Below are 68,741 nucleotides of genomic sequence, written 5' to 3'. Positions count from 1 at the left end.
ACATGTGTGTAGGCTGATTGAAATCCTTTTAATGTCAATAGGAACAAGTAAACATAAACACTGCTTGGTTGTTGATTGGTCAATTCAAGATCTTTTCCTGCCTATAGCTGAAATCACTCATTGCGTCTTTGAAACACTTCTTCATTCTCTCAGTTCACAAGCTGAAGAAAGCACATTAGGTCACACTGCTCCCCTGGTTTCCCCCCAAACCACAGCGGTAACAGTCACCTCCAGGTTAGACATGAAGGCGCTGACTGAGGGTTTTACTCGCCAGCTGGTATTCTGTGACTGTAAACTGCACCTGTTTGCTGGACTCACCACAGCGGAAGGCATGCAGACAGAAATACTGACGCCTGTATGGGTTTTCTGCAAAGCATATATCTGATAAGATCGACCCTTCATCATTTCTTGTAGACAGGGCTGCACTTTACATTTTTTCGCTCATAGCACTGGTGCTATAGAGGCTGATAGCTTTGTAGCACAATCTATAACATGTCTAGCATCGGCACATCATTACAAACACCTCGTCTGGCTACACTCTAGAGAACATTTTAAATAAGGTGCCACCGGTGCTAAGTCATCCATAGCACAGACTGATATGTTGGTAGCATGTGCTAAAAATATGTAGCACTGTACAGCCCTGGTAGATCAGAGGTATATCTCTAGCCTGGGTGCCATTCCGAACTTAGTCCCACCGGCCCCCTGCACCAAATAGATACACAGATACTCTTCACAGAGTTCTCTTTGATTCCAGTGGGTATAAAGTGGTATGTTCTTACCCTGGTTTACACATCAGGCGGTTTTTTGCACCACCATTGCACTGCATTTCTTGCACCAGCATTGCAATTGCAATTCAAGTGCATGACTTCCTTCCCTCAGGATTTCATGTTTTCTGCTGTGAACACTGTGAAACTCTCATAAAAAAGTAAATGAACAAAGAACTTTTCTTAAATGTAGATTAATTATAAGGTATTACCGGTAATATATTAATATATCCCCCAGGTTCTCTAAAACTTTCAATGTAGCTTGATGATCCCCCTTCTCTCACTTAGTACTGCACTCTTCAACACTGTTAATGGACTCTGTGTATTGTGTTGGTGTTTCAGGTTGCCAAGCGGTCATTGCCCTGAGTCACGACTGCTCTGCCCACCAGAATGGCCTGCTGAAGGAGAACGTGGTGCCCCCACTCGTACGTCTGCTCCGGGGGACCCGCACCAAAGAGAGGACCCTCCTCAGCGTCATCACCGCCTTGGCCAGTCTATGCATGGGTACGCCCTCTCAACACTAAGGGCCCTAATTTGAATGATGGGCAAAGTGAAACGTCTTATGTCTGACTAGCTAATTGAATAACTGTACAAAATCTATTTGCTAGTTAAACATCATGGGCAAGACATTGAAGCACACATATTGATGAGTCAGCTCAATGCTCCCATATTCCACACAATGGCTGGATTTCATGCACAAGAACTTTGCTTGCTGACAGACTGCACAAATAAATTAGGGCCCTCAGTCTGTAAATGTGGTGTGGTGGGGTAATAGCTGTCTGGTTTGTGGCACTTGGTCTCAAACTTCACTTTAGTTATGAACTTTCTTTCTCTGCTTTTTTGCTTTCTGTAGGTGTAGCCCATACAAACAATACAACCTCTCAGGGAATCATCTATGAAGAGAAAGCTATTCCTACTCTTTTGGAACTGTTGAAGACCCATGAGTCCCTGCATGTCAAGGTAATCAACTAATCTCTTTTTTTTCACAATGCTCTGAACAGGTTGTTGTGTGCCGTTTTCTCACCCTTTTGGACTCTTTCAGGTTCAAGTTGCCCAGACTCTAGCTTGTGTATTGCTGGGAAACCTGGATCTCCAAGCAGTGTTTTGGGAGCAAGAGGAATTCTCATATGAAATCATCCTGGATCTCCTGCAATTACCTCACAAGGTGACCTTTGCCCCTCTACCTGGTTGGGGTCACTGTCAGTCACTGTTGATGTCTGTCTACATGTTGGTGTTATTGAATGTCTGTATTTGTCTGTATTAGAACGAACACTGATGTGTTTTTCATGTCATTTAAATCTCAGCTGTTATTTAAAGGTGCTCTAAGCGATGTTGGTTAACGTCACTTCTGTTGATGTTCAAACAAAATAGAGCGCTAGCTCGCTACTCCCTCCCGTGCAATTGAAACTCTCCTAAACGCGCATCTCGTCGGTGATTGGCTGGAACAGTTTGTTATGTTTCTATTGTCCAGGCTGGACCAAGTTGTTTTTGTTGCCGTTTTTTGGAGCCTGGGCTATCCACAGAGACCGCATTTTTGCGGGTGGTGAGGTGATGCTTGCTGTATGTGACAAAAATGTTTTAGCTTAGAAACTGCATAACATCGCTTAGAGCAGCTTTAACTGGTCTTTGGTATTTCCTACTCCAACAGAACATCTGCCTGGAGGCTGGCTATGCCTTATCTCTCTTTGCATACAACAACACATCCCAGCAAACAGCCATACTGAAGACTGGAGGAGTTTCCATAGCAATTTATGAATCCTTCTTGGAGTCAGATAATGAAACTGAAAGAGCCAAAGCAGCATTTCAGGTACCTACAGAGCTTGTATTCAAACCTGATCAGTGTTCTGAATCACTTCAGCGTCTCTCATCAGCCAATCTGTTTCTGTCACTTTGCCAGACAGTTGTGCTGGCTAAGGTGATAACAGACACAGACCATGTGACTCTGTCTGCCAGAGGTGTAACAATCCTCTCTGAGCTGCTCCAGTCACACAGTCCTGATACCGTTGTCTTAACAGGTAAAAAAAAGTTATGCTATGTGCTGCTGTCATTTAAAACACAATAACATGCTTTTCATATGTTAAGTTTGCTACAGCCTGATTATGCCTGACATGTATTTGGCATGAGTCCCTCTTAGTATTGCTGGCAAAATGCAATTTGCAATAGCATGTTGAAGCAACTTGGTTAGCTTTCTCAGAGACCCATCAGGGCTTTGTATTCTCCAACTAAATATTTAAGTATGGCCCATGTACAATCCAATGGCATCCAGTTCTGCCAGTCATCTTGTTTGTAAATGAATGAAATTCGTTTTCAAATGAAAAACATGGTTGAAATAAGTTACCAAGAACTTCCACCATTGCTTACGGTCACTGTCATCTCCTGTAGTGACCTTGCTTGCCCTTTCTCTCCTGTAGCTGAATTGCTAGCCAGCCTGGCTCACACCAGAGCCGGTATCCCAGACGCCATTGTCACTATGGGGTCCGTGGTCCACCTCTCAGCTCATCTTAACTCACCAGAGGAAGAGGTGAGCGCTCCTCCTAATACTACAGACAGTCTGACAGCACTTATCTGTTCATCTTGCTGTCTACTGCTGCCTTGTTCAACAGTGTTTTAAGGAATGTCAGGAATATGTTAAACATTTCATAGGTGCGCACTGCGTGTGCGACTGCACTTGGGTACCTCACCTTCAACCGTCACGCTCACCGTCTGCTGCTGGTGGAATGCCGGAACACTCCGTCTACGTATGACCTGCTGACTCAGCACCTCAGTGAAGACGCCAAAATATCATCAGTCTTCACTGATGAGTTCAGAAGACAGAAAATCGTTGGCCTTCCTTCTCTAAGGTGATTCACATGACTAACATTTTTAGTCCCATTAATGTTACTCTTTCAATGTAAACTAGCCTAAGACATTTATTTTCCCTACTATATTATATAGCTTGGAGATAAATGGAGGTCCGCCTGTACTTCAACGAAGTGCGACAGGTACGTTTATTGCTTTGCTATCTAATGGTACTATATTTACTTGGCACAAATAAATGCAAACCCTAAATTACCTTTAAGTGCAACAAAATAACTGATAATAAGCCGTATAATGAAGTGCATATGATTTGCTGTGTTTTTTCCCCCCCTCTCCACAAGGTATGTCCAAGCGGCTGAGTGACACAACTGGTCTGTCGGAGTCTAAGACTCGCTTTGAGAGGACCAAGTCTGCCCCAGTGCTTCAGCTCCACAGGGCGAAGAGCCGACCAGCCACCGTCAGAGCAGGCACTTCACACGGCTCACGGTTCACCCACGAGAGACCCCCGCAGGACGAGGCGCGCTAACAACTCCTCTACTACTCAGAGCTGCATGAAGAACCATAATTTGAACCATTAAGAACATCACAGAACTGATGACTATGAGACCTAACACTAGAAAAGCTGAGACATCTCCACATCCATGTGAAAATATGGTCAGATGACACTGAAACATGAAAGTTTTGAATAAATAGCAAAGATAGTATTTTTATTCCTTCCAAAATTAAAAATACATTTTGTACATAATAACTCTTGTCAAAAAGTCAGTTTTTTTACTTTCAGTTTTAAAGGGGGGAGTCTAATGGCAGCATCCTTCACCTCTGCTGTGATGTCAATACCGAGAGGAGCCCTGAAATGCAAATCAATTACTTGATTATTATTATTTGATCGTCTACAAATCAATTACTGGTCAGATACATTGATCGTCTACAAATCAATTACTGGTCAAATAAATTGGTTGTCTACAAATCATTTACTGGTCAAATTAATTGATCTTCTACAATCGAGACTGTTCAAAAAGGCTTGTTCAGGCTTGCTGACTTACTTTGGTTCATAGCGGACCACCTCTGTACAGGGCAGAATGCCTCTTCCCTCCCTTAGCTTTTCAACTCCATTCCTGTACAACAGATAGATATGAGTTTAGCTGAACAGCAACACAACACATCCAACCCCATACAGTATGTTAATAGCTTCTTTGAAGTGCTCACCATGCGACCATGACTCCGTTGTCAGTGCAAAACTTGGATGGGGGGCAAAGCAAGTGCAGCCCTGTGGCGTCTGTGAGAAGTTTCAGAGTCTCCCTGATGTACGAGTTACTCGCCACCCCTCCTGACACAACCTACACAGGACACAGAATTTAACAACAAAGAGCATCGTAGCACTGCTGTACAGGATAGTGCCATTTCTTTACATGGGATATAAGCATATAACATTTCTATAAACATATGAACATATGTCATGTTCATATTCTGTAAGTTGCTTTGGACAAAAGTGTCTGCAAAATAGCAAGAATAGACTGACACATTTCAGAAGAGAATTCTTTGATTCTGGCCATTTTGTGTGTTTAGTCCCAATGGCCCAATGGCTGTTACTCCAGATCCTCAACTCATCTAAAGACTTCTTTAATCAGGGGAGCAGTTTTCAGCTGTGCTAACATGATTGCAAAAGGCTTCTGAAAAACTTGGATTAGTAAACAGGATATGCTATTGGAATGTAGAATGGGTGGTTACTGATAATGGGCCTCTGTACACTTATGTCAATTAAAAATAACCCATTTCCTTCTACACCCATTTACAACATTAATGATGTCCACACTGTATTAATGAATGATTTGGTGGTGTTAAATGGTCATGGTAATGGTTCCTGTGAAACATGAACTTTTGAATGGTAGTGTAGTTATGAAGTACCTACCATAACCTGACTTTAAGCCTATCACTCTGTGGCTTAAGTTAATGATCACTTTGAATACACACCAGAGTGGGATTGTGTTGAGGTAAAAGGCCTCTAGCTTTGCAGAACAGGATAGCCCGATGTGTCCGTTTAGCAATGTGGGAGGCCACTGTGTGCTGTGTGCCAGCAGCAATGTCATTAACACATGACAGTAGTTGGTCTCCTGACTTCACTCCTACAGAAGAGAGCAGTTAGGGGGAAAAAAACAGCTTATACACAACTCAATTTGAAAGTCCTGCATTTTTGTGGCACATATTTTTCTGAGAAAATATTTTCATACCCTCTTCAAGTTCTTTCCTGTCTATGACCATTGACACTTGGTTCCGTAGACCAGCAAAAGAGAAATTGCAGTCAAAGACCTGTCCCATGGGTGTCTTGAACAAGAAATTGTGTCGGTTGCCTTGTTTGGCTAAGTATTCAATTGCTTGACCCCCACTCATTGTGGAACACTCTGGATGATTTCTTAAGTGCAGTCTCCGTGCTACCTGTCAATTGAAGATCACATTAAAATGATTGTTTAATGAAAAAATAGTCAAATGATAATGATGATAGCAGCCCTTTTGTGTTCACCTTATCTAAGGTATCCCCAGGTGCTTCATCTGTGGATTGCCCTAAGAGAAGGAAGTCCTCAATACCCCTGGCTAGAGCCAAAAGGGCATGACCCCCTGAGATGAGAAGGACCAGGAAAGGAAATTCAACAGGCTCCAGCATCCTCACAGTGAGAGCATGGGCCTCCATGTGATGGATGGGGATGAAGGGCTTTTGGTGCTGCTTTACGAAGGCCAGACTGAAATCCAAGCCAATTCCTAAGCTTAGAGACAGGCCTGGCTTTACAGTGGTCGCGACGGCTGAAAGTTCACTTGGGGAGATGCCACTCCTGTCTATCGCCTCCTGAACAACTCTGGATATATTCTCCCTGTGGAGTCGCTGGGCAACTGCTGGTATGATCCCACCCGTTCTACGAACATCAAAACACATGAATGAGTTATCACGGATCATACTTAGAGAGCAAATCAGACTTGTATTAAGCACTTACTGCAGATGGACCACTTTTTGACAGTGCAGTGATTCCCCCAGAATCAAACCAGTCTCATCCACCACAGCTGCCCCTGTGTCGTCGCAGCTGGTCTCGATGCCTAGAACTAGCCTGGATGATGCTTGTCTGCAATATGTCCCTCTTTTGACAACATGACTGAGTATAGGCCTACAAGCATTGGGCTTTAGCCCCTTCAATAAAAACATTCTCTGCAGTGCAGTGCAGTGCATGTGACCTCATACACATGTGGGCTCGTTGGTACCGCAGTTATCGAAAAGGTTAATATTATTGCTTGATACAATTTTATCTTAGCATGATCAATTCACTCAACACAATCACAACAAAATTAATCGATAATGGCTGCATTTGTTGTCGCCATTTGTGTATTCAGTGTCTTCTGCTTTCTGTCGCCCGCTGTTCTAGCTCTGGAGTAACATAAAAATAATTCCGACTAAGAAACATTAGCTGCAGAAGTAAACTCCCGTTGCAGTAATATGAAAATGCCGTGTCTGAAAATAGCAGAAATTTCTCATTATACATAATTAAGTAATTGTGAAAAAATAAGCTACTGTCTATGATATACCCAGTGACCGGTAAGAGCTACTGTCTGGGGAACTATGTATTTACGCGTGTGTTTCTAAGGGGGCAAGAATGGTTACACTAATTTAAGCAGCTCTGGCAGCAGCATGCCTTTGAAATACGTTTAGGGATGGCTTGTCATGCGTAATAAAACTACTTTTGCACTGAAGTTGTCCACTGGGCTTAATAAGGTGAGTGATACAATATCCACAATACTCCAGTTTTCACTTTATAGAAGCCTAGTAATGGCTTTACACATGCTATTAATTGCAAAGTTCACGTAGCCCTAAGCTCGCTTTGAACTCTGACTAACCCCTGACAGCTGGTCAGTAACTCACATTTCATACGGTGAATAAGTGTTACCTTATTTTGCTCCCCCCCCACCTGCTGTAGGTAAGGTTTTGAAAAATGGCAACTCTGTCATGTTAGTAGTACCACTACAGAATGGAGTCGCCGCAGCCCAAACGCAGAAAAGGTATGGATGAGGGTGTCGATTCGTGGGAGGTTCATCCCGTGCTTTCTGATGAACAGTCCCACGACATCAAGTTAGTGGAGGCATTCGCAGCACCAATTATCGACAAAAAAGCGACATCACGCCTCATCAAAAATCTCACCACGACCTACCCACTCCCAGATCTCCAGCATATCAAAAGGGTAAGAGCATGCAAGAGTGACAAGCATCCACATCCTCTCGAAGTCATTGTATGTCTGGTTGACGATGCTCCACCAGATGTTAAAAACTCCAAGGAAGGGTCTCTGGCCTCCTTGTTGTTCTCCGAGTCATTCGACAGCAGTGGACTGGGGGAACCTTTCATTGTGAAAATACCATCCAGTGCTCCTTTGACGCGACCCCAGTTTGAGCGAGCCAGTGCACACTGGCCCACATCGTTCCACGAGGATAAGCAGATCACAGCTGCCCTGAGAGGACAACTCTTCACTGCCGCCCAAAAGGCCAAGATGCATAAGTACATGATGGCCGCCATCAGAGCTGCTAAAGCGGGTCAGGAACGGGGCATGGTCCCAGTGGGGGCTGTGATGGTGGATCCAGCATCTGATCAAATACTGGCCACGGCTCACGATTGCACCCGGGGCAGTCACCCTCTGCATCATGTCGTGATGGTCTGTATTGACCTAGTGGCACATGGACAAGGTGGAGGGGCCCATAACTTTGATCCATTCCCAGCCTGTCAGTTCACAGTCCCTGATGGACAACTAGGAGAAGACGCCTCAGACTCAGTTGCTCAGGGGCCAGCTGATGGGTCAGTCCCAGAGCAGAGGGGTCAGCCATATATATGCACCGGGTACGACCTGTACGTGACCCGAGAGCCATGCGTCATGTGCGCCATGGCCTTGCTTCACTCCAGGATCGGCCGTGTGTTCTATGGGACGACCTCTCGGGATGGTGCATTGGGGACGAGGTACAAGATCCATGCGCAGAAAGAGCTGAATCACCACTTTGAGGTGTACCGGGGAGTCGCACAGCATCTTTGTGAACACCTCGCAGAAGAGTTTAATTGATAGGAATCTTTGTTTTTAAATGACTGTTTTAATGTGACTCAAGGTGATCAATGACTTAAGAACAGAACACAATGAAAAGAGTTGATACTTCCAATACTAATACACTGTGTACCAAACCTTATAACCCAAGTATGAGGGTTATTTTTTTTAACATCAACAATGGACCATTTAGATCTTCAACATTGCCTTTATGCCTTATTAAATCTTTAACACTTAACATTGTGTAATTTACTTTTAACAAGTTTGTTTATTTGAATTGCTATACAATATGTCCAGACATTTAAAAACACAATTGTTAACTTGCTCCTCATCACATGGCAAATAATGCAAGGCTGTGAAGCTTCGTTCATTACTGTGCCTCAACAGACGCTTCCTGTTATCCAAACAACTAGAATGAGTGAGACAAGACCCACTTAAGGGCAGAATTATTTTAAATTATGTTACATACAAGGGCATTCAGAGCCCCAAGTATACCATGGATGCGCTGAGGCCAAGAATGACTAGCTGCCTGGGTAACAACATCCAGAGTAAATTTATGAAGTTCTAAACAGTTAAATGAATATAAGTACATAAACATACCTCAGACCTTTTAAGTAAACACTTTATCCTTGTTAATCATCTTTGTGATTAAGAATCAAAACATGAAATGTAGAAAAAATATATATACACAATAATGCTGCTCACTTGATTGAACAAAGACAAATGATTCATTTTAACAAGGATATCATGCAAACACACATTTCACTGACAGTCCACCGTAGAGGAGAGTCAAACCTCACGGTAGAGAGCCATACTTCGTTAAGAACCACAGGTTCCCGTCCTTGTGAAACAAACAATTAAAAAAAAAAAAGGTAGGTTTGATAGTTTTTCGTGGCTTAGTTTAAGAACACATCCAGAAATGTTACACTGAAACAAAAACGTTTCTTTCCCCACTGTGCAGAGAGGGCTATTAAGCAAGGTTTGACAGCAACATAAAGGAAAACAAAACTAAAAAAAAAAAAAAAAAAAAAAAAGTCACCAGTCATAAACTCTGAATCCTGGGCCAGCCCAGATCCACGAGGACCAAAACATTTTTTTTTACTTAAGTTAGTAATGCTCATGGCATTCTCCTCTGTCCATATCCCTGTTATAGTTCTTCCCGATGTATCCAAGTAATGAAAGGGACAATTGCAACAGACAGTACAAAACTGCTAAGTATACACCACCGCAGTACAAAGGTTTACCTATTTCACCGCCCCACAGTATGCAGCTATAGCTTGTGGCTGAGAGTCGGGTCAGAGATGCAACTCTCCAGGGTTCCTTGCTTAATACTTGTTGATTCCAAAGATTCGGACACCATGTAGCTGGGGAAGCTTCGGGATAAGTACACTCAGAAGTGAGGCGGTGTTTACGATGAAGTGCGTGGGGTCGTATTTTGTGTAGAAGCTGGCGAGAAAGTATCTAGTAGAAAGGAGGGACGAAGAATGGCCAATTACTAAGTAACACGTGAAAGATGTTTTATATTGTAACATTACACGTGGGAATAAAAAAAAAAAATCTTTAACTGTGTATAATATGGGTTTCAATTAAGAGCATACAGAACACAGCATTCTGAAGCTACACCAACACTACTTACAAAATGATGGGCGAGATAGTGAAGAACTTCCTAGATGATGTGAACTGAACACCGTAGTCTAGCTGTTCCCAGTGTGTTAAGAGCCTGGCTTTGCCCTGGTCGGGGGTCTCGAACGGGGTACCTTTCACCGCATGCATGAACACGTACATTCCCTATGAAAAGCACAGAGAGCACCAACATACACACATCAGTCTTTCAGCACGCCAGAGCTATTAACAAAGAATTGAATTTCATCATGCTACAAATCAGGTTCATGTGCATCTAGGGCCACTGCTTATGGTGACCGAGTATGTCTGCCATAAGGAAATGTCCCATAGTAAAACATGGAGGGATTGTTTGGAGGGATATTCCCCTTTAATTCAGTTATCAGCTGTTGAGAGAGGGTGCCATTCAGTCATTCCTTGCAAAATGCTGCACATGCTAAATTTACTTGCTCCCTGGGGGGAAAAAATGTCTGCATGTGCTAAATGGATAGTGGTGGTCAACAATTGGTCCAGGCAGTATGCAATATACTGGCAGCAGATAATGAGGGCTTTTCAATGAGTTTCCTTATCACTCAGTTGCAGCAATATGACTTCCACCAGGTGGCAGTTAAATTGCTTTAACTTAGTAAATGACATCATGTCAGTGACCTTGTTCTTTATTCTGGGGGACTCTAAGCTCAACAATGAGGCAGGCATGTGCTAAGGAAGCTCCAATTGTTTCAACACCAGTGTGCTTTAGGTGAGCTCACAATGAAGATGACAAAGGCTAAACAGCCAGCAGAAAAATCTTTTGCCTGGCAGCACAACAGACAACACTGCTAAAGAATACCGGAAAGAAGGGGAAAAAATGCCTAACAAAGCAAAAGGGTCAAATATTGTAAACCTCTTTTATCAAACACTTACAAAATTGTGTATAACATTTGTGAGTGTCCACACAACAGGAACACTGAAGAAAGGAATGCTTAGCAGGACAATGTGAAGCATTCCGACACCAAGAGCGTATGTTAACCAAATGCCTCGACTATTCATAACTCGAGTGTTGGGGTTTACTTCACTGTGGGCTACGCCAACATTCATTTTGTTTTTTCTGAAGGAGAGAAGAGAGAACAAGACAGACAAAAAGAAACATTAGTCATACTTCTGATAATAACAAGATACTATCATCACCAGTATTAAGCAATCTGCACAGCTAGACAAGGGGCAGTGACTGCAGCATCACTACTCTACTAGCCAAGATATGCCTATTTAGTCGTTCAACAGTTCTTGTTTATTGTGAGAGTCTTAAAACATTAAGCATGCATAAGATGTGCTTAGACCACACAATAGTGTTATTCATTTAAACACCTTGACTAGAAACATTTAGACGTTTCAAAATCCCACTATCCAGAGTGCTGGGTTTCGAAAAGCTTGACCAGGCCTACAGCTGCAAATGTTCGCAACATGGAAACGTAACAAATCCATTCAAGCGCATTATGAAAACCAACGAGGTAATCCACAAGATATGGCCTGCAAGGTAGCGCGCAGCTGATTTGTAGCTGACAACTTATGTGAGATGTTAAGATTCAAAGTTCAAGGTTATTTTATACAGTTGTCTCAACATACAGTTGAATGCACCGTCTCCCTGAAAGTATGCGAAAGTATATTTGATTGTTTTTTGGACCAGGTAGGCTGCAACCAGATAAACACGTAATGGCTTAGTCGGACTCACACAACTAAACAATCAGAAGCTCAAAACTTTGTGGAAACAACTCAAGCACAAAAACACTCAAAACACATACGATGACCGAAAAAAAATAAAAATAATATTAATGTTATACATTTTAACGGCAATGATCAACTTACCAGGTTGCGGACAGACTGTCAAGTAGAGCAGCTCCTTAAAAAGCAGTCTATTTAAGTATTCATAACTCAAGGCAATCACGCGTTCGTATGTTAAACACTGTTGACAGTTCGTAATGCATTGTTAGGAATTATTTAACAGACATTTTCATGTAGCCTTCATTTGCCCAGTCTGAGATCAAAGTAAGATGATACAATAGTTACATTTAAAATAAATAATAACCCAGGGGAAATCCTACATTCACTGGTATGCAGCTATATTCACCAGTACCCTAACCCTAATCAAGAACCTAACCTAACCTTCAGCAAGAAAATGTAAATATTAAGTTAGTAACGTTAGACTAGTAAATAACGGGAGAGTTCCCACAGTCTGAAATAGCCCTGACGTTTTAAATGACAACCTTTTTCAATGCAAGCTAACGTTAGCTTGCTGCTGGCTCTACCTTCATTAGCCTACGTGTACGTTGCATACTAAAGACTGTTTTGTCTTCTCTCCAAAGAAGCATGCTCAGTAGAACAGATACCAAAATATGATTACATTGTCGCTGACTGACATAAATGTGTTTCTGCATAAAACACGAACCGCTTGTTTGACAACAAGCTAGCATTACAGCAGATAAGCCGCAAGCTACACTACTCTGCCTGCAAGCTAGCGAAGCCAGCTAAATCCAGCGAGTTAGCACAACGGCGAAGTACTGAAACAACACCACCAGTTGATATTGGAATTCACGCTGATGTAAAATGTAGGTCATGGTGAAAAATTGAAAGCAAACATCTAGCAAGCTCAACATCAATGACACTCCTTAAATATATGCAACGTTAACAGCATACTTACAATGTACCTTCTTACAAATATGTTTTGAAACGCAGCTAGCTGTACTGCACTGCGAAGGCTAACCTTCCCACTCCCCGTTTCAGCTGTTGTTGTCTGATCACACACACAACAGCTAGCTCGCTATATTTTGTTGAGGAGGTGAAGCGCACAAAATCAAGCTCCCTAAGAAATGACTCTTCCGGTACTGTTTCAAATTAAAGGTGTCATTTAAGGATAATGTCGAAAGAAAGGTGCCCCACAAATGAAAGTAGGCTAGGCCTAAAACTATGTGAATGTGTGGTTAATCGCCCCCAATCCTGAGAAATGAATAGGCTATCACAGTAGGCTACTTATTAATGATAAAAATAAATAATACATTTCAAAACGCTTGTAAAATAGGCCTACATATCTAATTATATGAGTAGGCTATCACTACACGGACCTAAACATTGTACTCTATAGGCTACTTTGCTTTTTGTATTTCATATTTTATTTATTTATTTTAACTTTTATTTATTTAGGCTATTTCATATTTTATTTCCTATGTCACAAAAACATTCCATATATTACGTTTTAATTATTAGACAAATTCATAAATGTTGTAAATGCAATTTGTGCTTCAATAAACCATACAGGACAGGTCAATCACATAGATGCTTTCCTACCAAATATTTTATTTAAAGTGCTGTCTCTCTAGATATAAATCAATATTCAAAATATAGTGGGTTCAGGGAGTCACGTAATGATGTAACCAATTCACATGGCCCCTTTGTTCAATTCAAATGTTTGAAATAATACACATAACAACAAAATTAACTCAAATTAAAAATGTATTCAATATTTTTAAATAGGTCGTTATTGAGCTCACGGCTACCAAAAAATCCACCTCACCAGAGAATGTCCTCACCTTAACGTTTGCGTCAATAATCCACTGCTAACATCCGGTTAATTGAGACAGGGCAAGTTTAAAATAAAAGTCAAACACACTTTTACAAACACACCCTCACTCCCCCTCTTTGCTTCTATGCCAGCCCCCATTGGAACCTTTCCCCAATGGAATCTTCCTCTTTCTGACTTGCATGAGCTCAGGGGGTGTACTACGAATCTCGATTAGTGGGTTAGCGAGGTAAGTGTGATAAAATAGTATTTTTTGTAAATCCATCACCTTTATGGAACTATCTTGTTTTCTTATATCAATTAACATTTGTCAAAATGTTTTTAATAGGGAAAAAAACATAGCTTAGCCAAAAGTGTAGACCCAAAAATTTACCATTTTGGGGATATTATTAAATTTATATTGAGTTTTTGGGAAAATGTCTAAATGCCATATGTTTTAATCTGTTTAAGTTAAGGTACCCATTTATTTGAACTGTATTTAACCTGTAAGAGGTTTATGTTTGAAGGTAATTTGATGATTTCTGATATTTGACAAATATCTGACAAAATTATAATTTTTTAATGATTTAAAATTTTTAGAAAAATACTTTGGGTTTTAAAATCATCAGTTAACCTCTGTAAATATGTATTTAATAGAAAGGGACAGTGTTTTGCTAAAATTACACTGTTTTTACCGGAAATGTCCATAGTATAGCAAAAAGTGTGTAAAAATGTGCCATTCTGGAATACGGCGGCCATATTGGATTTTTGGACAAAATTCAACATGCCCCAAGTTTTAATCTGTTCCAATAGAGCTGCACAGTCCCGCCCACAGCCAAAATGCGGTTAGGTGCCGGATGTAAGATTCCCATTCATTTGTCCCATTGACGTTTGGAAAAATCTGTATCTAAAGAGTTTTACACCATGTCTTAGGCTAACCAGCTACGGCATAACTCATAAGCATACAACATATCATTTCGAGTGAAAAAATGAAGAGAAAATCCAAAAAAAGTCAAAGGTACAAGACTGTGTACATATTTTCATTTCCGAGCGAAGGAACTACTCATCCCATATAGTCTAGGCAAAGTAAGGTCTGACCCAAAACAAATTGCAACAGAATTTATTTTCACATTTGTATATTTAAATTGGTGATCTAAACACCATAGTAAAAGTCCATGAAAATCCAGTTGGTGGAAATATGTTAAAATGAGGGTTGTTTTATGCATTATCCTTCAGCAAGTACTGACAAAACTGTAATTAGAATGTTGTAGAATAAGCATTCTAAAGAATATCTGACCCCATCTAACTTAACATGGAATTTTAGAATATTGCATTGTTGAGGAACATTCTTTTATTTCCAAAGAGTTAGTACATTTTTCAGGTTTATTTCAGACTGGTTTGTTGCTAATTGGTGTCTATTTTTTTTAAATTTGGCCCTTTGAATAAATGGAAATGGTTGGTCAGTCTTTAAATAGAGCCAGTGTGTTTTTGCATTTAAGTGTTCCACAATGTTAAAGTTCTACAAACACATAGTTAAGCATTATTCAGCCTACAGTAGGAAAGTGTTTTTGGTGGTCTGATTTAGAGGTCACTGAATCATATACAGTATATCACATGAAAGCATCAGTCCATCATTTTCCAAGACTTATAGACTTGTATAGTAATTGACCTCTTGTCCGGGGGTTGACTGATAGACTGTCTGTCCAATCAGAGGGGCCTGTATGATCCCTCTTTACTTTGCACAATTTTGGCTAAAACAGTAATTAGACAGCACAGTATGTTTATGTAAGTGAATGAATGAAGGAAAATTGTAAAGGCAAAGTTGAAGATGTACATGATAATGTCCAAATTCGACAGAAAGGTGCAGATAACTGCAGCTAGCCTCCAAAGAGGTGACTATTGTTGTGACGTCTAGCAAAAGGTGCATGCTATACTAATAAATATAGTTTAAGATTAATAAAATTCATGCCTATGCATGGGTCATGGTTTTACCAAAATCATAGAACAGCCAAAACTATACATATTCTAAAAGCATATGCCCTGTACATGAAATATAGCATTAATCAACTTATGTCCCATCTTCCTCCATACCATGCATAATACATACTCCTCTATTCTGTATAGGCAAATCAAGTGAACAGCTGATACATTTTGGCCTGCACTATTAAGGGAAACAAATTAAACATCATAAACTATATATTTTCTAAAAGCATATAACCTCTAGAAGTGATATTATACCAATTAGGACATGTCCCATCTTCCTCCATGCCATGCACAATACATTGGCCTCTATTCTGTATAAGCGAATCTAGTGTAAAGCGGACACATTTTGACATATACTGTCTAGGGCAGTGGTTCTCAACCTTTTTTGAGCAAACGCCCCCATGACCTTACTTTGATCCTCTGACGCCCCCCCCCCACACACACAATAACATTTTTTTTTAAAAACTACACCCCCGGTAAGGCTATAGGCCACTCACACTCATGCTATATTGCTTAAATAAAAAAACGAGCCCATTTCTGTGCTGTTTTGGTTTCTTCTGGAATTATGAGAAAATGTCCCTATGAGCCTATTTTATTATTAAGCAGATTTAGCCCACTGTTAGAAGCAATAGGAGACTGGTTGGGTAAAAAAAAAAAAAACACTACCACATCAGCATTGGTTGTAATGATTTTTTTTTTAAATCAATAGGAACATTAAATGTAGGCAACAAGACGTGTCATTTTATCATGGACAAAAATCAAGTGCACATCACGTGAACAACATATGCACATCGCAACAATCCAACCAATCACGAAACAGATTCTGCGTGTGAGGCCTGTTTAGGCCTATATTTCGTATTTGATTAGCAACGGTCTTTTCGTGAAGACTACGGTCAGAGCAGCTGCAGAACAACAGCGAGTGGGGCTGGGGACGTGACTCCGGGCGTGTGCAGGCCCGAACTGCACTGTATGACCACTGAGCATAGATAAACAGTAAAATGTAGCTGGGACGGTAGAGGGGTTAGAAACCCATGAATGAAAATAGCCTATTTATTTCAGGTAGCCTATTTTTGCACCAAAAATATGTGAACCATGGACTCTCACGATCCCAGCGCCCCCCTAGGTTGTATGAACGCCCCCCAGGGGGCGGTACCGCCCCCGTTGAGAAACCCTAGTCTAGGGAAAGCAAATTAAACACCCTAAACTATATATTTTCTGAAAGCACAAAACCCTCTAGAGGAGATATAACACCTTTTAAGGCATTTCCCATCTTCCTCCATGCCATGCACATACATTGCCCTATATTCTGTATAGGCGAATCTAGTGTAAAGCAGATACATTTTAGCCTATACTGTCTATGGAAAACAGATTAAATACCCTAAACTATATATTTCCTGAAAGCATATTACTTGTAGATGAGATATAACACCAGTTAAGACATGTCTCATCGTCCTCCATGCCATGCACAACACATTGCCCTCTATTCTGCATAGGCGAATCTAGTGTACAGTGGATACATTTTGGCCTATACTGTCCGGGGGAAACAAATTAAACACCCTAAACTATATATTTTCTGAAAGCATATACCCTCTAGATGAGATATTACACAATTTAAGACATGTCTTATCTTCCTCCATGCCATGCACAATACATTCCCCTCTATTCTGTAAAGGCGAATCTAGTGTAAAGTGGATACATTTTGGCCTATAATGTCCAGGGAAAACAGATTAACCACCCTAAACTATATATTTTCTAAAAGCATATGCCCTCTAGATGAGATATAATACCAGTTAAGTATTATCTTCCTCCATGCCTTGACATATTCCTGTATTGCATTTACTCTGTATTAAAACACATTGATTTAAATATCGCTGAAAAAGGTAGAGCATTCCAAAATGTTCAATGTTAACATTTAAAATCATATTATTGTTTATTTTGACCATCATTTGTCCTCAGATTCACCCCTGTGGGCTGAATAGTAATTGAGATATAGGGCTATATTTGCCTAATACGCATGGTCACTAGCAAATAGCTTAGGGGTTTGTCCAGTCCACATTGGGTGTGGTTTTGTTTTCAAAAGTCCGGCACCTGGCACAAAAAGGTGGATCTTATGTTTCTTAGTTAGTCATGGGTGTGTTTTGGGCGTAACATCCTTTAAACCAATGAGAGTGACATCTGTCATTCCCTTTAACAGCAAGGAGTTGGACTTCAAACAGCGCATCAGTATTGTGATAGTCAGCGGCGCATTTGAAGGAATCTGCTGAGACCGTGTGGAACAGGTATTCCACTAAACCATGCTTTACTAAAACCTAGCAGAGTATAGCCTATAAACGCATCTGCACTCGTCTATTATTTGAACTCATTGGCAAAGTAAAACTAACTTCTCTGTGGTGTCATAGTCAACGACAAAACAGTTAATTACGCTATTGACTGACAATAGGTTACCATTGACAAAATAGCCTGAAAGAGACAACACTTACCCCAATAGTGTTTAAATGACTGAATAAGAAACCTAAGGACATTTATCCTGCAGAGGAGTTGCTTACATCTTGTGACAGTGCGTCTTTAGATGTACTCCATATGTGCCTCTCGCCTATTCACTTTTAACTGTCATTAACAATTTGCAAATGATGGTTAATAACTACTCATTGTGAGACGTATTTCCTGATATCTTTATTATAATTATGTTCCATTGTAATCGAGTAATTTGTAATGTTTTGCATGGATGTGCGCTGGTGCACGTTCCTGTGGACGAGTAAAGCAGGGTGTAGTTGTGCACCCGCCCATCACTGTTGATAATGCACTCTTAAATAACATATAAACAACTCGCCATGGATTTCTGACCAGGTATTTCTTGCTCAGTGGCGTAATGCGTTTTTTAGGTAGTGTACGATAGCGATTTTTAGATAATGCGCTAGACCCCTCCTTAGGTCGTTAATGGCTACACCTCTTGGTGCATTGCTCAATAAAAGAGACAGGCATGACGAAAAACTTGAGTGTACAATAGAAATATGTGTTGCATCATGATGATTATATGCTTTGCGCCGTGCTGTTGACTGTCATGATAGGGCCCATAGCCATTCTAACCTCTTGGCAGCCATTTTGGTGGGCATTATTTCTCAAGGTCAGATTTTACTAGATTTTTAGTATGTTATTTAGCATGTCTAACAGTACCAGAATCCATAAAAAAACCTTTTGTATCAATTGTTTTGATGTTGAACCCTATATTGACCCGCCTAAAGTTACTCAACTTGCACTGGATCATCTTCCTGAATCTCAATATTATCACAAGTGTGGGCAAATTTCTCAGTCAGCACCAGTCAGTTATGATGTCATCACATCACCAAAAGTATTGGTTTTACCAAAAATATTTTTCAATATTTTAAACTACAAAAATACATACCTATAAAGTATTTTGATACAAAATACGAAGCCGTTTTTTTCAACCCAGTTCAACCCAGTCAAATACAAATTACGAATATACGATATATTTTGTATTTGAAATATGGAATACATGTAATAAATACTGCTCATCCCTGTAGGTTTAGTTCAGGAGATATAATGAAGAATATAGGCGTAATTCAGTTATAGTGGAACATTTAATGGTTGCCACGGCGACCATTAGGGTTTTTTGATTATGGTTTTATATCTGAAAATGTTCAGGGCTCCAAACTGTACAAGTTCACCAAGTTTCATGCCTTTATGAAAGAGTTTGACCTCATTTTCACATATCCCTTGTGCTATGAAAGTTCAATAAAACTGCCAAAGGTGCAGCTTTTCGCCATTGACCTATGCACAAATAATTCCAATTTTGACAATGTTCCACCACTTGGATTTTTTTATGGACTTTTGGTATGTGATATGGGTAGGTTTCATGAACTGAATACAACAAAAATCATTTCTGTTGCAATTAGTTTTGGGTTGGGTGATTTTTTTCTCACAGATTGCCTGGACTAATAAACCACCGCGCCTCACTGAATAATATAGGCAAATTCGGCGCGATTTATTTTTGCCATTTTCCAACCGGCGACAGCACGCGAACCCTTTCCTCCAAACAGTGATTTTTATATAATGATTGTGCAGTTAATAGCAGTTATTTCAGGAGTAATCGTGTAAATAATAGTGTTTTGATATTGAATTTTATATTCATCATCGTGTATTTTATATCGTGTGTGTGTGAAAGCGGTTAATGTTAACGGCAGTGGTTCGTAACATTACCTGACTCATCCTATGCTGTCATCACTGCTCAGTCGGGCTGATGCATGGAATGGTGCATGGTCTGCTCTTGGACCACCATATTCAGTTTATTAATTTGCCGTGAATTATTACACAAAATGTTCATTAAATGCACGAAGTATTCCTAGGTTAATGATTGATATGAATCACAGTATGAAGGCTACAGTAGCCTAGCTAATGTTAACTAGCACTGCTAGCAGCATTAACGTTACCAACCTCCCTCCAAAGTCCATTTAGGCAAGTCCCTCCACTCGGCGGCCATATACCAACGTTTTATGGGCACTCATCGGGCACAGTCTTTGGGTCGAACTGCGCGTGCGCAAGGCTTGCTCCAGCGACGAGATCACAACACATGATTGGCACGATGTCTTCACAACACACCATATGATTGGCTCAATGTATTCACATGTCGACGGTTTGCCGAGGAGGGGGTGGGATATGTGTAGACAACGTGACAAACTAGCCTCATGCATTTCTATGGGGTATTTTTTGAGTGCTGTGTCTCCTCATTAGAAAGTCTCTGGCTTAACTCAACACAACTTTGTAGGTCTTGTCCCTCATGCTGGCCCTTACAAAACCCACAAACTGACTCTCGGACACACAACAGTCAATAATGTGACCCGATTTAAAGTGGCTTTCACCCCTTTGGACACTCACTAAAACATAATATATTTCATACCTGTGTTGCAGCATGTAGGCTAATGTTAGCTGCATTATGTAATGACAGAGCCCGTCTACGGAGAGCCTTGCCACTGTAGTCCCATTGTACCGAATTTTGGATGCAGTTCCACCAGAGTTCCACTGGGGCGATCGCCATGAGTGCAGAATGAATTGGTCTCTTTCACCTGATTGTCGTTGACAAATCTCAGATTTGATTGTAGTTTGTATAACTTCAACATGGGTTATAGGTCAAAAGTTGAATGAACGAGTACTTATGTCCTTTTGATTTCTTACAGGTTGGGTCGTTGTTGCACATAACACGCTAGCATTGTGCTAATGAATGACGTCATTGACACATTTGAAAGGCTTTTTAGAGCAATTAAGTGACTTTAAAAAATATAATACTCAACCAAGTGTATTTTCTTTGCCTCCCCTTTCGAATGCAATACTCAAATTACTTGAAAAAAAATTATATCCCAAGAAAAGTGGATTTTGAGGGGTACAGCTCCATAGACCTCCATGCATTCTGCACTCGTGGACGAGCGCCCTCATGTGGAACCACAGAAGGAACTGTGCCTAGAAATCTAGACGCGCCTAAGCGGCGCTAGTTCTGACCAGGAATCCATGGAGAAACTTTGACCAAAAACTAGGCCTAATGTTTCCAGCAGATGACCTGTCTACTATGTGTGCTGTGCATTTGTTTGTGTGTGTATGTACTGCATGTGGCATGTTTACTTCTTTAAATTCAAGCGGTTGTGTCATTCCATAAACATTTGGAGACTTGCAGGGAATGTCTAATAAGGGAGACAGGCTCTGCTTGTTGTGAAACAAAATGATATGTGTTTTAAGTATGAATTGGGAACTATATTCGCGTAAAATGCATAGTCATCTAAGAACTAGGCTCCTTTAATTGCCTAATAAAAATATCCCAGATTCAAGACCCAGGTGAATCAATTTATTTCTGGCCGACAGAATGGACTCTTCACAAAGAGCAGTGGGAGATGGACATAAATCATTTATTTGGCAAGGTCCTGAGGGTGGCTGTCGGTATTGACTTTCCCTGTCTCTGATTGGTGGATTCATCTTACAAGGCGGGTCGTAAGCAGAAAAGTGAAGCGTCAATGTCAAACAAGCTTGTATCAGCTGTTCTTACCGATTGCAGCAGCAGCAGCATCCGCAGATAAAGTACGCGGCAGCCTGGACCAGGTAGTTATTGTTTAAACTACTCTATGCGCGCATCTTTACTGTAGGCTAGCAGAAGAAAGTGCCTGGTTGATCTTCTCAGGTAGGCTACTTATTTTGCTAACTAGCTAGCTAACTGGATTAAGAAGAGAACCCAATCATGTTGGGAATAGACTACCTTTGTTTGTACGAAACACATGTTAATGATTGCACGAAATGAAGATGGTTGGGATGTGATGATCTGTTACCGGCCTTCTATCAAAACTACAACATTTTGGGACCAGCTGCTTAATTAATTGAACCCTTTTGTGAGACATGTCGAACTCGGCAGTTCACGTTACCGAGGCCCCTATGTTGTTTACGATTTTGGAGGGCAAACTTATTGAACTTGAGAAGGGTTGTCATACAAATATTTCAGACGTATAGGGTTATTTGTGTAGTATGTCATCAAATCTCCATCTTATTTTCAGGAAACATGAACTCTGTACCAGGGAGAAGTGTTCTATCGCTGTGCAGACGCACCACGAGCGCTCTACGGTTGCTCGCCAGCCCGCCAGGTCACCCTGTCACTCGCGGGATAGACAATACCATCTTAGGGACAGTACGGGTCTGCCACTCGGGGGCTAACCGCAGCGTTAGCACCAAGAAGCGAGGCTATGATATCACCAGAAATCCACATCTTAACAAGGTAATGTGTTTGTCAGCAAAACAGAGGGAATTTTAACTTGGGAGTGCTAGTGCCACTACGAAAAGGAAAAAAGATTCGTGTAGATAAGAGTTATATTAACCCTGGCATCCTGTCCAATTTTGCTGAGGGAACAATTACCTAAGTTCAGCCAGGTGAACAGCACACACCTCCTGCAATAGTCTCCCGGTCACCGAGACATCTTAGGTCACTTGAACTATTATAACATTGAGGGAGGCAAGTCCACAGGTCAGTTGGCATAAATACCTGTTAGATAGCAGTTTTATTGCAAAGGGATAAAGATAGTTCAGCTGTACTTCTCTACAAAGCTGTACAAATCTAGTGATATGCATGGCACTCTGTGTCACAAAGCTCAGTCCTTTGGGTGCTTTGAGAAGAAATGTAGGGTGAAGGGTCTTTGCTGGATGAAGATTGTGATTACCGGGGAGGAAGACTTATTTCTTGATGTCTATAATTGACATCACTAGAACATAATAAATAAACTATTGCTTAAAATGTTTATAAAAAGGAGAGAAATATCTGAAGTAGCATAGGTTATTTTTTTAGTTGAGCTGTCAGATTTGTTAAGTAATTTTTCACACTCTCTGGAAGATTTTGCTCAAGAGCAATTTTAACAGGATGTGTTTTTTTTTTGTATTTACTTTTGAGAACTGCTTATGCTGTGGTTATTAACTGCTGGCCACGAGCAAGAGCTTCACTTCTCCAGGATATCCTCCTTTGACTATCTAGAGGTCCAAATAGATCCGTAATGTCTTCATGTTTAAAACAGAAGGAAGTGCACACAGTGCCAGAGAGTGAGTGTGTATGTCTATGTGTATGTAGGAGTATGTGAATGTAGGAGTATGTGTACAGTATAGAAGTGAGTAGGGGAGGATGGCCAGAAAGCCATTCTATTGGACAGAAATAAATAGCACCGACATGTGGCGTATCACCCCCCTCTTGTCTGGAAACCTGGCCAAGATCTGAAACACACCCCGGTGCCTTAAATTATGGTGGTTTAATATGAACCACATTGTTGGGGGTGCCCAGATGGGTATGCCTTGCCTGGTGGCTGCAGGCTGCAATATCACCAAAGTGCCTGTTGGATAGTTTTTGGCCAAACCCATTAAACCGATTTGAAGCCATTAATGAAATGTAGTTCAGTTGAGGGCCTTTAGTTGCCAAGTAGGCACCTGTACACTTGTTTGTTTACTTTGTGTTTGTTGTTGATTATACCCTTTAGTGACAGGGAAAACAAAAATATTAATTATAAAAAGTAACCATTTTTGAACTATTTCAGCTCTTCATAGCTCGATCTCTGTATGCGCCAGTCCACACATAACACAACATCTAGCTAGTTGATGCAACATAACAAAAAAAAACATCAGTCACTGCCATCTGTAAATATCATGTTATTTGCTTATAGGACGATACCAGTCAACAAGGCCAATATCCGCTGATGCCAATGTTGGGGTGATATTTTGGTGCATCCCTAAAATAGACAACTCGCGCCGGTAAATGCAGATTTAGACATTAGACTAAGAGATGCTGGTGCTGCTGGATGTGTACAGGGCATGGCGTTCACTCTGGAGGAACGTCTGCAGCTGGGCATCCACGGCCTGCTGCCCCCCTGCTTCCTAACGCAAGACGTCCAGGTGCTGCGGGTCATGAAGAGCTATGAGACGCGCACCAACCCCCTCGACAAGTAAGCTGACACCCCCCTCCCACACATCTGATTGGACACAAGTGTGTCATGGGGGACACTTGTAGCACGTGTTTTTTTTTAGACTGACACCACACAAACACTGTGTGTGTGTGTGTGTGTGTGTGTATGTGTGTACATACTGTACACACATACACACAAACTTTGTAATCAACTCACAAACTGTGTGTGATGGTAAAATGCTTTGCATATGTAAGGTTTGATTTATAGCACCTTGTCCTGTGGTGTGTGCATGTTGTGTAGCTGGTTAACATGGTGCATAATAAAGAGTTAAGCCCCCAATGCACATGCTGTTGCAAACTCTACTGCTGACAGGTTGTTAGTTACTGCTGAAACGGTTTGCTGTGGAATTTCTCATTGGTGCAAGGACAGGGTGTCTATTCAACCAAATACTGTACTGAAATATTTATTCTTTCTTCTCCCATCCACCATCAACCTTCCCAGGTACATCTTGCTGATGACGCTACAGGACCGTAACGAGAAGCTCTTCTACCGGCTGCTGACGTCAGACATCGAAGAGTTCATGCCCATTGTTTACACGCCTACCGTGGGCTTGGCCTGCCAGCAGTACGGCTTGGCCTTCCGCAGACCCAGGTGAGGAGGAGAGGAGGTTATCTGTTTATAACACACGGGGTGTGAGCTAATCTCTAAATCACACCCTGTAGCACAATGCTGTATTTAAGCCTCTTACACTGATGCAAATGATCACTCACACACCAACCAAAGACCAACCAAGAGCTCTGCATGCACTCACAGTTTTGGAGGAATTAAGGCCGTGATCACACCACAGGTCTTGATGCTTACTGTTAGTTCACATTTTTTCCTAAGGTCTGACTGATTTCCCTTTTATTGTTTAGATTCACATTTGCTAATTATCTGTTTATGTAGACACACACCTGCATTATATCTGCATATATGTCTGTGTGTTCAGAAACAATGACATTTAGTGGAAATACAGCTAGAATATTGCTTGAGATGTCGATTAAATGGAGAAATGGCAATTAAATGGCATGTCTCGACTCTCCCCACTGCTGTTTGTCCCATGCAAGTTAGTTGCTGTCAAGATGAATGATGTGGAGAGAAGAGTACTCTTCCTGCTAAGTAGGAATAAAAAAAAGAAAAATCCACAAATGAGCAAGAAAGAAAAAACAGCATATGACCGACTCAATCATACAGTTTCCATAGAGGTCACTGTCATGTGGTTGGCCTGTGGTAATCTTGGTGGCTATAAATCACATTCTTTCTGACCTAAGGCCACAAATTGACAGAAATGGTCCAGAGTCTGAGTCCAGACATATGCTCTTGGTTGGCTTGGTCAGATTTCACATCACATTTGTATTCATGTAGACAATAAAAGGCAAGTTCTTTGGATATATTTCTACTTATGTCATGAAAGTGTAGCCTCACATATAAAAGAGATCATTACCCCTAAAACTGACCATCCTGTATTTAATCATGAAGACATATTTTGTGCTAAATGTGTGGCTGTTCCCCTTTTCTCCACCAGAGGTCTCTTTATCACCATTCATGACAAAGGCCATATCGCTACAGTGCTGAACTCTTGGCCAGAGGAGAACATCAAGGTATCTGAATGAGTTTCCTTCATGATGTCCTGCACATTCAAACCTCTGCTATTTTACAACTACACATCAGTCATACTAATGTGTATATAAATATATTGATAAACATGACATACATAGTAATTCATAGTTTTCACCTATGTACATATGTGTAAATTTGAACATATGCTTTTGTTCATACTTGCTTTAAATGTTGTGTCTTGATGGTATATGTATATATCATTTTACTTTTTTGTGCATTTTTCCTCTATTTGCATGCAGGCCATTGTGGTGACAGATGGTGAGCGTATCCTGGGCCTTGGTGACCTGGGCAGCTATGGCATGGGCATCCCCGTGGGCAAGCTAGCCCTGTACACAGCATGTGGAGGAGTGCCACCCCAGCAGTGTCTGCCAGTGCTGCTGGATGTTGGCACCGATAACCAGGTACTGTGGTATGTCAGTGATACAGCCAGGGCCACTGCTTTAGTGGGTTGGTTAAGTGTGCAGGGGGTGGGAAAGGAGAAGTCCAAGCAAACACTAAATGTGAAACATTATGGACATTAAAATAAAGGGGCATCAGTTTGTTGTGCTGTTTTTGAAGTAGTTGGCTTCTGATTTTCCATTAGTCTCTTCTGGACGACCCTCTGTACATTGGGCTGAAACACAAGAGAATACGTGGGAAAGAGTACGATGATCTCATTGATGAGTTCATGCAGGCCGTAACCGACAAGTAAGTGGATTACTGCTAAATGAGAACTTCCCTTTGTCCCTTTCTATTACGTACACCCCCCCACAACAGACCAGATGTTGACATGAATGGTCTGTTATCTATCTTGTGTAGGTATGGAATGAACTGCCTAATTCAATTTGAGGACTTTGCCAACGCCAATGCCTTCAGAATTCTCAATAAATACCGAAACCACTACTGCTCCTTCAATGATGATATCCAAGGTAAAGTTCATTGGACTTCATCAGACTTCTAGTTCAATATTTTTTTGTAAACTCTAGATCACTGGTTTAATTGTGGTGTACACAGATATCCTGATAACCGCTTTGGATGACACCCACCCCCTACCTAATGTGTACCTTGTACCTGAATCTGTACCTTCTGTTTGTCTGTGTCTCTCTCTCTCTCTCTCTCTCTCTCTCTCTCTCTCTCTCTCTCTCTCTCTCTCTCTCTCTCTCTCTCTCTCTCTCTCTCTCTCTCTCTCTCTCTCTCTCTCTCTGTCATTCTGTCTGAATTGATCTCAGGCACAGCCTCTGTTGCTGTGGCAGGAGTTCTGGCCGCTCTGAAGATCACCAAGAACAAGTTGTCTGACCACACATTTGTGTTCCAGGGAGCTGGAGAGGTAGGTAGCAACCAAATCCCTCTCACTTGTTTGAGTGTTACGATAAAACAGTAGCTTTTTTCTTACCACGGAGAGCCAAATCATGCCCAAATGGCACCACTACCTACAGTATGGACGCAAGTTGTAATGGAAGTAGTCTTCTCCTAATGGTTCCAATTCTCTAAGACTAACTTAATAAAAATGCATTACAAAAAGGAAATCAAATCAGACACTGTAGTGAGAAATGAAATAAGACTCTAACCTTGTTTTTGAGAGACAAATGGCAATTTACATGCAGACTCTGCTTCTCCCTCCAGGCTGCGTTGGGCATTGCACATCTGCTTATTATGGCCATGGCTAAGGAGGGAGTATCCAAAGCAGACGCAGCAAAGAAGATCTGGATGGTCGACTCCAAAGGCCTTATTGTCAAGGTACAGTATGTGAGACTGAAGATACTGTATGGGAACCATGTGTAGCCGTCACAGATGTGGTGTGAATGCCCTTATCTGATATAATAGAAAATCAAGATTTCACATGTTCATGCTGTACCTGACCGACCTGCTTTATTGTTCTCAAAGGAGATGTAGGTGTCTAGAACACAAAGAGTATGTGCTACTGATTTACTATTGGGCAATTCTATGCAAAACTGTCACGTCCACAACGCCAACACAATGCCATGGTATGGTATGGTATGATGTGCATGATGACTACTTGAAATTTGAGCATTCACTCCTCTTGGTTGTAGAACTTACATGAAAAACTTTTCACATAATCATGCGAAAATACTGTGGCATTTAGTTGGCGTTATGGACGTGACAGTTTTGCGTGGAATTGCCCTATGGCTGTGTAACCGGTAGAAGGAGATGTAGGTGTTTAGAACACAAAAGAGTATGTACTACAGATTTGCTATGCTTTGGCTGTGTAACCGGTTTAACCAGTCAGGACTTGCTCAATGGAATGTTGACCAGACCCTATTGGAACAGACCCTAGTCACAAAGTAAATGAGTTTGGTGATGGTGAAATCAGGCTATGCAGTCAGTAACCTTAAATGTCAATTTAATTAATAAATTGTAATTTCATCCTTAGGGTCGTGGCAACCTAAACCACGAGAAGGAAGAGTTTGCTCATGAGCACGCTCAGGTGAAGACACTAGAGGAGGTGGTGGAGATCATCAAGCCCACAGCTATCATCGGTGAGCGGCGGAGAATGATTGCTAGAAAGGAGGAAGAGAATAGCTGGCTAGCAATACAGTACAGCCCAGCTTCACCTCATTAACACAGCCCATTCACCTGAATGACAATGTGCAACACATGTTCTGAAGAAAGCGCAATCCCTTAGATAGATAGATAGATACTTTATTGATCCCCAAGGGGAAATTCAAGATTAAAATTTCAATTCAATTAACAACAGATTTGGCATTGCACTAAATTCATTTTAAATGACCAAAACCTAGAGGTGCCTCAAGATAAACCTGAATGACATTGATGATTTTGTGGCATGTGATGATAAATATACATTGAGTAAATACATTCCCACAATTTTTTATTATTTAAAAATTCAACCACTACTTGCTTTAATAAAACCATGTTCTGATCTGCCCTGGTCCGGCTTTGTGCTCTTCCCTTTAGGTGTGGCGGCCATCGGAGGTGCTTTCACCGAGAAGATCATCAAGAACATGGCATCCTTCAACGAGAGACCCATCATCTTCGCCCTGAGCAACCCCACCAGCAAAGCAGAGTGCACAGCAGAGCAGTGCTATAAACTCACTGAGGTAATCTGAGGACATATTCTTGAACTTTAGGAAAAACTTTGTTACTATTGTATATAATAATTTTTTCCCACCATTTTCTGATTAATTGATAAAATAACGGATAAATTAATTGACTGTCAAATAATCGTCAGTTACAGCCCTACTATCTGTATTGTTTTATTCAGTGAAAAGCTTAGTGTAATATTCAGCTATTTGGCTGTGGCAGCACTAGTCTAGTTTATATTCCTACTTATAGAAAGCGTCTCATTTTTCTTAATGATAAGTATTGATTTCAGATTTCCTTTGGCCATTTATCATCTTGTATTGAACAGGATGTACCCTTGATGCTAAATGTCAAAGTTCTCTCCTTGACCACCTCTCTGTGTTCAGTTTATCCAATCATTTGTGAACTGATGCAGTAAATTTGCAACTGAGCGCTCTTGTGTGCTGTCTGGACAGGGCAGGGGCATCTTTGCTAGCGGGAGCCCCTTTAAGAAGGTGACCCTGGCGGATGGCCGCACATTCCACCCCGGCCAGGGCAACAACGCTTACGTCTTCCCCGGAGTTGCCCTGGGTGTCATTGCCTGCGGAGTGCGTCACATCTCCGATGACATCTTCCTTAAAAGTGCCGAGGTGTGATGCTTTTTTTTTTCCCCTTTTCCACCACACACACACACACACACACACACACACACACACACACACGTGCGCACACACACACACACACACACACACACGCACACACAGGGGAGCAGTGCCTGTCCATAAGCATTACTTCCTTAATTTTGCTTCTTTAAAATAACCAATGCTCCGACCCTCCCTCATTCATACCTGCTGTAAAGCAACATGTTGAGTAACTCTTCCTCTCCGCCTCAGGCCATAGCAGAGATGGTGACGGAGGAGCACCTGGCGGAGGGCAGACTCTACCCCCCTCTCAGCACCATCAGGGAGGTGTCCTTCAAGATCGCCGTCAAGGTCAGAACCTCCACCATCTCCAAAATGCCTGTTATACCCACCCATGTTGCCTAGTACTGCTTCCATGTTAGCATTGCTAAATTCTGAGTGTCTCATTACCGCCCCACACATATGCTGAAATATCACTGTAATATAATTACTACATTTTACTAGTACTATAAACTACAACATTCCCACAGTGTAATATCACAGGCTGCCCACACTCACTCATAAAACCACAATGTCATCCACTGAACATGGTACTTTATTTACTTTATATTCTGCAATGCACCTAAAACTGCCTGAATAACTTACTGTAAAATACTGTATATCTACTCAACTCCTACACACCTATTTTCCCCTCGGCAGAGGAAAGAATGATGCCATTGCACAAAGACTTTCAAATTGAGCTTGACTATATTCAGATATTGGTCTATTTTATAAACTGGGTTAAGAGGTTTGTGTGGTTAATGTAGCTATTTATGGCTATTGGATCAAATGCTAGACGGCTACGTGGGTGACGCACACAATCCCTCCCCTCATAAGAACGTTAGCTTACAGTCCCTCTCTATTACCTTCACACAGACAAATGCAGTGTTTGTGCTCTAAGCTAGAGCAGCTACATGAAGAGGAGGCCTCATGTAGTCATGACGCATGAATTAAATGAATTACAGAAAAAACGATGGCCTTTGTCACTCTTCCTCAAAGTGCATTGTGTCTCAACCCTGTTAATTTGATTGCATGTTCCTCTTTCAGCTCGTGGACTATGCCTACAGGAATAACGTTGCGTCCCTGTACCCGGAGCCCAAGGACAAGGAGGCTTTCATTCTGTCCCACGTCTACAACGCCGACTACGATTCCTTCGTCCTAGACAGCTACGACTGGCCGGTAGGCGCCCAGAAGGTCCAGGATGTGTAGACCGCTACCAGTGCCAGAACTGATGCCACGGTCGCACTCTTTTTTTTTTTTTTTCTCTCTCTCTCTCTCTCTCTCTCTCTCTCTCTCTCTCTCTCTCTCTCTCTCTCTCTCTCTCTCTCTCTCAAAATCCTCTGCTCTGTTTTTAATAAGGATAGACAGAGGGGAGGAAAAGAGACTGAAAGCAGTGCATAGGGGAGGAAAACGAGTTGCTCGTCACTGTTTTTACTCTTTATCTCCCATGCCGTCAGACGGAGGGTGTGTGCAGAAGACGGGGAAGGGAGAGTGGAGGGAGAAATCCTCCGCCTGTTTTTCTCTCTGAATTTCACCTTGTCATCCCCCTCTCTATCCCTCCAACTCTCTCTTTCTCTCCCCCTCTCTCTTGTTTTTAAAGACAAAGACATATCTATATGACGCCTCTTTTTTGCCGTTACTCATCCAGCCAACTAGGGCCAATCACCACCCAACACTTTCCTGCAGTGTAGCATTTTGTATTACTAATGTAATTTTCTTTTTTGTATCCAGCCCATGTGTCAAGTGCTCTTGTCTGTGCCCAGTGTGGCCTGTACCAAAATGAAATGAACTGAACTGGCACCCGTTTGTATGCCCACTCATCTTCCTTAGATGCCGCACGCATGTACACACTCCCTGCTGACTGATGGAACCAGTTCAGCTCAGAGCTCCATGGCTAAACTAGGCATGTCTTTCATGTTCTCTGTGGACATGTGCTTTGTGGACTGTGGCTCTTATAGATTATTTCATCATCATTGTGGAAGTTAATCATGGCTTTTATAAAGTACCGCACAAAATGGCTACGGAATACATTTTATAAGAAGGTATTTAGCTCTGTGTTCTAAAGTATGACATTTTTGTTACCGTCACTGTTATTAGCTTTTCATTGAAAGCACTTCTAAATGCCCATGATTTCATTAGACTTCCTCTCCCAACTTGCCTGAGCAGCAGAGAGGGTTTAGATAAGAGGTTATTTTTGTATAAAGTCTGCCAGCACAAACTGACAAGGTGCCTGTGACTGTCTGAATGTTTGAATACTAAGAGACTACTGCATTATGGTGGTAGACGTAATTATTTGTGTGCCGTTCTTTTGTCCGTTCTCTGAGTCCGGTCCTGTTTTCTTGTTTTCTATGATGGTTTTAGTTAAGTAGAATTTTATTAGGCCAAAGTTTCAGAGGAAGGGAAAAAAAATGTGCCGATGAATAGCCACACAGTTCTGTGTGAGCGTGAGTGAGTGTCTCTGTGTGTTTCCTTCTATTTCCATTACGTCCAAGCTTGAACCTGCTCGTGTCTTGCTACAGTAGAAGCCCTGTTTCTGCTCTGACTTTTAGAACATGCTTTACAAGTGATGCACTACAAAGGAATTGTATTCCATGGAGGGTTTTTTTTTTGAAGGCAATATACAACAAAATAAAAAAAAAACATATGCTTTTGCAACTGTTCTGTGTCTTTACTTAAGAGGTTCCATTTGGAATAACGCAAATCTAGATGTTCAGGAAGTAAAAAAGAAAAAGAAAAGAAGATGGCTGCCATGAACTACACCATCAGTCGGGAGCCAGCGATGTAGCGGGATTCCTTCCACAAGTTAGTTCCTCCACAGAAACCGAGCCGTCTCTGGCACTGCCCACAGCGTTGGTACTCGGTACACTGGTCAATCACCAGACGACCACCAGCCCTACAAACACAGCACAGACGTCAGAAAGCAAGACTCCAGTGTACGATCTGTGACAAGTCTGGATGTGTGAGTTTGTGGAATAATAAGGTTATGGACATTTATGAATCTGAGAGCCACTGGGCCAGACTGCTTTGAGCATGTTGATTTAGGTCCAGGAGGAAGAGAGGGGAGTGAAATGTGACTTGAAATCTACATTATTCATGTACATTGTACATTGATCCACTGCCGTTTTCTGTACGTTTTATCACAAATTACTTCAAAAGAATTAAATATCACCATATTTGTTCAGCAAACCTGAATTGTAAATCCAGTAAGCCTAGTCTTTAACTGAAAAGCTCTTTGTTTTCAGTGGAGATCTTCATCAAAGTTTTTTTTTTTTTTTAGTCTAGGACTAGCTTTTTTTTTTTCAACGGAATGTTTGACTAGATATAGAGCTAGAAGGCCTACCTCATGAAGCTCCTCTCCTTCTGTTCTCGGAGCCTCTTGGCCTCGACAGTTTGAGCCCAGAGATCCTCCAGTGCCCCTCTCATGGCGCGCAGCTTCTTATGACGAGTCACAAGATCTGCTCTCATCCTGGCGGGAGAAACATCACATGCCAAGCATCACCCCACTGAACCTCTTACAAGGACAACTACACCCATACTCCCCTGTGAAACACTGCTATGTCTACCCAATTATATTTCCTGGTTAGAAGCTGACAGGCAACTATTTTTAATTGGTTGTAATGATTGTACTGGTTGATTGTAAACAATTCAGTTGTTTTTTGTTTTTATTTAAACATTGATTTTATTCAATGTTGTCATCATTCTTGACACCTTGAATTTCCCCTTGGGGATCAATAAATATCCATCCATCATCCATCTATCCATCCATCCTTGTTTCACCTGTTTCTCTGAAACAGTGGACTGTGTGGCCAGGTTTCCATCAGCTCCGAAACACCTACGTGGTGTCCTCCACCCAGCCCATATTTCTCTCTTTCTCCACCTCCCTTACCTCACCCACCAATCCCTTTTCACTTCCTCTAACTCCATCCCTATTCACTTCCTCTAACTCTCATCCTGGACTCAACTCACTCCTGCCGCGTCCTGTTCAGCATGTCGATCTCCCTCTTCTGCTCCAGGATGCGGCTGAAGCGCTCGTCCCGGCGCCTGAGGGTGGCGGCGTTGATCTGGTGCTGCCGCAGCTCTCGTGCCCTCTGCTTCTGCTCTGCCAGCTCACTGGGCACTTCATCGTACCGGCAAAAGACCGGGCTCTCCGCAGGCGACTGGTGGGATGTTAGGGGTGCTATTGTTGCCATTATTGTTATTATATAGACCCTTTCAACAAGGTAAACAAAAACAATGCTTGAACATTCTATTTGGGCCCCAATCTACTTCCTCTGCATTAAGATAACATATAGAATGTTAAAAAGGAAGTCTTGTGGGGCCAACTATGATGCTGATAATGGAACTCTCTTGAAAGGGTCCATACGGCACTTTACAAGGGAGAACATTGGAACTGCTGCTTAAAACAGACATTACAAGACATCACAGAGCACTATAAATACATCATATATAGTAAGAGTATGAGTAGGTACACATTTGGAAACATCCCTTTGACATAAATTAAGCCTCTGCTACATACATACTGTAGTGTTAACTTATGTGGACTGACTTTAGATCCTGACAGGACCTTACATCTGGTGCAGCTGATACAGTCTGATCCAAATCAGAGCCCAATTCACCCCAGGGATTAAAGATGCCAGTGCATCGACCTTCTGTGACCTTATGACCTTTTGGGCTTATATCTCCTGCTTAGGTTACCATGTCAGGCATTATTTTCTGCTGTTATTTCTGCTGTTTAAATACAGGGGGAGGCTTGACATATGGTGTGTGAATCCAAAGCAAGGTACGGTAAGCTCAAGAAATTCACATCTGTGCACATGCTCTGTGGAACTTAATCTCATGATCTGAAGGCAGTTCAGGGTGATAGAGTCTGACCTATTTATACACCCTGAATACCATCTGAAAGTCTGATGTTTAAAGTTGTGCTGTGTGTGAGCCGGAGCAACAAAACCACTACCATGCCTGTTAAACATAATACATTCTCTCTCGCACATAGCCATACTCATGCTCACAAGCACATATCAACCGCCCCCCCCCTACACAAACCTTTTCATACATGCACAAAATAGCTATATGAAACAACCTACTTTGTTTCCATAGAAAACCAAACACACACACACACACACACACATACACACACACACAGTCACGTAACATACCCTTGTTGTGCGGCCCAGGCCTGTGCAGCCTCCGTTGCACTGGGTGTCCAGAGCCCTCTTATAGCACCTGACAGCACTGACCTTCCTCTGCAGCTGCTGATGCCTCTGCTCCGAGATCCTGCCAAACACAGCACCTCATTATGACTGATGTGTGTGTGTGTGTGTGTGTAACTATATGTGTGTATGTATAACTATTGTATTTCGGTCGTCTCACTGGAGAGAACACAGAATGTGAGCTGTTGCACAAATAAATGAATTAGGGAGAGGATCTGCATCTCTGTTAACCGAAAGGTAGTTTTACTAATATCTCCATTGTTAATGTGAAATATGCAGCCTAGTGTCAAGCAGTGAAGAGATAACCTTCTGCAGGTAGCAATCACCTGAGTCAGACAGAAGACTGGTCCTGCTTACTTTGTTAGCCAATGGTATTTCTGTCCCTCCCAAACTGTGTTAAAATTGTGTATTTAACAGACAGAATTTCAAAAATGTCCCGGTGGTTATAACCCCGGACCCACCCTTTTGTTATCCGCACCTCCTCTCATAAAACAGTTCCAACATCCCGGTAGCTCTTGTGAAGTATGAACTTGCACAACAGTGCCTACAGAGCATAGCCTACCTTAAATTGTAAGTTTTCAGTAACGGCATAATGTGACTTAATCAGAGCCCGACCGCCCTATTCACGCACTATGCACGTAGGGCCCCCACAACAGAATCAAGGCCCCTCGCCTCCCCCAAGAGATTGTTGATGAAAGGATGAAGCAGAACTATTAGGGCATGAGAGGAGAAAAAAATACATGAAAGTGAATTGTGGGAACAGCAGTTGGGTAAACGTCTTGTGTTTCCAGGGGCGTAGCACAAGATCCTGGGCCCTATGCATAGGCAGTCCTGATGGGCCCCATGCACCCCCCCCCCCCATGCATATATTCCAGACTTTTCAAGGGCACTCTCCCCTCTTGGGGCCCTGGTAATCAGTCCCACTTTTACCCCCAGTTTGGCGCTTCTTTGGAAAAGAACATTGTACTCATGTGATGTGTATTACCACAATGTAACTAACGTGTATAAGATGGGGCCTCGCCCTAGAGAACTTTGAGTAGTGTTACTGGAAGGTGCTGTTGCCAGTGACTTGCTCCCGGTATCGTGAATAAACCTGCAGTGATTTCTCACACCTGAGTGTGCCTGGAGATTTTTGACCACACTAGTCAGCCGTGGCAATACTGGTGACAGCGGCCATGTAATGTTCAACTATGTATGAGGCTGTCTCAGAGCTCAGCTTAGCTCAGTCAGAATATTCACATATTTCTGAGTCATGTGCTTAAGAGGGCCTCTTCAGAAAGGGGCTTTGCAGGAAGTCCAGCGCAGGGTCTAGTAAGAACATTTTGTATAAATGTAGGCTTGTTTGTTTTAGCCTTTGGCTTTCCATCACGCACAGACACGCACACACACACACACACACACACGCACAGACACATCTCTTATGCTCCTCTATTACTTTTCCTTACTTTACTCTCTCTCTCTCTCTCTCTCTCTCTCTCTCTCTCTCTCTCTCTCTCTCGCTCTTTCTCTCTCTGTTCTCCCTGCCCCCTCTCTCACTCACTCGTCAGCCAGTTCCATCTGACCAAGCCGGTCCATGAGGTTCTGGCTCTGCTGATCCAGAGCCTGCTGTTGCCGGTGGTCCTCCACTTGGTCCAGTAGCTCCCGCAGGTACTGACCATGTCTGAGCAGCGGAGGAGGAGGGGTCCCAGGACGCACTCGGAAGAGGTATGACCCCTGGAGACACGGAGACACAAACACACAACCTTGAAAAGCACTGACATGGATTTCAGAATTCATGGATTACATTTTGCAGACGGTATAAAAATGTACTACATAAATAAAAGATTTACTTACTAGACTTACTTACTTACTTTTCCAAGTAATACCACAGCAGTAAAATGAAGTGAAAGAAGCATACACGCACACACATGCACATCAATGTACTGTATACTCACACACCAATGCAGACACACACATGCATAGACACACAAATTATTTTATCTTCATTTGCTGGAAACTAGACTGAGATAAAGTGCTTAACTCGGCATTCAACACTGAATAGTGGAATAAAAATGATTCGTACGCACATCTAACAAACAGCAAAAATAGCCATTGTGCACATGGCACACTTAACTTTGGCTTCCATGTCCACACTAAAATTGCACAAACTGCTCGGAGAAATGCAAGAGAAGCAGATTCTCCTGACAAAGAGAGGAAATTACTTTAGATCCTATCAGTGTGAGATCGTATCAGTATAGCTCAAAAGTGGCGCTCAGTGTGTGGCAAGCGAGTGAGAGAGAACACCTAAGTGAGAGAGAACACCTAAGTGATCAAGTGAGTATGGACGAGTAAGGTGCTCCGCAGACGGGCGACATCGTGCGTGCACTTTCACTTGCCACGCACATCAGCGGCAACATTTTTAACTGACAAGTATTCGATAAGCAATGGATTTTATTGAGCAGTGCCGACAAAAATAGAACTGAATAATAATCTTCAGGGTGGTGGCGGCAAAGTGTGATGCAGGTGTGCGCCTGCTCAGGGCCAACGCAGAAAGACTGAGGAGGAGATTCTTTCCTCAGGCCATGAGACTGTTCCACGTCACTTGCCCTTTTGCTATGGGTGGGTATTATTATGGATGTATTTATGTGGGTTATTGTAAGTGCACAACTGGACAGGTACCTAAGCATTTCACTTCTGGTTATACCTTTATACTTGAGTATGTGGTGAATAAACTTGAAACTTGAAACTTGAGTGGGTGAGTGAGTTGGTGAGTGAGTGAGTAAGTGAATGAGTGAGTGAGTGATTGAGCCTACCAGCCTGGCCTACTCTCTCTGTGTTACTTCGTGCTCAGCATGATGGCTGGAGTCTACTCACATGATACTTGATACGCCGCTGAGCCTCCCTCTCCCTGGCCTTCGCCATCTCAATGTTACACTCAGCATCTTGCTCGTTCCTCCTCCTCAACAGCTTCTCATGAGCCTGCCAGAGGGATCAAATCAAGAAGAGATATGCCAAGAATAAAGTAATTTAATGTTATATTTATGATGAATGAAATACTATTTCTCTTGGGGTCCTCACTTTACTGTAATTCTTTCCTGCTCTAACCCAACCCAAGTACGGTAATAAAAAATGCATCATTACAAGAAATTACACAGGAAGTCAACTGCCATTTCAAATTACTATGACTTCTTTCTGTCATGATTTCTATGTGTGAAACCATTTTGTATTGGTGATAAATGAAACACTCTACCTTAATGGAACACTCATAAATCAGATCATGCCCGAGTCTCTTTCACCAGCAGCAATAGCAGATTCATAATTTATAATAAGATAATTGATTAATGTGGTGCGGCAGAATTCCAGGAAGAAGAGTGGAAAATTTCTTTACACATACTTTGCCTCTCATAGGCTTAGCCTGGGTGAACCCACACAAACCTGCAAGCAAAGGGTCAGTCTAGAATGGATGACGCTGACGCTAATTTCTAAATCACCAAAAACTCCGGAAACTGCATTTAAAGCCTTTGTTTACAAGAAGGATGTATCTATAGTATATATACTCTTTTGATCCTCTTTTTAGGGAAATATGTGTTTGCTGCACTTCTGATACGATTTGGTAAGAGTTTAATGCATGAGTTTAGGTTCAATTTCACTGCTGGTAAACAGTTGTCGATGGGATCCTTTCCAGGAGATTCAGACTGACCTGCAGAGCAAATTCACATTTGCTAACAGGTTTGTGTGGGTTCACCCAGGCTATCACAGGCTGGCCGTGGGCCACTTATCAAAGTGATCACTTTTAAACTCAAACTTATCAAAGTTGAGTTTAAAAGTGATCACAAGGTGGTCAATTTGAACCCAAACATCTGTTTTGCCTGTCAGTCGTGATTTAGAAATGAAAAATTATACACTCGGGTCTGTCCTCCAGGGTGTGTGTAAGCCAAGCCCTTCATCTATTTTGTGGATGATTTCTAACAAACCTAACTGACCTGCCCTCTTTGAGTCTTGACTGTAGACTAGATCATTGACCATACATACAGACATGACTGGCTGGCTTTGAGCTGACTAGCCTACCGGCCTGCCCTCCCTGAGTCTGATTGGTCGTCTATGAGCTGACTAGCCTACTGACCTGCTCTCTGTGCATTTGTTCCTGGTTGAGCTTCTCCTGGTTGATCATGAAGAGCCTCTCCTCCTCCTTCTCCACCCACGTCCTCTCCTCAGTCAAATTTTCAGTCGACATGTTCCTTTGAGCACGCTCCCTACAGAAGTTGCACAGCTCCTGTGCAGTATATGTATACACATGCACGCACACACACTCGCACACACACACACACACACATACACACACACACACATATAACACATACATACACATACACGCACACACATGCACATCAATGTACTGTATACTCACACACCAATGCAGACACACAAACTGATATAGTGACATACTTCCTACAATAGAGAGATTAAAAACAGGTGGAAATGGATAGATAGTCACATCATTGAAACACATCAGTGCATTGTTGCAAGGGATTTCACCTGCCCAATGTCCTGACAGTAGCCTTCACAGAAATGGAACTCCTGGTCCTCCTTGACCTCACCATCTCCTCCCTGCTGCAATCTAGAGCATGATGACACAATGTGCATGAAAAAACACTATGTTATAACAGGGTGGATTTTTACAAAACTTTTGTAGATTGTTAATTTGGAAGATTCTAAAATGGATAGTTCCGGTCCTTGATTATAATTGGCTGAATCGCGTTTGATGCTGTTGTAAAATCCAGCATAACCATACACCTTGACCACATATTGTTCTATATTACTGCGCCAAATTGATACAAAAGTCAGAGTTGCTGCGTCTCGACGTCGCTTGGCAACCATTCTGATAGAAGAAATGTATTTCTTGGCGGAAGAATGATTATCTATGAATTATAAATCATTACATTTCTCATTGTTGTGCCTTTTTTTATGAAATCTTGACAGATATATGTAGTAAATGATTTAGAAAAGCAATAAGCCACTAGAGTCTGTGGGTTACACTGATTTAGCTGCTTTAAAATCAGTGTAACCTACGACCTCTCAGGGCTTATTGCTTAAATTAAGATTGATCTGAATTCTTTCCCATTCACAAATCACTATCAAAACATGTCCTAGAGGACTGAAAAAAAGTGATTATTTGCTTTTGTTTTTTGTTATACTTCAAAAGTAGGCACAGCAATTTCACCTGACCATGCATTTTAAATATATGGTCAGGTGAAATTGCTGTGTCTAAGATGCAAAGGGCTGAGCTAAGTCACTGCAGATCTTACACAGCTGCTTTAGCCTACTTTAGGAGTTTGCATTTAACTAGTCGGTGAAAAATCCCAGTGGGTCTGCCCTTGACTTGAGCTGTGCGCTGCTGAATGGAAGAGTAGATGGTACTACTAGGAGGTGCGGTGTTCAGGGTTGTGCTGGGATAGAGTTTCTGGGAAATGCCTATGAGCTATATCTATGAGTGAAACTGTAGGGTTGTGTGTATACAGTAATCCCTGCAAAATTGAAAAGAACATTGCAAATATGCTTGTTCAACCAAGGTCCAATATCTTAGGCTACCCTGACCAAATACAGGCTTTAAGGCCACATTCTACACTTTGAAGACCAAACTGGACATCTGAAAAACACTCCTGAACCATTTGTTATGGGGCCTTTTTGAGCAGACATAGTGCATTGTAGTTTCAGCTAAATGTAATGCAAGTTTGGAAGATTCAAAAGTATGTATATTATTGTATTAACTTGCTGTGACTAAGGACACATTCTGATAGGAAAGTACCCCTGACAATCTTTCCTTGAAGAAGATATGAATAGCTTTGTCAACAGCCTATGCTGTAATTGACATCTTCTTGTCTGTCTTCTCTCACCTATTCTCTGTTTGCTCTTGTGGAGAGACCTCCAGGTCTTCGGTCAGGCATATCCCTTTCACTGTGGCCAGCTTTAGAGTCTCTCTTCTGTCCCACTGGCCAGTAGTGTGGTCAGCTGCATAGGCCAGAAATAGCATAACAGTCACACAAGCCTTTACACACTACCAATGGAATTCCCCTCTCCTCTGCTCTCATAAAGCAAAAAAGGGATAACAATTCCACAATGATGGCAAACACATGCATGTAGCACGCACGCATGCACGCACACACATACAGCCAAAACATCTTGATTTCCAAGACTATGCTATGTTAAGATAACAGATTAGGAAATCTGAGTCAGGTGGCTCCCATTGCCTCTTCAGAAAGAGGCTTTGTAGAAAGCCTATAGCCTAAACCTGTCCTGGAATGCTGGAATGAAGAGAGAGACCTGTGCATAGCTCCCTCTATCCTTCGACCCCCCCTCCTACACACACACACACACACACACACACACACACACACACACACACACAGACACACACACACACACACACACAGACACACACACACACACACACACACACACACACACACACACACACACACACAGAAACAAGTGACTTCACCTTTCTTTCTTTCTCGATTCCCACCCTCTTCCTTGTGTTCTGAGGAGGAGGAGGAGGAGGAGGAGGTTTGGTCCCTCACATCCAGTGAGGAGCGGCTGGGTTGGAGTGGAGACAGCTCATGGTCTCTGTCTGGACAGCACTTATGGGCTGTGTAGCTGCTTACCCTCTGGAAACATAGAAGGGAAATGCACAATGACTCACACAGTGAGTCAGTCTTTCTCATTCCCTTAATCTGATCTTCTTTTTGCTTTGTTATTTCCAGATGTGCCGCGTTCATCTTCAGGATCCTTCTGTCTCTCCCTTTCTCTCTCTCACTGACACACACACACACGTTTGCACGCGTGCGCGCGCACACACACACACACACACACACACACACACACACACACACACACACACACACACACACACACACACACACACACAAGCACACTCACACTGTTGTTGTTGTTCTTGTAGCCCAGACCCCACGCCCTGTCTTGAGCTGTGAGGAAGTCTTGGTCGAACCTCATGCGGACATGGCCCTGCCGAAAGGACAGCAGGCCGATGCCGTGAAAGCTGAACAGGACGGCCGCACGCTTTGCAACCATGCTCATCAGCAGCATCAGGCTCTCCCGCACACAAAGCTCCACGACGTCACGCTCGAATGGGCTGTCTACCGACAGGGCGCTGAAGTTCAGCGGCACCACTGGCACCTCTCCTGCAGTACAGACACACACACACACATACACACACACACACACACACACACCCACACACACACAGACACACACCCTGAGCGGAGACAAATTAGGACCTAGGCTAAATGCAGACCAGATCTACTATTCAATATTGAGGATTTAGAATAATTCTCGCAATGCCTGAGGAACATGCTGCCCACAATGTGTAATAACGGGCAAGAGAGAGGGCAAGAAGGAAGGGGAGGGGACAGCTGAGAACATGACAGAATAAGAGATCAGTTCTGTACTGAGGGGTGAGTCATCACTGACCAGCTGAGGGTGAGGCCATCTTCTGTTTCAGGCCAGTGAAGAGTTTGAACTTCTCCGCCAGAAGAAAGATAGGCCTTTGGATCAGCTTGTGCTTTCTGCCTACATCCCTTCTCTGGACAGAGAATGTAAAGGTCCCCAACCTTGCAATGTGTACCCCCTAAAACCAAGCACATAAGTCTCAATCAAGACAATAGGTTAGACTTAAAATAGCGGGGATACGTCACTTATGTTGATGTTCAAACAAAACAGAGAGCTAGCTCGCTACTCCCTCCCTCTCCCTCTCGTGCAATTAAAACTAAACGCGCATCTCGTCCTGGTTGAAACACTTTATTTTGGCTTTAAGGGGTTGCCAACCCTTGTTGGTAGCAATTGTTTTTGTGTACAGATCTCGGAGCCTAGGATGCCTGAGACGCGGTTTTTTGACGGCCTGCTTGTGAGGCAGGCAGCTAGCAGATGTTAGGAAAGATTAGATGAATCGGATCATTTATGTTTGGGGCTTTTTTGGTCCTGAAATCGCTGATACAACCTTAAAAAGACAGAGGAATCAGTCAGCCAATATTCATTTCCATAGCTGTCACTCAAGGCACCAATCCATGGGATCCTCACATATGTACTGCTTTACATTGATGTCAAGTTACCTTCTGGCACAACATCTGACGTTCAATGAAGGATGACACGTTTGACCAGATGCTCTCAATGTCTGTGAACATAAGGTAGGCTAAATATACTAAAAATCATGAAATGCAGAATGCTCATGTGAGTGCCGACCGTCGATCAAAATTACCATTCTCAGAGAGTGCAAACAGCGTGGGGAAGGCATTTCTTTCGGCATCGGACACGAACACGAGAAGGTGAGAGATGTTACCACCTTGTGCGCTTACATCAGCGTAATGGCGTGATATTGAACGACGCACAACCTCACCATTCTGCATTGTGAAGGCCGCTGTGCGCATCAACGATCGATTTGGCGATGAAGGCTAAACTCTTTGGCTGTTCTAAAGCAATGTGCTCACGTCACAATAGTCACACTTCCTTAATTTCCCATTCAGAAATGCATGTTATTCAAATTCAAATACAAAAAGCTTTATTGTCCAACACGTTGCCATGTTTTCTTCGATTGAAGGCAATGTCCTAATTATGTGTGTGACGTTGTTTAAGATTTATGTTTTGTGTGCGTATTGTATGTATTTGGGTATGAAGGATTTTGTGTATAGTGACTTTTTGGCAAGATCTGTATCTTCTGCCTGATGGTAGCAGCTCAAAACATCTGCGGAGGGGGTGGGATGGATCCTGGAGAATGGAATTTGATTTTCTTATACTGCCTGAGTGTACAGATCTGACAGCTGTTTTTGTGGGATGCTGATGATCTTGCCTGCCTGCTTAATTATCCTAGCCAGCTTTCCCTTGCATCTGTTAGGAAGCAGTACCAAGATGTAATTTTGAAGGAGATAATAGATTTTATCAGTGTCTGATATAGGCCTACGGTTGATAAAATGTCCTGTCTGACATCAAATCCTTGGATTTAAATATTAGTCCAGGCAAAGTAAGGTCTGACCTAAAACTAATTGCAACAGAATTTATTTTCACATTTTTATATTTCAATTGGTGATATAAATAGTAAAAGTCCATGACAATCCAGTTGGTGGAAATATGTTAAAATGAAGGTTGTTTTTATGCATTATCCTTCAGCAAATAGCCTACTGACAAAACTGTAATTAGAATGTTGTGGAATAAGCAAAAAAACAATATTCTAGCTTCTGTAACTCTGTGTCAGGACATCACACAGTTATTATGATTGTTTCTGAAGAAACTACAGTGCCTTAGCTTTCCAAAGAGGTCAAGCATTTGATTATAGGCCAAACTAGGTGGGAACAGTGGCCTCTGAACAAAGCGCTGTGCAATATCAGGCAAAAACTTGAAATTGGTATTGAGAACGAAGAACGAGAATGATTTATGCTACCAAAGACACATCGTTGCAAATCTCATATGATGATGCATCCTTCTACAAAATGGTTTGTCTTATCATTAAGTTATTCAATAGGCTAAACATATAGCCTTACATCAAAGCTTTAGGCTTATGTCATTTCGATCAGCTACAGACAACGAGTGGCAGACAGTGTGATGCCACTTATAGGCTATACCAGAGATTGTTGAGTCACATCATTGCAAATTTCATATGATCCACAAAATGGTTTGTCTTCTCTATCAGGAAATTATTCAGCTAGCTTAACAATAAACATATAGCCTTGACTAAAAACAGCAGTTAGGCTTATACAATTTTGATCTGTAAATTCTGCTTACTGCACATTAATTACAGGCTAATATAAATATAATATAATATAACATATTATATAATATAATATTCAGTATTCATTATTGAATGCTTATCTGGAATGTTTTTCCCTATCATCCTATTTATAAAGCAGGTATACTTGCAGGCAGAAGTGGGCACAAATACATCAAAAACTATTTTGTTACAAACTAATACTGGCTCATAAAATGTAATAAAATAAAATACAAAATACTGATGTGAAAAATGTATTTAATTAAAATATAAGTAATTTTTCATTTGAAAATACAAAAATACCCACACAATAATCATGGTATACCAACTCTTAAAAGAAACTACAAGGCATATTATTGAAAACATACTATATCCCCAAGAGACAAGAAATGCTATTTTCTGATTGGCTGGCAGAGGGCTATTAATGTTGTATATTGGAAAAAAAATCAGCGTCCCATATCAATGTAAATGATGATTGAACTCACAAAAAAGCAGACTTCACAACAGTGGAATCAACTGTAACAGTCAGTCGGCCTCTTTTTAAACGGAACTGCATTTCCCTTTTTGTGCAATAAATGCATGCCTATTGCCTACAGTACATACATGGCTGGTAACATGGGGGACAAACAGAAATATAGCTGCCATGACAGGCCCGAGCACACGTGGCTCTGCGACCCGTACCATTTCGGAAACCAACGAATGCACTCACATGTGGTGCGAGTGTCAATGCACACATCTGATGTGTGTGCAATTTGTTTTAGCAAGTTTTATACATTGGAAACACTTACTCACTTCCTGTTGGGTGTGACGTTTCACACTGTGACGATGATACTCAGGTGGCACTTCACCAAATAATATTGTAGGTTGCAATGATGTGGCTCTTTGTGTCTGTGTGCGTTTTGACTTGTGACATCAATTAAAATGTTTTTTGTGTCAGCCTGTGTATCTGTGTGTGCAGATCTCTCTTATTGCAATGTACAGGCAGGTCAGTATTATTGTGTGTGTGTGTGTGAGAGAGAGAGTGAGTGTATGATGCAGAGAGCATGTGTGTGGTGTGTAGTGAGACTCATGTGTTTTTTGACTTGTCTTGTTAATAAACATGTCCTTTTTGGTGTGTCACATTCTGTAAGTGTGTGTGTATATCTCTCTGTGTGTGTGTGTGTATTCTAGTGTAGATGTGTGAAGTATAAGTTGACATGCACCTAAATTGAATTAATCTAATGAATCTGATATCAATACCTAAAATAAATTAGTGGTGGCACTATACCACACACATTAATTAGGCATGTGAATATCATCATAATAATAATATCCAATATTTTTGAAAGTTTCCAACCAATTAACCAAGGTGTTGTCAATGTCTGGCACACTTACTGTTGGTGATGTTGGCAGTTTGAGCATGTGGATATCATGAGATTTATATTAACTAATATTTTGTTAATACATTCCAAAACGTGGCGCTACACCAGACAGGCATATTGGGTGTCTGGATGTTATATACACCTAATCTGATTAATCTGTAGCCTATGTCTTCAGTTCTCTCAGCTTCAGAAGCAGCTTTCTTGCATAGTTGCCATTCTGGAACATACCTGTTTACAGATAACTCAACAACACAAAACACAGTTCTCAGGATGCATAATAGTTTATTTTAAGCAAGTTTCACATTGGCCATCAAGGAAGTATGCACACAGAAAAGTTCAGTGAAAATAAGCAGTCTTTTACATTTGAACTTAGCTGGCACCCCAATTTGAATGTTTGACTCCATTTGTTTAGGCAAAATAAAAATGTGTAGTCAAACTGGTTTTCCAGTGATGCTTGGTAATGGCCCTTATTGTAATGGCTTTTCCATAAAACAAATGACACAGTGGCAAAGAGTATACAGTAAGCAGCTACATTTCCAAGTAGCCAAATGGTTACATGATAAAAGCATAACAGTGGACCACCGGTATTATAAGCAAACACTACAATGAGTTGTGCAGATTACACTGGTTGAGACTAATTCAGTTTGGCATGTGCTATGTCCAGAATATCTATATGCCTGTGTCCTGTATAATATGCATGATGCATCATGTCATTGCTTTACAATGTTCATTTAGGCATTGTCTGTCTTCTTGATTATTACCTTAAAGCCAACAACTTGTGCAAAATACAATGCAACATAGTTTTGAGTCTAACAGCCTACCAGCGGCACCATCCTCTACATATTACACCTTTTAACATTTGAGGTATGTCACAACTTTACACACCATCAGTTATATGATGAAGCAGAAAGATGAATAATAGTCCCTGACCAGGTCATCTGCAGCAAGACACAGCAGGACTGCAGTTTTAAAGTGTGGTCCTGTCTTTTGCGTGTTGAACTGATTTCTACCAGTGTTAATGCAACAACTACTAGAGATATCTGGATAGAACTTTTGGACGACAGGAAGTTGAGGATGAAACTCAGACTACAAAAGAGAGGAGAGGACAGATAGAGGGCAGGCAAGCAACAAAGAGAAGGACGACAGAGATGGATCAGACAGTAGATAACACACAATTTGGCCATTTGAAAATGTCTACGCTGTATTCCTTATCATACTGCTCATCTTTTCTCTCATTTCCCCCCAAATTCCATCTTGCTCCATAAATTCAAACAGACTGTGAGCGAATTGCTGTTAAAAGGAGGTGGGAACTACTCAGACAAAGAACCGAGTTCTCACTCAAATCATGTTCACGTTTGGGCTGGTGCCTCTGGGCAGGAAAGTGCAGCAGCGCTCACTCTTCTCCGACTGGGAGGAAAAGGACACTCAAGGAAATCCTGTATAAAAGATGTAGATCCTCATGAAAAAACAAAAAATCATGTTTGGCCCCACTGAACTACTTGCATTTGATACACATCTCTCCCCTTCCCCTTCCAGATCCCTCTGCTGGCTATGTCCTCATCCTCTCCTTTTTGGCTGGGCACACGTGGGAGAGGATGAGGTCGATCATATTCTTGACAATGTCCGGTGGTGGGTGCAGCAGGTGGGGCTGCGTGGGGTGTGCCAGCGTCATGTCCCAGGCGTCCAGCAGCACCACCCCACGCAGGCCACGGAACATGGCCCTCAGAACCGCGTCCAGCTGCACGGAGAACCAGTCGCTGTTGTACAGGCACACCTCCGCGTCCAGCTTCTGCGGGTTGGCCGAGCGGATCACCACCAGCGTGCCCGGTGCCCGGTCCAGCAGGCGAGCCACAGCGCGGCGGATGTGACGCAGACGCCGCATGTACACCTCCACGGGGAACGTGCTGAAGTGGGACCAGACGCTCAGCGCCACCACTGTGTCGGGCCCGCCGGGCAGGCCGTCCAGCTCATTGGCCACGTAGCGCAGCTCGCTGGCGGAGACAGTGGAGAACCGGATGGGCGGGCCGTGGCAGCGGTACTGCAGCAGGATGTTGTGGACGCTGTCCACAGCCATGAAGGGCCCCACGTTCTTTGGGCTGTAGAGGTTGAACTCTTTCAGTTCTGTAGGTGGGGGTGGGGACGGGAGAGTGTGGTGGTGGTTGGGGGGGGGGGGGGGGGGGGGGGTTGTGGGGGGGTACGTGACAAGGTAATATAGAGAAGTGAGAGAGAGAGAAAGAGGAAGAGGGGAAAAGAGACACAGACAGATTGCATGAAGAGAAAGACAACAAAATGACACTCTCAAATGTGTGTATACAACATGAAAATGCATTGTTTAGTTTGAAAACATCATGAAAGAAAATTAGATACAGTTAGGAACAAATTTATTCATACCCCTGGCAAATGTTGATTTAATGTTGGTTTTCTCTTGACCAATATGTTTGTCCTGACTGAAAATTACACTGTCACATGCCAAAATGTTGTAAAACAATGTGGTAGAAACATGGAATCAGAAAAAGAAACATTTTTATGAAAAATGGCGTGTTCAAAATTATTCATACCCTTTTTAAATAATCAGTGGAAACATCTCTGAGAAGAGTGATCCATGATCAGCATCTCTAATGACCAAGTGGTCCATTTTGGGATGGGGTGAAAATTTCAACCAGAAATGTATTAGTTTTGGGTGTTTTTCAGACAATGGGGCCTGGCAACATTGTTAAACCAAATGGCCTCATGAGAAAAAAGGACTACATCAATAATCTGAAGGAAAACCTCTGAAGCAGGGAACCTTGGGCTCATAGGCAGCATCAGAGACAATGATCTGAAGACAATGATCTGAAACATCCAGCCAAAGTGGTAAATAAATGGCAAACAAGAAACAATATCAACATTTTAGAGTGCCCCAGCCAGAGTCAAGACCTCAATCCATAAAAAAGTCAGCACATGGCTGGAGTAATGGCAAATAATCGTTCCTGCCTCAAAACATGGATTGCTGCTAAAAATGTGCGGTCTAGAATCATTGTGGAGACATGGAGAGTCTTGGTAGATATTACAAGAACCATTTTGAGAGCTGTGATGGCAAATAAAGATGTTTCCATTGATTATTTAAAAAGGGTATGAGTAATTTTGGACACCATTTTTTAAAAATAAAAATTTAAGTTGAAAACGCTTCTTTTTCTGATTCCATGTTTCTACCACATTGTCTTACAACTTTTTGCCATGTTGCAGTGTCATTTTCAGAAATAAAAAATGACGTTAGTCCGCACACTGAAAACTCCTTATAAAAAAGATTTTAATCACTACATCTTTTTTCAGTGTGCGGACTAACGCCATTTTTTATTTCTGTAGTTTTCGGGTCCAGCACCTGTTTGAATCTGGATGTGCGCGTTTTTTATATTTTTTGCAGTGTCATTTTCAGTCAGGACAAACATATTGGTCAAGACAAGAGAAAATCAACAATAATTCTGTTCCTAACTGTATGTATTTCAGCATGACACAAATCAATGCTGACCTGGAACGAAGGCATTGAGGTACTCAAACCACTGTCGAACAGTGGAGTCTCCAAACATGTAAAAGAGTTTTCCACGCAGACACTGAGTAATGGCGGAGGAATCATTGAACTGCTGTATGGGAATTCCAGATAAAGGCCTCCAAGAGCCTTGGTAGTAATACCCAGATGGCATTAACTTTGACCTGTCTCGTCGAATCAATGACAGTTCTGCGGAGGACAAGTAGGGTTAGCATTCTGCTGAAGGACATGCAAGCATGCGCACGCGCACACACACACAGACACACACACACACACACAGTATGCACTAAAGCCACAGATGCCTACAGATTGATTACCCTTACAATAACACACACGCATCTGTGCTCGTTCAATTTGTGATGCAATGTTTCTAAATATCAAAATGGTCTATATTGACATGAGAACATAGATCATAGCTGCAGGTTATTGTACACTGTAATTAACATTACCCCTGGAGTGGTTCCATTAAACAGTTTATTCCAAGTCCAAGAGCCGACCTTGACATTTTCCCATTGGGGTGAAACACAGAGAGTGCGAGACATAGAGAGATTTATTCTCAGCGAGACATAGAGAGACTTATTCTCCAACCCTCACATTTCCTATGTTATCTTCCCTGGATTTTCCAAAGAAGCCGGTGTTCTCTAACTGCTGTCCTAATTTAACTAAATCGTTGTTTTGTTCCCATTTAAAAAAAAAAAAAAAAAAAAGACTGCTCCTTATCCTACCTCTGACAGCGGGTGAGATTGTTATGTTGTCCATCCCGAGGGCTTGAATGGGAGCTTTAATAGTAGAGCTGTGACAAAACAAAAAGAGAAAAAATCGGAACCGTCTGACATCGGTCTCTTTTCCCCCCCTAGATCCATGCGTCACAGATAAACATTTGAATAGTCTATGCATAAGTAAATCTATGAGGACACACACAGGCAAATAGACTTCAGTCATTAATTGCCTTTATTCCTTCCATCAGATGGATGGGGTTAGACTGATGCATTAGCTCCTGCATTTATCTACTGATCTACTGGGACTGGCATTTCTGGCTAAAGTGCCCAATGTTGATGTCCTCGAGTTTTAAATGAACACCCATTTATGTACTCAAATCCATTTAAAACAACTGAAGCGTGTGGTCAGCCTCGTCACTTAGTTTTACTGCCATTATTTGAACACATCAGACGGTGAGAAGTCCTGCTTGCCAATATTACAAGCACATGAGTCACTGTCCAACTATAACAATCACATTATATAAAATAATATTTACAGATTGGTTCACTCAGTCAAGTCAAATGTGTGAGTAGGACTTTTGCTGGTATTTAGATTGCTGCTAGGGCATCTGTTCAAGAAAGAAATATCATATCTGGCTGATGCTTTTATGATACTCATAGACACTCATAAAATGACCATGGTGTCGAATCAAAGATTTATATGCTTATTTTCTATGGAATTACCTGCACACTATTTATATATTACACCAGGGCATCAGGATTTGGTGGGTTGGCTTAAGCCAGTTATCATTCCAGCTGGACGCCTCAGCCCCGTAAACGCCATTTTGAAAAAGATGGATGTAGCTAGCCTAGCATGGACCAGTGAAATGAATGGGGGCAGTACTTCCTCCCTCTCTACAGTTTTACATAATACCTCCATGATTTGCCCTCCATATGCCCCATACCTCAAGAACAACATGGACTCTGTGGTGGTGAGCAGGTGCTTCTTGTAGCCTCCTTTGGCGTGATTGATGCGCGTGTCACAATCCAGGAGCCGGGGCTTGTAGCAGTACCAGGGCTCGCCGGAGTGCGGGTCCGTGTAGTTGCAGAGCGCCGGCTGGCGCGGTCTAGTGCGCAGGCACAGGTTGCAGACGGTGGTCTCGGACAGGAAGCCTGAGCGGAAGAGGCTCTTGAAGTAAACGCGGTCGGGCTGCTCCTCGCGCAGGCGTCGCAGCACGGCCACCACCTCGCTCGAGTGCACCAGCATCACCTCCACCTGCGCGGGGCCCAGCCACAGCAGCGGCAGCTCCACGGTGTACAGGCCGTCCTGGTGGTCGGTGACGCGGCCCGAGGCGCCCGCACCCAGCTCGGGAGAGTAGATGCGCGCCAGCAGGAAGTCGCCGCCATGCCTCTTGGGCTGGCCCAGGAAGTTCTGCATGTGGACCAGCACTTCCAGCTTGCCACCCACGCGCCACACCGACTGGCCCGAGGCCCCTCTGCCACTGGCGGGCGGCTGGATCACGAAGAAGCTGCGGGCCGGGTCGCTGCTGAAGCGGAGCGGCGGCGTGCCCGGCGTGGGTGGCTCTGGCCAAGAGATGGACTCCAGGAGGTAGCGCTCCTCACGGGCCTCCTCGCTGGATGGCTCCTGGCCCAGGAAGGGGCAGTAAGTGTGGTTGTGGTCCAGGAGCAAGAAGGCTCCAGAGGGCTTGAAGGCCGAACTGATGCTGCTTTGGAGCTGGTAGAGAGAGGACATCGACTGGCAGTTCCACCTCTGTTTGAGTGGAAAGGGGGATGATGGAGGAGGAGGAGAGGAGGATAGAGGGAAAATAGACAGCGAGAATGGGGTGGGCAGTGAGAGAGAGTTGAGTGCACAAAAGCGGAAGGAAATCAGTGCATGAGATCAGCATGAGCTCTAAATAATACTAGCTTCCCCTTTTTACATGGTCTAGATCACCTCTCTAATTTATTGCCATACAGTTTAATATGATCATTTCTTTTTTTTTTATCATCAATTTAAACAATATATTTTATTTTTGTGAGTGCTAAACCATTATGTGTGTCTTCTGTAAGTAATGCAACAGAACAGAACATGACAAAACTACCAGAATCAGTTTAATGAGTAACCATACAAATGTCTGTCTTTCTGCCTGACTAGTAACAGAAAAGCAAGCCTTTTCCGACCTCCAGTGTATGCATGTTCCGCAGGAGGAAGAGGATTCCTGACAGTGCGAGGACGAGGAAGATGGGGGCATATTTGGACAGGTTTCCCCCCATGGCTGTGGCCATTCTCTGCCACCCCCCCACGCGACATCACATCCTGTCTTCATGACACCCACCCCAGGACATGGTGAAGCCTCCCCCACGCCAGTCAACAACGGGACTCCTTTACCATGATCTGGGGGGACATCACATAACAAATGTAAAGAATCATTAAAATTTCACGGGCAGAGAACGGGCAAACTGGCTGTATCTTGGAAAGTATTGATCTTACATAAAAGTAATTTTACAGTGTGTCTCCTGGGTAACGTAGTACACCTGGTAATTTAGACCTAAGTGCGTGGGCCCTGGTTGAATTGACGTGGAATGACCCAGAACGAAGTCAAGTGGTAAGCCCTGGCATATCCTGCAACAAATGCAACCCGAGGAGTAGCCTAACTAAAATTAAAGTCTATGCGAGCCCCACACATGACACCATCGCTGCCCATAACGTTCACTTTTTGAAATCGCCAGTCAGGGTAGGTTAGCACCCACGGCATACTTTGTCAATTGGAACTGGGTCTAAAGGACCTCGTTTCCCGAAAGCATCGTTAGAGGTAAAGTTATAGCCTAGTAATAGCCTACGAACGTTCAAATTCGCGAACAGTTTCCCGAAACCATCGTTGCTTAAGAACGTCGTGAAAACACTCATAGATCCTCGACTGCTCCAGAGTAGCCTATATGGCTAAAAGATGGCCTGTGGATAAACTCTTCTGGTAGCCTGCAGGTCCGAATGCTCATCCTCCTTCTTCAGATCTCACATACAATTTAACGTTACTGCTTTGAAATTGCGGGGTGCAATTAGGGTTGCCAACTTTCTGATATGAAAATAAGGAACGGGGTGGGGGGGGGGGGGGGGTTTCGATAATACACTTCAGTAAGTACACCGGCATCCACTTCAGTTAGTGGGGGGGGGTATTGAAATTATGTATGTATTATTGTACTAAATAGTGCATCATTTTACAAAATTGTGAGCTATTATTTACTAAAATGCGCACATAATATATTACATTCTATAGCCACTAGCCTACTCATTTTCTATCTGGTGCAAAACAAGAATCATTTCGATGCAAAAACAGTTAAAGAAATAACTGTTTGTAGCCTATTATACTCAAACCAAATAACTCTGAAAACTGAACTGGCGGATATGCTGTCATAGAAAAAAATATATTGAACATCACAAGCAGCTCCAGAAGCTCTGAATTTGGTGAAGCCTTATTTTATTTCTTGCTTTTTTTTTGGCTATTCTGCAGCAAGTAGGCTAGCCTATTTGTTTATCTTGCACAGATGCACTGTAAAACTCATGACAAGACATGTCATCTCACGCTACGCTATCAACGTAATATACATGACTCGCAGTGGCTCAAACGAAAAGTGCATTCTCTGTTGGGATAGTGATGACAGACAAACTGAGAGGGATAAATGACAGCAGCAAAGTTTCCCTTTATTTCATACAAATCGTGTATTTTTCGTTCATAGTCTAACTTATAATACTGATCTGTCATGGATTTGCACGAGTTGATTCTCAATAATACGGAACAAAATGCGTTCCGTATCAGTTCAATACGGAACACATCTTTTTCCTTGCAAATACGGGACGATTCCGTATTTTACGGAACGGTTGGCAACCCTAGGTGCAATGCACCTAGGCCTACTCTGCCAGTTAATGCTAGTGTCAAGTTAGGGCTATGATATGGTCCCGCGTAGACTGTATGGGTCTGTGGATGGTCTATTTATGGCATATATGGCCATATATGGCTATCTATGGCAACCGAGCCAGGATATTTGTGGGAACATGGCATTCCCTTTTAGTTAAGCAGTGATCGTTGTGTTGAAACTACACAGTAGCATATCTCTGAAGCGATAACTAAATCACTACCCACCCTGCGTTCATTCAGCCAGCCGGCTAGTCTGCATTTTTGATGACAATCTCTTTCGCAGTCCAGGGTAAAATAATCCAAGAGCGTTGGCGCAATAACATGCTAAGCCTACTACAATGCACGATAGCCTACCGTGTTAAGCGGTGTTGTGAAATGTAGACGCCTCTGTGCGGATTTCTGTAGCTCCTCACACGAAGACGTTATCAAGAACATTTTGGGGCTGAGTTCGGATCCATCGCCTTTGTCTCCCCACTTCGTTATGAAAGCCCCTCCATCACTGCTGCCTGTCGCACTGTGCACATGCAACTGCAAGCGATAACAACCTCAACAGCATCGAGTGACGTCACACAATGGACAAGCCCACTTGGACGTAAAAAGATTATGCCTACAAGTCAAAGTCAAAGTCTGCTTTATTGTCAATTTCTTCACATATCAAGACATACAAAGAGATCGAAATTGCGTTTTCTACTATCCCACGGTGGAGACAAGACATATTTTACCAATTAGGTCCACAGACAAACATAACATTCAAGTAAACAATATAAAAAGTAAAAATAAGAAGGCACACACAATGAAGAAATAAGAGCAGCAAAATTTGGTAGAAATTGTGCAATTGTGCATACAGTAGACAGTCAATATAATAGTGCAAAAGTCAGGCCAATAAATGGCTGAGGTAGTTTTGTTTGATCTAAGTATGCAAGTGGCATAGTGGTGCAAGTTATGTAAGAGCAGCAGAAGTGTGTTCAGAAGTGTTCAGGACAACAGGACAACAACAACAAGTTGCAAGTGTGCAAGTGTACAAGTGGAGTAGTGCAAGTGGAGTAGTGCAAGGCAGCCATTGTGGGTCTAAAAGTCCAGGATGTTATGTAGCTGAGGGTGGAGGGGGGAGAGGGGGGAGAGAGTTCAGGACCCTAACAGCCTGGTGTATGAAGCTGTTGGTGAGTCTGGTGGTGCGGGAGCGCAGGCTTCTGTACCTCTTCCCAGAGGGCAGTAGATCAAACAAATTGTGAGCGGGGTGACTTGCATCACTCACAATTGTGGTCGCCTTGCGGGTGAGGTGGGAGGTGTAAATGTCCTTCAGGGAGGGGAGTGAAGCACCAATAATCCTTCCAGCTGTGTTCACTATGCACTGCAGGGCTTTCCTGTTGCATTCAGTGCAGCTTCCGCCCCACACAGCGATACAGCTGGAGAGGATGCTCTCAATGGTGCCTCGGTAGAATGTGGTCATGATGGCTGGTGGAGCACTTGCTAGAAAGGCTAGGCAATCAAGGACATGGGTAGATGGAGGAGAAATCAATAATAAATAAAAAGTTCTATGGAGATGTGCAAAAGTTGGAGAAAGTCAGATATGTGTGTGTGTGTGTGTTGATACATTGATCTAGATTCATATTTTTCAGTATATAATGTCTTGCATTGAGATATGATCCACATTTATTTTTTCTGTGTCTCTCAAATAGTATGAACGATGATCATGATCATAGCCTAAATGAATAACTTTTAGGGCACACTGTTTAGAACAGGGGTCAGACTCAGGCAGTGGACCAGATTTTTGAAATGAGACGTCGTGGGGGCAGTCATTGTCATCGTCATTGTGTTAAAGGAATTATCCTTTAATGTCATTCGGATGTGTTTTGAGAAAGTTCGATGTTACGGTTTTTAGTCAAAGCTCGTTAGCGTGGAAGTGAGAAGGGCATATTACCGCTACAAAACGCTATTTTTACACCTCTTCTACAGTTCCAAACAACATTGCACTTGCGTGGTAGTGAGTCCCTAAAGCCAAACCGAAGTATCCCGATTCCCGAGGTCTTGATGTGGTCGGATAGAGAGTCCAGAATGAATTTCATCAAGCCAGTAGCTTTCCGGAAATGTTGCCATCTTTGCTGCCATCTTATGGGGAAAGTCCGTAGGAGTCGATTGCCATGTGTGCTCTGGAAATTCACAATTTCGTCGCCGTTTAAAAAAAAAAAAAAAAAAAACATAGTCCAGTATTTGTTTTGAAATTGAAATGAAGTTGTATGGACTGGACTATGTTTTTTTTTATTTTGGTATAGCTGTCATAACAACTGCACATCAGAAAGAACCACTAGATGGCACTAAACTGTCTATACTAACTAACTAAAACTAACTCTCACACCAACCTTTTGAATTTTCTTGAGAATTTGAACCATCGGCGTCAGTATAACCCCATTTTAAAAACAATAAAAGGGTCATGATCCTACCCGATCAACAGCAAAACCAGTGAGGGTTTTCCAGTTCCAGCCTCACAAAACAGTGCATGCATAACCTCCTCACAGTTGATGGTAATTTTGATACCATAGATTTAATAGAGACCCAGTCAGACCAATAGTATGAAAAATCATGAACAGAGTTTATTTACAATGATGCGCATGACTTCACCTAAAGATCCATCAGCTGCTCTAACTAGACAAGGAAATAGTTAGGGTTTAAGTATCCTTCCAGGCTGACGGGAGAAGGCGTTGGTCATCCCATCTCACGTGGACTACACTGAATCAGACCCTGATTAGTGGCAACCTGGCAATCCGGAGCAGATAGCTACTGATGCAGCCATGCAGAACAGTGAAACACTGCAAAGTCATAATATTCCCGCTTATCTCTAAATACAGTCACACACAGATATACTGTACACAGGGACAGTACAGATATCATACAGTCATTATAGAATCATACTGTTAGTATCAAATTGACCCACTAATAAGAAATGCAGAACATTAAACCACATATTGGAATATTGGACATAATGCATAACATTAAACCACATATTGGAATATTGGACATAATGTTCTATTCCACTTTTTCTCAGTGTCTTAGACCAATGACTGTTATCTTTGTATGCTGAATGGCAACAGAAAGTCAAATATCAGATATGATCTGTATTGTAATCAGAAGATGAACTGTTATGTGTATTTCCACATATGACATGATTGTTTTTGTTTCATTCTTCTTTAGAGATAAGGGGGAATATTATGTTTTGCAGCATGTCACTGTTCTGCATGGGTGCATCCCCTGCGACAGGATTCTCTCTGGATTGTCAGATTTGCATGGGGTCTAAGTCAGTTTGGTCCCCGTAAACTGGGAAGACCAAACTAGAAGGAACTCTGTTCCTGACTTTCATTGTCTTATTAGGTCTTTATTAATCTGGGGTATTAAAACTAATCAGAGAACGATTGCCCCCCCCCCCCCCCCCCCCCCCATCTCTAATATCTTCAAGATATCATAACAATTTAATAATTCTCAGTTTTCAGACAATTACGAGATCTAGTCTAGTCAAAGCTGCTCCAGTGCCTTACGCATTAGAGAAAGGCTCAATAAATTTGTGTTAATCAATAATCATTTATGCTTTCAGCTTAAGTCAATTGTCTTCTGTGAAGTGAACTGCTTTGGTTGGACTTTAAACATTTGTCACCCTCTAATGGAGCATATCATGTAACTGACATCAAAACAACTGAGGATGCAAAAAATATTCATATAAAAAATAAAGATGAAATAGCCCATTCAAGTAAGACATAAGGTCCTGGTTTATGTGCTAGCCCCTTTAATTCATAAGTAATCACTCATCAGTCATTGAACAGACCTTAAAGTACATATCTATATTTTTCAATTAAATTATTTCCAGTTGCAATAGTAAAGCAAAGTGATTAGTGTATAAAGCACAGGAGTTATTAAATATTATTGCTACCTCCGGTTAAATACACATGTACTTACTGCATCGGTCATATGCTCACGGTACAGTGGCACAATCTACAGCTACAAAATTCCTGTCAGCACAGGAATTACAAAGAAAGAAGTCATGATTTTCCTTTTTCTTATCTCCTTACAAGAATGAATAAGGGGAAATACTCCTGGTGCAGAGATACTGAGGATGAAATTAACTGCAAGTTGGACGTTTGTTGGTCTTAAAGGCAGAGTACATGATTCTAGCAAAAGGTTGTTGATGTTTGAGTCAAATGGCATCACTCCCCTCTGATCCCATAACAACATTTGGCCAATAGTATGGCCTTTGTATGTGTTTCTCATTTACAGCGCTAGGGGTTATTCCAAAGTGGTTCAGTGACAACTCTGAGTAAGTGGTAAACCTGCTGAGACTCATGGCTTCATTCTCCTAACAAAAGAAAGCCAGAGGGCTTTGAGGAGGTTTACTGGTTAACTTTATCTCTAAAACACACACTTGGAATAAACCAAAGGACTGTGTAATACTCAAGGTTTCAGAGAACACCTTGAGTGGACAACTAGAGAACCACGGTGACCACTTTGCTTAGTTTCACCTAAAGTGCCCTTGATTGGAATCACAGACTGTACCTTTAAGAGTAATCTCCTTATATGCTTCTGTATATTTCAGTCCTGCAGTGATTTGGACTTGTAATCATTAATGTACCTGATCTGTTTCTACAGTAATATACAACGAAAACACCAATGATCTGAAAAAAAAAAAAAATCTGAAATCATTAAAAGCATTATGCATGATAAGAAATAAGTATGATAAACGCGGACACTTCTGAAATTTATTTGGAGACATTCCTTGAAATAGCATTCAGCGGCTATAAAGCCTTGAGCTTCTGAGGAATTGCTCGACCATCACTATACCATAACATTACAACAGCTCAAACAAATCATGGGAAACTCCCTTAAGTCCATGGATGACCGAGACACCATTCTAAAATTTATTTTGGAGACATTCCTTAAAACAGCATCCCGCATCTCTCCCATCTTCAAGATTCACATGAATCTCTGTACTATGACATGTTTGAATGCAATGCAAACAGATAATCTGGAACCTAACACGTTCCTCAAGTACATGATAACATGTTAAATTAATTTCATATACAGTCATAAAATAAGTCAATGTATGAAGTTACCGCTTTTAAAAAGTGTCAAAATGTTGTGCGTCAAGGACAATTCATTTTTCCAGGTGTGCATTGAAGTTAAGGAGTATGCCATTTGGCCTCTACACTTCTAATGGCAATTGGGAGAACATGATTTCTGGTGCTAAGGAAAAGAAAGTGGAACATTTACAGATGGGCTCTTTTTTTGTCCCTTCTTTGTAGAAGGGAGTTGCCTGAGGAATGAAGTACTGGGTGGATATTTGATGTGTATGATGAGTGCCTTAAAGGAGAGGTGCTTGGCTCCCTTTCAATCCAAGGGACCAGATTGGTGAGGTGTTTTGACTTCAAGCTTCAACAGCCTTGGCTTTTTGTTCTTGTTTGTACCTGGAAAAAAGAGAAGATAAATACATAATATATTACACTGAGACCCATTTCAAGATGCATTGTTCAATCAATGCAAATGCTAATACATTTAAATGCATGCATCGACTTGCTTTTATTTAAAGTATGGTCAGGTTAATCAAAACCACAAAGGTAGGAAATGTCATATGTAGAAACTGAGGCTGATCCTGTTGGTCATCTTATCTTGGCAGTGGGCAGGATAATTCAAAAACAGACTAAAAACTGGCTCTTTGATGCCGTTTTTATCGCTAAAGGCTGATTTATGCTTTTGCGTCGAATCGCAGCGCACCTCCACAAAATTCTAACCTCGTGTCGCGGTGACGCAGACGGCAAGGACTGTGTTTATGCTTTCCTAGCAATGAGAAGGACGTGCAAGACGGATAAAGGTACGGAGCGGCGTCATCACATGCTGCATGGATGACCCTTGAGTGGAAGGGGTACGTAGGTATGTACTATGGACTCAAACAAATGACCAGTTTCATTCAAAACAACAACCAAAGACGCTTGAATAAGAACAATGGGTGCCAGTGTAGTAAGAAATTTTGGCCTTAAAGGTGTTCACCATATATGTGCGTGCTATATTCAACCATTTGAAACTTGGGCGTTGTAATTGATGACCGACTTAACTTCTCTGAGCATATAGCTTCTATTGCAAAATCATGTCGGTTTATGCTTTACAACATTAGGAAGATCAGACCTTATCTGACACAAGATTCCACACAACTTCTTGTTCAGACCATGGTCATCTCTAAGCTGGACTATTGTAATTCACTATTAGCTGGCTTACCCGCTTGTGTAACAAGATCATTACAGCTGATTCAAAATGCTGGAGCACGCCTGGTCTTCAGTCAGCCAAAGAGGACACATGTAACTCCTCTCCTAGTTACTCTCCATTGGCTCCCTATAGTAGCCAGAATTAAATTTAAATATCTCACTTTGGCCTATAGGACACTAACTAGATCTGCTCCTAGTTATTTTAATTCAATAATCAAGCCTTACATCCCCAACCGCCCACTGCGGTCTTCTGGTGAGCGTATGTTGTGTCGACCAGTCATGAAAACTGGGTCTAATTCCAGACTCTTTTCTTCAGTGGTTCCATGTTGGTGGAATGAACTGCCCAGTGCTCTCCGTTCCTGTGGTAGTTTTGGGTCGTTTAAGAGGGGTCTAAAGACATTCCTATTCAACATATACTTAGTTGTTTAAGCGCTTCTGTGTTATGGTTTATATAATGTTGTTTTATTTTAATTGGGCTGTTAATTAATTTGACATTATTGTTTATTATTGATATTCTCCTTAATGTAGTCTTAGCATGTCATTGTTTTTATATTATTGATTGAATTGACATTATTGTTTTATTATTGCCTTTCCCCTTTTTTACATTGCTTTTTATTAGGCTATTGCTTGAATTGATATTATTGTGTACTACAACTATTCTCCTTACTATATTTGACCTACATTTTAATCTGTTCCCTGTTCAATTTTAAATATTATTATGTTGTTTTGTATTTATGTGTCGCTTTGGACAAAGGCGTCTGCTAAATCCATAACCATAACCATAACCATAACCATTTACACTTTTGGTATGGTCTGTGCACATGTTGAAGAAAGAGACGCTACTGTAAGCAGAAAGTGAAGAAGAGACTTATGAGGTAACATCTGTGGAATGCCATGTTCAAGGTGTTTGTGCAACCATGCTGTGTGTGTGTGTGTGTGTCATGCTTTGTGTGTGTGTGTGTGTGTGTGTGTGTGTGTGTGTGTGTGTGTCTTCGAAGGAGGCTGTGTAGGCCCTGCTCCGGCGGGCTGGCGCCCAAGACCTTATTTACTGTCTTGGGGTCAATCTTGACTGGATGCCATAGATGTCGGTCGTTATGGGATACAACCTTATAGATATGGTTAACTCTTGGGTAACTAAGTTAAATGGTAAAAAAAAAAGTAAAATGGTTTGCGTACCATTAATGGAGATGTCATGTCTTGTCTGACTTGTCAGGGGGTATAAATTGTGTTTCCTTGTTGGTTGCATCAGACTGCGTCACAACGTAGGTCTCTGGATATTCGTGAATAAAGCTCTCTGAGATTTCTGACTCTACTCCTGGCTGGCTGAGACTTCATCTCTCAAACAATCTCTAGACAAATTTCTGTTCCTACACCAGCCACTTGAACACAACACAATGCGCACTGATAACAGTGCAGGCATGGTGTGAGAGGTTAGGATGCCCACTGACTGAAAAAGCTTGCTAGGAAAACTAACTTTGTCATAAGAGGTGGCATTCAGCCGGACTTCTTGTGGCAGAGAGGCGGATGCAGATGGGCATTCTTAAAAACACTCCTGAATGAAAGACTTGTTGAGCTGAGAATCACATTCAGTGGCAGATTGACCTCCCCTAACTGGGACACACAGAGGGTTGTTTCTACCTACCTTCAAACTCTTTAATTCCTCCCTTTGTTGCTACATTGACAAACTGTTTTAACAGGACAGTGCTGTTGTGAGAGTTAGTTTCCCTTGTGATCAACAAAATAGCATCTTATCTAATCTTATCTTATATACAACTGTTGGAACACTCTGTATCCCCACGGCGGTAGATGTAAGTGAATATTAACACTTCATGAAGTCAAAGTGTGCTCTACCCTTCAAAGAGCAATGCCATCATACCATATAAAAAATAATCATATATAGCAGGCACGCATGTGTGACTTCCCATAATTAAGGTAGAAGCTTTGTTAAACCTCCTTACCAATCTAAAATTATACAAAATCCAGTCATTCATATAATGCCAGTCAGTGAAAAACCTACTGTGCCCTGAACCCTTCTGAACTCTGAAACACTTCAGCACTTGCACAAACACCCCACTGAGATCCAAAGAAAATGGTGGGATTATTCAAAAAAGGGCACACAGAGAGCCATGGCCAAAGGAAACACAATCAGAAAGCTCAAAGGGGCCTATTATGGGATCTGAAGATGGTGTCGCTATGGGAACAACTGTGAAATGGGCAACAAAGAGGGCAACTCACTTCCATATTCTGTACAGCTGGGAGCTTCCGCAACCGCCAACAAAGAAGTTAACCGCAAACAGGTTCCAGTTTTTGGGTATAATGACCAAGGAGTACCTGGACCAAATAAGCCCTAGGACACAATTGAAATATGATGTAAGGCAGACAGAATAAAAGACACAATAACAGATCAAATGAGGCATAAAATAGTTATGTTGTACAACATCACATTGACCACAATTTATTTAATTTCTCAAAGTACTCTTAATCAATAAAGCTCTTCATCTCCAGTAACAGAGCATAAAAATCTTCCAAAACAACAGATGTGACACCGTGTCTGGGCAGTGTGCCAGGGGAACACACCAAGACTGTCCAGCCTCTATGGCCTTTCCCTTACAAGACAAATTGAATATCAGCATTAAAAATTGCATGGACACAAAAACTCTCCCCAAGGAGGATCTGCAATGGTTCTGTACCTGTGGCTGTCAACACTGCAGATTGGGAGGCGCTTAGTTTATCTGCAGGTCGTCTCATATCAGCAAACCCAGCGGCGACCAGGCCCTGCAGAACACAAACAACACACACGGGAGTTAATCAGAACTAATAGTGCGTTTTTAACACCCTTGTCTTGATCTCAAACCCTTAAATGCACAGAATAGGTTTACACAAACACAGATTAGGTTTTAAAATGCATAAACTGGGCTTAAAGGGAGGAGAGATCCTGTGCCTGAAGTTATAAGAAATGTTCGGAGCCATCACGCGTCACCTAGTCATTAGCCCAACCCTGACAACTTTAAGCCTAGTAAAACCCATTCACTTGATATCTGTAAAGTTGATGATAAGCATCTGATATGGATATAAATGAACATGTTTTGATCCTAGAGAATTTACAGAGTAGATGTTGGTATGTATAGGTCAGGGATGTCAAAGTCAAATACATTAGAGGGCCAAAAAAACAAATTTGCTACAAGCCGAGGGCCGGACTGGTTCAATGTTTATTAAAACATCTTAAAATGACTGCACGTAACCTATTGAACCAAGACGTGTACTGTATTTTTTTAATGATTAAATGATTAATGACTGTGACTGAAGTGCGGGCAAAGTTTGCACAGAAATGTACAATTTTTCCCATCCTCACCGACCTGGTCATAAAACTTGTTTAAATGATCGTACGATGCCTCCTTACTGCTTTGTCGTCTACATCAGCCTTTCTCAAACTTCTTTGACCTGAGGCCCAGTCAAGGCATACTTTGGGGTCATAGGGCACACCTACATGAACCCACCCCCCATCAAATTATCATGATATCACACTTATTATTATTTTTATGCTATATTGCTATATATGCACTTCAAAATAGTCAATGTTTAAAGTGCTAAGATTGTTCACAAAAGTTTGTGAAAACATGCACATCAGAGTACTGCTTTACTAATGTAAAATATAATTAGGCCTACAATAGTTTAATTGTTTTTGCATTGTTGCATGATGCTTGCATGAGAAATACTTCTCAAAACAACAGCAGTTATATGGGTGCCATTGTTTTGGGATGTTTCCCTCATGCAAGCAGCATCATACACTGATAGAATATTTATATGCTATTTAATTACATTTAATTTGAATGCCTGAATGTAAGGATTCAGGAAACACAATACCAGCTTTTGTGAATGGTAAATGGCGGATCAGATCATGCGTAAATCACTGATCTGGAGATCTTTAACTAAGACTAATTAATAGCTTTTGGCTGACTTTGATACTTAATGCCAAACAGTGTTTTATATAGTCTGTGCTCTGTTTTTTATGGAAGTTGCATAAATCCACGTCGTTCTATTAAATGTCGTTTCATAATTAAATAGTCTTCCAATAGGTTGAAGCTTAGCTTTGCTACCAAAGTGCACACGCATGCATTGAATAAACGCTCATACCACGACTTAATTCTATGCCTCTATGTTTGATGACACCAAATTAACAAGTATTTCCTACTAATTGCAGAAATGTTTGTTTTCTTTTTCTGTCCGCGGTTCCTTGACCAATTGAGCAGCAAATTATCTGAGGAAGGCCCGGGAATAATTTCACTCTGCAGACCATTGTCCACATTGCCTTTTTACGGTGTGTTTTAGCCGGGTTTTCGCGTGGAAGGCTCTGTAGAAATCTAGCACCCTATTCAACGAAGTTAAACTGAAAGAGCGTGCCGTTCACAGACACCAGAATGAACGAGTTCACAGTAACGTTCATCAGGCAGTAGTAATACAGTACGTTCAGTTCACGTTCGCTCAAAATATGAACTTTCGTTCAACGCGCTCAGGCACAACACTGGGGAGGGGGGTAGCTGAAAGTTGACATTTGACTGAATACTGATGAATAATGAAGTCGAGGCCCACTTGCGGCGCCGCAGTGAGTTCGTGGGCTACCGTTGCATTGTGGGGACTAGAGTATTGGTGCGTGCAAAACAGCAGCCGGCGGCTGTGGCCTGCGGGCCGGTTCTAATACTAATCAAATATCATCCCGGGGGCCGTAGATATTTCATTCGCGGGCCGGATCCAGCCCGCGGGCCTTGACTTTGACATGTCTGGTATAGGTGCTTTTCCTTACCCACTTGAACATTGGGGCCCAGAAGAATACTGTCTTTGGACCTATGGACAAAAGGTAAACACAAACATACCTTCACTAAAATGGTCCGGCAGAGGTCAGTTGATCAATGAACCATCACAATATTTAAATGGCATGCATGCAGTGACTACAGAAGATGTTTACACTATCTGGAAGAGAAACAGCCAACAGATTTGTTGACAGAAGTCACAATTCTTTCTGATGCTGGTAAATCACTGCTCTTAACTGCTTAGCTTTAGTCCTAACAAACTTAATTAGGGGCTACAAGCCTATGAAGTAAATCTACGAGTGCAAAGTAATTAGATCACTGTGACTGTGCAATAACAATCTAAAGAGCTCAGCTGATCTTTGATTGGCATTTCAAGACTACAGTCTCCAACAGAAATGGACATGAGGCACAAACTCATGCAAACCAACACTTTCTCATAATTGCTCAACCTCTGCATGGTTCATCAATGTTTAACAGAAATGCCCAGGGAACACCATATTGATTTTAAAACATGTAGATAACACATAACCCCTTTAAAAACATAAAATAGTCCCAATTGAAGGATTTCACTGACCGTCGTTGACCTCTAAACACAATGCATTGTGCTGAACTACATACAGGTATGTGGAAATTTACATCTGACTACGGTAACTGGTAAATGGACACTCTCATATTACAGGTAGGGAGGCTCATAAGGGTTTTTGACCAACAAAAAACAAACAAACAAAACTTCAGTATTGAGGAGTCAAATTACTAACTCGAACACTGTTGTAGGCTTGCGTGTTGTTGGTGGATTATTAGTTACAGTCAATAATCAAAGGTGGCAAGTCATTACAAGTGCATGGCCTTAGGCCATTCAGCTGTTATGAAATTAGCCTTTGCAAATTTCCCGTGAAAATACGTCCTTCACCTTGGCTGGTAAAGTTGCCATACATGTCACACAAACTGAGCAAACCAGTTATCGCCACTGATAACCTGTGGGAGAAGAGGCCAAGTAAAACAAGCTATATACTGTCTGGTACATAGTGTATACACTTCACTCTTCAGTGCAGAACGAGATGCATCCTTCACGGTACAAGAAGCGCAGCTGGTCAGAGGGAGAAACTGAGATTAACACAGAGTAGATCTAATTTATGAGAGTCAGGTTTATTTGCTCAGTGACTATTAACATTATACAGTGGTAACGTTAGCCAAGATTAGCATGGTTGTATTTGGGACCTCTTAGGCCAAATTCCGTAAAAAGTGCACCACCATGTTTTAGAGGCAGACTACAACACTGTCTTGCATCTGTATGGATGCAGAACAACTAACGTTAGTCGCATTCATTTTACAGCACACACCCTGGGAGCACACACACATACACACACACACACAAGGAGCACACACACGTCTCTCACCCCAGTGTGTGTGTGTGACCCTGGGGGCACGCGCGCACACACACACACACACACACACACACACACACACACACACACACACACACGTCTCTCACCCCAGTGTGTGTGTGTGTGACCCTGGGGGCACGCGCGCGCGCTCACACACACACACACACACACACCTCTGCATTAGTTTTACAGCAATGTTAACGCCAGTGCAGCTACTAAAAACAGAGACCAAACAGTAATGGACTGTAAGTAGTAAGGCGATAAACTGTGTCAGAATAGCCGACGGATACATTTGCAAGTACAATTATAGCTCATTAATAAAACCCCCAATGTTGCTAGTTTATAAGTTAATGGAGACGAGACAACTTGCTAAGCAGAATTGGGGCCGCATTGTCTACCAACACAGTAGCTAATCACGAGGCGAGACAGAGGGGTATCAATGACTTGTTAGTAGTCACACTAATAGCATTTGCATTAACGGTAACAGTTACCTGCCGGGTGGTTGTACAGGGGTCTCAGTTTAGCCGGTAACATATGCTCGATCCTATCCAGGATTCGGTGGTAAGAGGCTCTCAGCAGTGCCATGACAGCTAGCTAACGTTGACGTTGGGAGCTAGCTAGCAAATTAAATGACAGGCTAACGATCTAAACCTAGCGTCCGACTCAAAAACAAGGGCAATGGTCTTTCAACCAATGCACAATGTATCCTCTGTCGTATATTTTTGTCTATACTATAAGGTGCGGTCATACAGTGTCCAATGAGAAACTCCTCTGTTTTGTCCTCCTATCGACCTTCCTCTACAACACCACTGTTGTGATGTGCTATGCTATGCTATGCTATATGCAGGACCTCATCACAAGGTTACAGTAGCCGAGGCTCAACCTACCTAGAGCCCCCCCCCCCCCCCCCATTGGCTAACGAAACCAGTCCTCCTTAAACGATTGGTTTAAGGATGGACTAGAGGGCGGGATTTATGAGTCGATGCCCAATTTAAAACAACTAGCTTAAAGGTGCTGTCAGAGAGGGTTAAAGCGGAGCTAGTAATCAAGGATCTTTGGTGCTGTATTCAGTGTCTCTTCTGAAAATAATGTGCATCTTAATCACGTTTTTATCTGTGTAGATGTAGCCTAGGGTTGGCCCAATTCAGAGTTTCATTTCATTTAATATAGTAAAGCTGTCATGCAGATGCTAATGTGTGATATCCTACTTTAAAATGTAGCCTATCTCTTAGTACAGTTTTTTTTAAACAATAGGCTACTCTGTAGCTCGTTTGTTTCCGGTGGAGCCAGGGTACTGGAGGGGTGTTTGAACCTGCCGCTATTAGACCCGGTTGGCCCTAGTGACTAGGGAATCAGCACGTTACGATAAAGAAATATTTATGATTTATGCGTGTGTTAAAATTATTATTATTGAAAAAACAAGATATTCCGTGTCGGAGTGAAGATGTCAGGAGTAGAATATAACAGAAGATGCCGTTACAACACAGTTAACGCTCCACCGGAAATAAATTAGCGTAGGCCTACAGGAAGACCCTTTCGTGCACGTACTAGCAGCAGAAGATAGGCCAAAGATGGTTGATTACGAAGAAACTTCATGAGAGGCCATTTCCTGTCCCTGAAAATGTATGCAAATAGGGTAGCAGTACAAGCCCCCGCACATTTATACAGTGATCGGGCTCTCTTTTTAACATTGAGGTCTATATGCAGAATCCAAGAATTTCCCAGAATTTGTCCAAGCCTTATTTTTCTGAGCAATGGATGCACATTTCGGACATGGTATCATGATCTCCAAACCCTCCTCCCTATTTCAGTAGAATGTCGTGATAGTATGACCCTCCAGTCGAGAGAAAATCAACATTAATGAAGGTGTACACCAAGTTTATTTTGTACTCCGTCTTGTCTGGCGTGGAACCGAGGCGTTCAAACGTAAGTCATACGTCAGTGACACGCCCCTGTGCAGGCGGGAACTGAACCAGAGCCCGTCTCGGACTGAACTCCACTTTGCCCTCGACATGAACTAGGACGACCCATCTTGCTACGCATTCATTATCTTTGGATAGGCTATCACATTATCATCTGCATGACCTCTTGAACTGGAGGCATTTTAAACAGCAATAGCAAACACTGGGTCTGGACCATGCCTGTGTCTAAATTAGTCCTATAAATGGTAACTACACAGTTACATGCCTTAATGCATGAAAACAATGAAAGCCTATCTCTGTGTAAGATAAAACAGGTGTTTTAGGCAGCAACTCTCATAACGTCGTTTGAATGAAGAAGAAAAATATGACAGTGCCCCAAGTTCAATGCA

The 68,741-nt window shown here is 42.0% G+C and overlaps 8 protein-coding genes and 1 long non-coding RNA gene across 15 annotated transcripts in view; 4 read left to right on the top strand and 5 right to left on the bottom strand.

Annotated features, from left to right (window-relative positions):
• The window catches only part of ankar (ankyrin and armadillo repeat containing), a 15,429-nt gene extending 11,170 nt beyond the window's left edge, over positions 1-4,259 (top strand). Inside the window, exons 15-23 of the mRNA XM_042084405.1 lie at positions 1,107-1,268; positions 1,618-1,724; positions 1,807-1,929; positions 2,413-2,571; positions 2,662-2,779; positions 3,176-3,285; positions 3,408-3,604; positions 3,699-3,745; positions 3,902-4,259. Coding sequence (XP_041940339.1) covers positions 1,107-1,268; positions 1,618-1,724; positions 1,807-1,929; positions 2,413-2,571; positions 2,662-2,779; positions 3,176-3,285; positions 3,408-3,604; positions 3,699-3,745; positions 3,902-4,086 — 1,208 coding nt within the window. The 3' untranslated portion in view covers positions 4,087-4,259. The remainder of the gene's footprint in view (positions 1-1,106; positions 1,269-1,617; positions 1,725-1,806; positions 1,930-2,412; positions 2,572-2,661; positions 2,780-3,175; positions 3,286-3,407; positions 3,605-3,698; positions 3,746-3,901) is intronic.
• osgepl1 (O-sialoglycoprotein endopeptidase-like 1) lies at positions 4,240-6,963 on the bottom strand. The gene is made up of 7 exons (XM_042084410.1): positions 6,545-6,963; positions 6,079-6,466; positions 5,789-5,993; positions 5,532-5,683; positions 4,767-4,897; positions 4,604-4,675; positions 4,240-4,408 (listed from the first exon to the last, which is right to left on the bottom strand). The coding sequence occupies exons 1-7, from the start codon at positions 6,772-6,774 to the stop codon at positions 4,315-4,317; spliced, it is 1,272 nt and encodes a 423-aa protein (XP_041940344.1). The 5' UTR covers positions 6,775-6,963; the 3' UTR covers positions 4,240-4,314.
• Positions 6,964-7,181: 218 nt separating this feature from the next.
• On the top strand, positions 7,182-8,641 carry adat3 (adenosine deaminase tRNA specific 3). The gene is made up of 2 exons (XM_042084411.1): positions 7,182-7,314; positions 7,517-8,641. The coding sequence occupies exon 2, from the start codon at positions 7,568-7,570 to the stop codon at positions 8,639-8,641; it is 1,074 nt and encodes a 357-aa protein (XP_041940345.1). The 5' UTR covers positions 7,182-7,314; positions 7,517-7,567.
• A 219-nt stretch (positions 8,642-8,860) lies between these two features.
• Positions 8,861-13,043, bottom strand: ormdl1 (ORMDL sphingolipid biosynthesis regulator 1). Of its 2 annotated transcripts, XM_042084416.1 has the most exons (5): positions 12,915-13,016; positions 12,083-12,179; positions 11,144-11,327; positions 10,257-10,408; positions 8,861-10,081 (listed from the first exon to the last, which is right to left on the bottom strand). In XM_042084416.1, exons 3-5 carry the CDS (start codon positions 11,315-11,317, stop codon positions 9,946-9,948), a joined length of 462 nt encoding a protein of 153 aa, XP_041940350.1. In that variant the 5' UTR covers positions 11,318-11,327; positions 12,083-12,179; positions 12,915-13,016; the 3' UTR covers positions 8,861-9,945. The 2 variants fall into 2 exon arrangements, with proteins under 2 accessions (XP_041940350.1, XP_041940349.1); XM_042084415.1 differs by lacking the exon at positions 12,083-12,179 and having other exon boundaries at positions 12,915-13,043.
• Positions 13,044-21,745: 8,702 nt separating this feature from the next.
• me3 (malic enzyme 3, NADP(+)-dependent, mitochondrial) lies at positions 21,746-32,193 on the top strand. 4 transcript variants are annotated; one of them, XM_042069629.1, is made up of 16 exons: positions 21,766-21,933; positions 22,301-22,518; positions 24,087-24,220; positions 24,683-24,832; positions 25,746-25,821; positions 26,080-26,241; positions 26,424-26,527; positions 26,639-26,748; positions 27,049-27,146; positions 27,443-27,556; positions 28,212-28,317; positions 28,754-28,896; positions 29,335-29,508; positions 29,752-29,850; positions 30,586-30,795; positions 30,845-32,193. In XM_042069629.1, exons 2-15 carry the CDS (start codon positions 22,306-22,308, stop codon positions 30,745-30,747), a joined length of 1,845 nt encoding a protein of 614 aa, XP_041925563.1. In that variant the 5' UTR covers positions 21,766-21,933; positions 22,301-22,305; the 3' UTR covers positions 30,748-30,795; positions 30,845-32,193. The 4 variants fall into 4 exon arrangements, with proteins under 4 accessions (XP_041925553.1, XP_041925563.1, XP_041925546.1 ...); XM_042069619.1 differs by having other exon boundaries at positions 21,746-21,854; positions 30,586-32,193; XM_042069612.1 differs by having other exon boundaries at positions 30,586-32,193.
• Positions 32,183-43,189, bottom strand: LOC121689628 (coiled-coil domain-containing protein 81-like). The gene is made up of 14 exons (XM_042069601.1): positions 43,000-43,189; positions 42,854-42,915; positions 42,216-42,372; positions 41,664-41,926; positions 41,227-41,392; positions 40,622-40,736; positions 39,264-39,345; positions 38,851-39,000; positions 37,602-37,706; positions 36,289-36,461; positions 34,695-34,812; positions 33,505-33,695; positions 32,879-33,004; positions 32,183-32,431 (listed from the first exon to the last, which is right to left on the bottom strand). Exons 1-14 carry the CDS (start codon positions 43,166-43,168, stop codon positions 32,293-32,295), a joined length of 2,016 nt encoding a protein of 671 aa, XP_041925535.1. The 5' UTR covers positions 43,169-43,189; the 3' UTR covers positions 32,183-32,292.
• LOC121689663 lies at positions 32,587-48,179 on the top strand. Its single transcript, XR_006024841.1, has 3 exons — positions 32,587-32,601; positions 38,987-38,988; positions 48,125-48,179. It is a non-coding gene; the product is annotated as an uncharacterized LOC121689663 (long non-coding RNA).
• On the bottom strand, positions 46,126-54,559 carry nxpe3 (neurexophilin and PC-esterase domain family, member 3). 3 transcript variants are annotated; one of them, XM_042069652.1, is made up of 7 exons: positions 54,353-54,511; positions 52,443-52,479; positions 52,266-52,399; positions 51,050-51,855; positions 50,112-50,179; positions 49,369-49,575; positions 46,126-47,981 (listed from the first exon to the last, which is right to left on the bottom strand). In XM_042069652.1, the coding sequence occupies exons 3-7, from the start codon at positions 52,368-52,370 to the stop codon at positions 47,410-47,412; spliced, it is 1,758 nt and encodes a 585-aa protein (XP_041925586.1). In that variant the 5' UTR covers positions 52,371-52,399; positions 52,443-52,479; positions 54,353-54,511; the 3' UTR covers positions 46,126-47,409. The 3 variants fall into 3 exon arrangements, with proteins under 3 accessions (XP_041925586.1, XP_041925596.1, XP_041925604.1); XM_042069662.1 differs by having other exon boundaries at positions 52,266-52,479; positions 54,224-54,356; XM_042069670.1 differs by lacking the exons at positions 52,266-52,399; positions 52,443-52,479 and having other exon boundaries at positions 54,353-54,559.
• Positions 54,560-58,726: 4,167 nt separating this feature from the next.
• mpc2b (mitochondrial pyruvate carrier 2b) lies at positions 58,727-67,278 on the bottom strand. Its single transcript, XM_042083440.1, has 5 exons — positions 66,922-67,278; positions 65,039-65,079; positions 62,928-63,012; positions 62,473-62,584; positions 58,727-59,445 (listed from the first exon to the last, which is right to left on the bottom strand). The coding sequence occupies exons 1-5, from the start codon at positions 67,013-67,015 to the stop codon at positions 59,406-59,408; spliced, it is 372 nt and encodes a 123-aa protein (XP_041939374.1). The 5' UTR covers positions 67,016-67,278; the 3' UTR covers positions 58,727-59,405.
• Positions 67,279-68,741: the final 1,463 nt, after the last annotated feature.

This window comes from Alosa sapidissima, chromosome 2, assembly GCF_018492685.1.
Source record: "Alosa sapidissima isolate fAloSap1 chromosome 2, fAloSap1.pri, whole genome shotgun sequence".
Classification (NCBI taxonomy): Eukaryota; Metazoa; Chordata; class Actinopteri; order Clupeiformes; family Clupeidae; genus Alosa; species Alosa sapidissima.
This window is presented reverse-complemented; position numbering and strand designations above follow the sequence as displayed.

Excerpts from the sequence above, each read along its gene's own strand:
- osgepl1 (XM_042084410.1), bottom strand. The coding sequence starts at position 6,774 with ATGCACTGCACTGCACTGCAGAGAATGTTTTTATTGAAGGGGCTAAAG. Across the intron at positions 6,467-6,544 it reads CAAAAAGTGGTCCATCTGCA|AACGGGTGGGATCATACCAG; the intron begins GTAAGTGCTTAA and ends TGATGTTCGTAG. Across the intron at positions 4,676-4,766 it reads AACGGAGTCATGGTCGCATG|GAATGGAGTTGAAAAGCTAA; the intron begins GTGAGCACTTCA and ends TCTGTTGTACAG.
- adat3 (XM_042084411.1), top strand. The coding sequence starts at position 7,568 with ATGGAGTCGCCGCAGCCCAAACGCAGAAAAGGTATGGATGAGGGTGTC.
- ormdl1 (XM_042084415.1), bottom strand. The coding sequence starts at position 11,317 with ATGAATGTTGGCGTAGCCCACAGTGAAGTAAACCCCAACACTCGAGTT. Across the intron at positions 10,409-11,143 it reads CAAATGTTATACACAATTTT|GGAATGTACGTGTTCATGCA; the intron begins GTAAGTGTTTGA and ends TGCTTTTCATAG. Across the intron at positions 10,082-10,256 it reads ACTATCTCGCCCATCATTTT|ATACTTTCTCGCCAGCTTCT; the intron begins GTAAGTAGTGTT and ends CCTTTCTACTAG.
- me3 (XM_042069619.1), top strand. The coding sequence starts at position 22,306 with ATGAACTCTGTACCAGGGAGAAGTGTTCTATCGCTGTGCAGACGCACC. Across the intron at positions 24,221-24,682 it reads CGCACCAACCCCCTCGACAA|GTACATCTTGCTGATGACGC; the intron begins GTAAGCTGACAC and ends CAACCTTCCCAG. Across the intron at positions 25,822-26,079 it reads GGCCAGAGGAGAACATCAAG|GCCATTGTGGTGACAGATGG; the intron begins GTATCTGAATGA and ends ATTTGCATGCAG.
- LOC121689628 (XM_042069601.1), bottom strand. The coding sequence starts at position 43,168 with ATGCGCACAGCGGCCTTCACAATGCAGAATGGTGAGGTTGTGCGTCGT. Across the intron at positions 41,393-41,663 it reads ACAAGAACAACAACAACAGT|AGGGTAAGCAGCTACACAGC; the intron begins GTGAGTGTGCTT and ends CTATGTTTCCAG. Across the intron at positions 36,462-37,601 it reads AGCGGCGTATCAAGTATCAT|GGGTCATACCTCTTCCGAGT; the intron begins GTGAGTAGACTC and ends CCGTGTCTCCAG.
- nxpe3 (XM_042069652.1), bottom strand. The coding sequence starts at position 52,370 with ATGGCCACAGCCATGGGGGGAAACCTGTCCAAATATGCCCCCATCTTC. Across the intron at positions 49,576-50,111 it reads AATCTCACCCGCTGTCAGAG|AACTGTCATTGATTCGACGA; the intron begins GTAGGATAAGGA and ends TGTCCTCCGCAG. Across the intron at positions 47,982-49,368 it reads CCTCAATGCCTTCGTTCCAG|AACTGAAAGAGTTCAACCTC; the intron begins GTCAGCATTGAT and ends CCCCACCTACAG.
- mpc2b (XM_042083440.1), bottom strand. The coding sequence starts at position 67,015 with ATGGCACTGCTGAGAGCCTCTTACCACCGAATCCTGGATAGGATCGAG. Across the intron at positions 65,080-66,921 it reads CCTGTACAACCACCCGGCAG|GTCCAAAGACAGTATTCTTC; the intron begins GTAACTGTTACC and ends TTTTGTCCATAG. Across the intron at positions 63,013-65,038 it reads GGGCCCCAATGTTCAAGTGG|GGCCTGGTCGCCGCTGGGTT; the intron begins GTAAGGAAAAGC and ends TGTGTTCTGCAG.